The 52,871-nt window shown below is 34.9% G+C and overlaps 3 protein-coding genes across 5 annotated transcripts; 2 read left to right on the forward strand and 1 right to left on the reverse strand.

Annotated features, from left to right (window-relative positions):
• The first annotated feature begins 3,461 nt into the window (after positions 1-3,461).
• Positions 3,462-7,472, forward strand: LOC100875775 (uncharacterized). Its single transcript, XM_012288771.2, has 4 exons — positions 3,462-3,646; positions 4,558-4,798; positions 5,943-6,283; positions 7,260-7,472. The coding sequence occupies exons 1-4, from the start codon at positions 3,589-3,591 to the stop codon at positions 7,439-7,441; spliced, it is 822 nt and encodes a 273-aa protein (XP_012144161.2). The 5' UTR covers positions 3,462-3,588; the 3' UTR covers positions 7,442-7,472.
• Positions 7,473-10,404: 2,932 nt separating this feature from the next.
• LOC100879510 (uncharacterized) lies at positions 10,405-52,502 on the reverse strand. 3 transcript variants are annotated; one of them, XM_076539002.1, is made up of 10 exons: positions 52,198-52,502; positions 51,386-51,551; positions 42,914-43,132; positions 40,903-40,941; positions 38,957-39,203; positions 23,855-24,072; positions 20,403-20,566; positions 14,770-14,861; positions 12,624-12,816; positions 10,405-11,030 (listed from the first exon to the last, which is right to left on the reverse strand). In XM_076539002.1, exons 1-10 carry the CDS (start codon positions 52,202-52,204, stop codon positions 10,795-10,797), a joined length of 1,581 nt encoding a protein of 526 aa, XP_076395117.1. In that variant the 5' UTR covers positions 52,205-52,502; the 3' UTR covers positions 10,405-10,794. The 3 variants fall into 3 exon arrangements, with proteins under 3 accessions (XP_076395117.1, XP_076395113.1, XP_076395123.1); XM_076538998.1 differs by having other exon boundaries at positions 51,386-51,653; XM_076539008.1 differs by lacking the exon at positions 40,903-40,941 and having other exon boundaries at positions 51,386-51,653.
• LOC143265662 (non-selective voltage-gated ion channel VDAC1-like) lies at positions 27,338-36,168 on the forward strand. The gene is made up of 5 exons (XM_076539012.1): positions 27,338-27,533; positions 29,359-29,577; positions 29,953-30,178; positions 32,385-32,594; positions 35,753-36,168. The coding sequence occupies exons 2-5, from the start codon at positions 29,416-29,418 to the stop codon at positions 36,016-36,018; spliced, it is 864 nt and encodes a 287-aa protein (XP_076395127.1). The 5' UTR covers positions 27,338-27,533; positions 29,359-29,415; the 3' UTR covers positions 36,019-36,168.
• Positions 52,503-52,871: the final 369 nt, after the last annotated feature.

Here is a 52,871-nt window from a genome sequence, read left to right on the forward strand (position 1 = left end):
GAATGTAGGAATTTGGGAATTTTTAATTTTGCGATTTTGGGAACTTGAAAATTTGAGGATTGGGAATTGGAGAATTTTGGAATTTGGAGATTGGGGAATGTGGGAATTGGGGAATATGAGAATTGAGGAATGTGGAATTGGGTTATCATGGAATTGGGAAATGTGGAGTTGGGGCATGTGGGAATTGGGGAATGTGGGAATTGGGGGATGTGGGAATTGGAGAATATAGGAATTGGGAAATGTGGGAATTGGGGAATATAGGAATTGGGAAATGTGGGAATTGGGGAATGTGGGAATTGGGAAATGTGGGAATTGGGGAATGTGGGAATTGGGAAATGTGGGAATTTGGGAATGTGGGAATTGGGAAATGTGGGAATGGGGGAATGTGGGAATTGGGGAATGTGGGAATTGGGGAATGTGGGAATTGGGGAATGTGGGAATTGGGGAATGTGGGAATTGGGAAATGTGGGAATTGGAGAATGTGGGAATTGGGGGATGTGGGAATTTGGGAATGTAGAAAATTAGAAATGTGGAAATTTGAAAGCTTGAGAATTTAGAAACTTGAAAATTCCAAAATGCAAAATCTCTAAACTCCCAAATCTCAAAACCCCAACATCTCCACCTTCCAAAACTCCACATCTCAACCTTCCAACTATCAGTCCCCCAAATTAAACAATTTCACATATAACTCATACTATGAATTTAATCTTGCTTTTCGCTACATACAATTCCTACAAACAAAAAACAGAATGAACTAAGATTACTCTCTGATTCTTAGACTTAGCTTCCCATATAAGTTACGCTTGACATTGAACTCGTTGGAGGCAGACGTAACTATAGTACTCTTCACCTTCAAACACGGTAAACGTCCGTGCAAAAGGGAACAAGCTTGATGTCCAAAGCATCAGCATGGTTTAACGCGCAGAAGGTAATCAACTTTCGCGATTGGGTATTCCCCGACAGCGTCAGTCGATCTTACAATATCAAGAAATTTATCTTAACAACGATAAAGGATTTATGCAGAATCGTTTGTTTTTTGTATGGTTAGGATACAAGACCCTATGCAACTTTTATGCAAAATGGTGAAATGGTTGTTGACAGAAAATCGTGCGAGTTGTCATTGCGGTTCCTGGAAAACATTGTTATGTAAACTTTATCGATCCTCTTTCGATAGTGATTCATGTATAGGGTGAGACGTTTTTATCATTTTTGAAGATACACGATTCAAATTTATGTGATTTTTGAAAAAGTTCGTGAAGGATTGATTGTTTGATTCGGAGAAGCACTTAAGTCCTACAATTAAAAAAATTTAATTTCGTGTTTTGAAATTCCAGAAGTTTTATACTGATAGAATTTGAAGTCATCAATTCTCAGAATTCTAACTTTTGATGGCTACATGGTTTAAAATAACTTAATTCTTCAATTGTTAAATTCTTAAATTCTCAAGATTCCGAATTCTCAAAGTCCACATGATCCCAATTCCAAATATTCCAATTTCCACATGTCCCCGAATCCACATATCCCAATTTCCATATATCCTTAAATCGACATATCCCAATTTCCACATGTCCCCAAATCCACATATCCCAAAACCCACATGACCCCAATTCCACATATCCCAATTTCCACACGTCCCCAAATCCACATATCCCAATTTCCACATGCCCCAAATCCACATGTCCCCAAATCCACATATCCCAATTTCCACATGTCCCAAAATCCACATATCCCAATTTCCACATGTCCCCAAATCCACATATCCCAATTTCCACATGTCCCAAAATCCACATATCCCAATTTCCACATGTCCCAAAATCCACATATCCCAATTTCCACACGTCCCCAAATCCATATATCCCAATTTCCACATGTCCCCAAATCCACATATCCCCAAATCCACAGATCCCCAAATCCACATATCCCTAACTCCACATATCTCAAAATCCACACGTCCCCAAATTCCCAAAATCCCAAGGTCCAAACCTCCCCAATTCCACAATCCTCAAATTCCCAAAATCCCAAGGTCCAAACCTCCCCAACTCCACAATCCTCAAATTCTCAAAAAACATATATCCCTCATTTCTCAAGGATTTGGTATAATCAATGCTTCTCTGAACCTCAATTACTTGAGTCAATACTGACGCAACGATCTATAACATCCTCTATGAACTTAGCGTAAAAAATTACAGCGAATTTATTAGGCGGAAAATTTGTTGCACCGTCTTGTTAAACAAGTGGAAAAACAATAGTCTGTTAATTATGATCAGTGACGTGGTTGAGATAATATTCTGAGTAGGAGTTTGATGAAGAGCAGATGAATAATTCTAAGAGGTGTGTTTAAAGAAGAAACATTGTGAATCACGAGAGTAATCAATGAAAAACCGAGAAATGCATCTGCATCGATGAACAGATTTAATAACAATTATCTTATGATTTATAGTATATTCTCGTAATTAAGTATCGTTGTATGCTTGATCGTTGATCGTGACGCAAATGGTTTGCAGACAATGTTGTATCATGTAGCGGTTTTCGGAATTCTTTACGTTTGGGAGCAGGTTAGAATCAATTTTGAATGTGTGGATAGTTTTTGTGCAAGTATGAGTGTAAGAGGTTGGAATATTTTTATTACAGGTTATGGGGAATCAAATTATTACTGGAATATAATTTATAACTTGTTGTGAAGTTTTTGTTCCTGGTAGTTAAGTAGTTGTTTGCTTTTCTCACGTTTGTTATAAATGAATGCATTAGTTTGTTGTGACTTTTATTTTTTAGAAATGTGATTTTGGAAAAGTGTGGTATTTCTGGAAGATTTATTAAGACGCATATAAGTTAGATAGATGAAAGATTAATAAAGCAAGGTGTGAGATAAATTGAATTTTATCAAATTATCGAATGAGGAGAGATCGCGGAAGGAATCTAGAAAGATGGAGGACGAGAACGCCGATCAAGATGGCAGCACCATCAAGGACGATAAAACAGAGTACTAACTCAAAACATAACATAAGAAAAATATCATAGAAATGAACTTATATCTAATTTAATTTATACTTATAATCGTTCATGAATAATTATTTTATATTTATTATTATTTATTTATATTGATTTCATATTTTCAAACGTTTATATATATTTAATTTACACTTGTTTGTGTACACTTAATTTATATTTACAATTGCTTACCTACATTTAATATACATTTATAATTGTTGATACATACCTAAATTCTACTGAATTTAATTTTTATTCACATTTGTTAATTTATATAAAATTGTAAACATGCAATACTTACAAACATCTAAAACTTAAGATTAAAGCAATGCGATATGATTCAACAATTATTTATTAATACCAGTCAATCGGAAGAAATATATAATATATGATTGTTTATACATTTGTGGAGCAACAGATTGTTCATCGAAAATCCCATTTTAGTTCGAACGCTCGTGTCATCGCATGATTGTGACTCCATTCGTCGAAGAGTATTACGTGGGTGGACACACGATGAATGTCAATAAGGACTTTAAGGTCGTTCATACTTATTAAAAAAGGGCGGAGAACAGTCGTGCCGAAGTCAGAACGCATTCAGACATGGACAGGAGCATCTTCTACGTTTTGTCATCGTGTGTGCTGCTTGTTGTGTGGGCAGGTAACAACTATTACATATATTAATCTAAAATATATGTCACATTTAACACGTACGTGAACCTTCTTAAAAAACAAACAGAATTCATTTAGAATAATAAGTGTACTTGAGTAATCTTCAGTGTGGTGAATAGTAAATAGACTTGTGTTTGATTAAAATAACAATATAAAATTGTAAGCCGGAAATTCTGTAAGGTGAGAAGATTTAGAATTGAGATTTGGAGAATTATGGAATTTGGGAATTGGGAAATGTGGAAATAGGGTATTGTGGGAATTGAGGAACGTGGGAATTGGGGAATGTAAAAATTGGGAAATGAGGGAATAGGGTATTGTGGGAATTCAGCAACGTGGGAATTGGGGAATGTGAGAATTGGGGAATTTAGGAATTGGGGAATGTGGGAATTGGGGAATGTGGAATTGAGGAATATGGGAATTGGTGGATATTGGAATTGGGAAATGTGAAAATTGGGGAATTTGAGAAATGGGGGAATGTGGAATTGGGGAATGTGGAATTGGGGGAATGTGGAATTGGGGAATGTGGGTATAGGCAAATGTGGGAATTGGATAACGTGGAATTGGGAAATGTGAGAATTAGGGAATGTGGGAATTGTGGAACGTAGGAATTGGGGAATGTGGGAATTGAGGAATGTGGAATTGGGGAATGTGGTTTTGCACTTAATATATTTCAACATAATATCACCCTAATTTAATTTAACTTAAAAATTGAAGCCATGTCACCCCCCTTAAAAAATTCAACATCCTCACATTACTCTAACTTTCTTTTTACAAAACCACATCTCTTACGTGTCAAATCTTTTTCATAACGAAAGAATTAATACCCCAGTTCATAACAAAAGCACAGCCCGAAGAAATATCTCGTTCTAAGTATGTCAGAAAGCGTATTTCAATCCGCAGATGATAGTTTCCTCACAAAGGAAGTAGAACGAAGATGGAACACACCACCCAAGCTTATACCGGAGCAACTCATCAAGACATCAGATATGAGGGATGCACGATTATTGTCTATTCCAATCACAACAAATATCAACGTTAACGCTGGAAGCAATGCGCACTCTTTGGGCTTCCAAGTGGGGCCGGAAGGCGTCAGCTACTCGGAGAGCAACAGTTTTAATCATCCATTGTCCGAACCCAGCGGGTATGTACATTCTTCTTACTCATATAGCGTTTTTTCAGTTGATATATCATTATTGATTGCGTAGAACGCTGCGGTGTGTGGTCATATGTCTGTTTTTTATTTTGTGAAGCATTTGGGATTTGAATTTCCCGGGTTAATTTAGTGGAGGATGTTGGAGAGGTGGTTCTAGGATGTTGAGATTGGAAATTTGGAGATTTTGGAATTTGAGATTTGAGAAGATGGGGAAGATAGGGAACTGAGGATTTGGGGATTTAAGATTTGAGAAGATAGGGGAGATTAGGTCTTGAGGATTTGGGGATTTGAGAAGTTGGAAACGTGGGATTTGTGGAATGTGAGAATTAGGATATGTGGGAATTGGAGAATATGGAATTGGGGAATGTGCGAATCGGGGAATGTGGAATTGGGGGAATGTGGAATTGGGGAATGTAGGAATTGGGGAATGTGGGAATTGGGGAGTGTGGGAATTGGGGAATGTGGGAATTGGGGAGTGTGGGAATTGGGGAATGTGGGAATTGGGGAGTGTGGGAATTGGGGAATGTGGGAATTGGGGAATGTGGGAATTGGGGAATGTGGGAATTGGGGAATGTGGGAATTGGGGAATGTGCGAATCGGGGAATGTGCGAATCGGGGAATGTGGAATTGAGAAATGTGGATTTGGGGGAATGTGGAATTGGGGAATGTAGGAATTGTGGGATGTGGGAATTGGAGAATGTGGGAATTGGGGAATGTGGGAATTGGGGAATGTGGGAATTGGGGAATGTGGGAATTGGGGGATGTGGGAGCTGGGGAAGGTGGAATTGGGGAAGGTGGGAGTTGAGAAATGTGGAATTGGGGAATGTGGAATTGAGGAAGGTGGGAATTGGGAAATGTACGAATTGGGCAATGTGGGAATTAGTCAATGTGTGAATTAGAAATTTGAAGATTTGAGAATTTTGAAATTTAAGAATTTGCAAATTTAACAATACAGACTATCAACTCTTTCAAATCCATTTGTATAATAATACACACTTCAAAACCCACCCTACCCTCCCAACATTTTTCCATCCACACCACGCAAAAAACTTTAAAGTACATCGCAATTACAAAACAAACACGAATTCCTCGATCACTCAGAAAAGGGTAAAATTACACATAATTATTTCAGGGCCGTCTCTCAAAGTCAGTCGGTGTCATTAGCCGCAGGATCGACAGGAATCTCCGGTGCCGTGAGTCAAGCTGTCAGTCAACATCATCCTGTACGCGGTAATCAAGGGAATGTGAACAGTCACGCATTTGGTTTTGGCAATGCTGCTGCTTCTTCGTCAGGAAGTGTCGGAAATGGACATGCATCCACGTCTGCTTCGTCTTCGATCGGTTCCACGCATTCTTTCGCCTCTTCGAATGCCGGTAGCGGTAAATTCCCTGGAAACACGAGTATCCGGTTTCCGGGACCAGATCAAAGGCCTCCGGTTTGGACCAACATACAACCGAATCATAATAATAATGGTAAAATAAAATTTTATCTTCTTTTTAATATAATGATGTAGGTATCTGATGATGTAGAAAACTGAATCATACATATGATATAATTGATGTCATTGATATGATGTACGATGTAATTGATCATAGGTAGTTGCTGAGAAAAGGTTGTACTAGGGAGATGTATTCAATTATTGAATATTTTTATTTGTTGAAATTGATGGGTGGTGAAGTTGTGTCTTCTTGTATTGCTATTTTATTATTTCACCATGTCACCATCTCTTTATCATTGTTTCAACTCCTTCTCTATATATATTGCATGTCTTCAAGCATTTTGTATTTCTTCCTCTATCAGCCTATACCATGGATGCTGCAATCCGAATGACTTCTGTTATCTAACTTCCCCTGCTATTTAACTTCCCTTGCTCTTTAACTTCCCCTGCTATTATTTCATCGCATTTGTCATACATTTCATCATACATATGAATCTTTCTATCATAATTTCGTCTCTCTATATCGCATGTGTTCAAATACTCCGTTTGTCCGTTGCTCCGTCAGCTGGGAGTGTGGCGGCTCCTGTAATCCGGCTACTCGGAGGCTGGTTATGAAGGAGGGTCTGAGAACAGGAGTCACTGTTGATTGCGGGGCTCACGTTGACTAGGTGTCCGCGCTAAGCTCGCCATCAATATGGACATCCTGGAGGAATCCGGGATGCCCAGGTTGGCTAAGGAGAGTCGAACCGGACCAGGGGGGAAACCCAGCAGCCAAAAGTCTCCGTGGCGAGCAGTAGTGGGATCGCGCCCGGGAGTGGGACCGTGTCGACAGCCTGGTCGATATGACACGACTCATAACTTTTTTTCTTCTTTTTTTCGATACAAATATATTTACAAAAATAACCGAACAATTTTGCGAATTAAAATTTGTTAAACTGAACAATTTGCGAATTAAAATTTTGAATGTTTGCATAGGCTCTAGTGTTTTGATCATTATAAATTGTTTTCAGATCAACCATCGCGTATGCCGAAGTTGGAGATCAACGTTAAACCACAACGCGAACAAAATCGTGGACCTGTTATGTTACATCTGTCGACGCAGCAACCGAGATGGGATAACAAACAACCACGGATTCATATACATAAATGGCATCCTAGTTACAGAGTGTATTATGACGATGTACAAACGTAAATATAATGTTGGAAATTAAATCTTAATCAAATTCTTGATTTCATATCCACTTGTACTTTTAAAATGTATGAGTTTTCTATTAGCGTCGTCTAGATACTTTTGTAAAATAAAGCACGTTCATGTTCAAATTATTCTACAGACGCAATACCATCAAAAAATGCCACTAGATTGCATAGATGCATTATTTTCGAAAATTAGAATAACTGATCTTCATGGACCGCAAAGTACTTAGGTGTCTTTTCAAGGGTCATTGACTTTGGTACCTTCGTTTGCAAAACACGTGCAAGGAATAAAAAATTACACCAAATAAGTAGGTGAAGGAGAACCACAATACTCAAGGTCAAATTATGAACTCATCACACGTCTTTTGAATCGCTAATCAGCTTTCAGCTATTCTTTGGAAAACAGCATAAAATCAAGATATATAATACATATATAGCGTATTAATCCATAAAATCAGTATTAATTGAGTTTTTTCGAAAATGAGACATGTTGTGCCATCTCTCCGGCGAACAGGATGAATTACATACTTTTGAAACTGTAGTTTGATTAGTTCCCACATGCTGCCGCTAGATGGTGCGGTGATTGTCAGGACTGTCGGTCAAGAAGAGTTCTATTGTCACAGCAGTCGATCAAGAAGAGTTCTGTTGGCATGGTTGTCGGTCAAGAAGAGCTCTGTTATCAGAGCAGTCGGTCAAGAAGAGTTCTGTCATCACAGTCGCAGGTTAAGAAGATTTCTGTTATCACAACCGTCGGTTAAGTAGAGTTCTGTCATCAAAGCCGTCGGTCAAGAAGAGTTCCACTATCAAACCCGTCGATCAGTCAAAATTTTAAAACAAATTTTAAATATAATATTAACTGGCTTCTAAGAAGCTATCACCTTCCATATCGGTAAAAACATCTCCTTGGGTTTCGCAGTTCAAATAAATTCACGTTTATTGTTCTCTAAACGATATTTATTTACAACACATTTCAGAACAAAAAACACACCATGAAGTGCGAAAACAAAGTATAACTCAATCACCTGAACGCTTCCACAAATGTTTAAAACAGTAATTGTTATATTTTGGTCCGTGACAGTGGCCGACAATCTTTTTTTATTGTTACACAACTATGTTGAATGTCAAAACAACGACGAAATTCAGGAACTCATGTAATCGGAGATTTTTAAATTTAACACAAGGAAATTTGCTTTCTTTTCTCCGTTTCCTTATTCTCTTTCAACCTTGCGGATATGTACATTGTATCGTACGACTTAAACCGAAATCTACTTGAAATCTCTGTTGTCGTTCTGCATGTCACAGAAATTTGCCCGGAGAACCACTTTACTTTAGAAAGCTGTCAAGACTGGTGATAGTAAACCTTCCATGGTATACTTCTCTAAAAATCAATACGTTCAAAGTTGAATAAATAATTCCTTTGGACGTCTTCCTCTTTCAAATCCGCCTTGACAGGGAAATCCTTTCGAACACATGCTCCCATTACACTTTTCAGGATATGCAAATTCCATCCCAAAGGAGGTTCACGAAACGCGCGGTCGTTTCACCAGCAAAATACTTCTTTTACTGCTTCAGACATGCTTCGTAGTTCTTTCAGATGTTATGCTAATTTTTGAGCAACTACGATTTGCTTGTTTTGGATGGCCGACTTCGGAGGAGACGTTTGATATTTGGGGAGAGTGTGACAAAATAGCAATTTTTATTAATGTGAAGCTTGAGAAGGGGGAAATTATTGCTGACGTAACTAAGGGATGACTTTTAAATTTTTCAAGTTTCGGATTTTTTATTTTTTAGTAGTTCAATTTTTTATAGTCATTTCTAGGTGCACTCATTTCTGTACTCCTAAATTATCAAATTTTCAAATCTATAAATTCCTGAATTTCTAAATTTCAAAGTTGGCAAATATCGAAGTCCCTTTTCTAAGTTCTCAAATCTTCAAATTCTGAAATCCCAGATTCCTGAATTACTAAATTGACAATTTCCAAAATTCACATATCCTCAATTTCACAAATATCCAATTTTACAAATCTAAAAATTCACAAATCCCCAAATTTACAAGTCGCCAAATTCTCAAATCTCCAATTTCAAAAATCCCCAAATTCTCAAATCCCCAAACTCAAAAATCTCCAAACTCAGAAATCCCCAAACTCAAAAATCTCCAAACTCACAAGTCCTCAAATTCACAAATCCCCAAATTCACAAGTCCCCAAATTCTCAAATCTCCAATTTCAAAAATCCCCAAATTCTCAAATCCCCAAATTCACAAGTCCCCAAATTCTCAAATCTCCAATTTCAAAAATTCCAAATTCTCAGATCCCCAATTTAAAAAATCCCCAAACCCACAAATCCCCAAATTCTCAAATTCGCAAACTCACAAGTCCCCAAACTCAAAAATCCCCAAATTCAATCACCAATTCCCCAAATATCAAATTTCCCAAATTCTCTAAATTCCCCAAAACTATCAAGCTATCTCTTCCTGTACGGAGAACCTAATTACGTTAATGGCTACACGAATCTTTCGTCAACGTCTTCAAAACAAAACGATTGCAGCAAACAATGGCAGAGAATGAAATTCCAGTATTGTTCCACGACAGATTTCAATTAAGACATTCCGAAGCAGGTTATTGGAAATTTATCGCGTTCTACTCCACAAAGAACTTTCAGTCCAATGATCGTAAAGCAAAACGAAAAATTACATTTTAGTATTTGATTATAAAAAATTACGATTGTACGATTAAATTGGTGCAGAAGTAATTGCTTTTGCAAACAACTCTTATTTCATCCATTATATCACATTGTAACTCCCCTGTGCTATTCGATATGTTATAATTGTAATTATAGTGGTCTCTCGTTATATTGCCGAGTACTTACCCTTTGTGTCTACTTGAAAATTTTTTCTTTTCACGTTCACAAAAATTTTTATACATAAAAAATTAGGTAGTGTAAAAGAAAATAAAACACCAATAATATTTCTATCATAAGTTTTATTACAGATATATTAAAATGAATCGATAAAATTTATAATCTGCAATTACTATTGCACCAACTTAATACCTAAATACTCTTTCCTTTTCCGATTTTTTATTTCCAAGTTAAACATTTCTGTAAGGATATGTTTCTGATAAATACCGTGGGTCACCAGCGACCCCACATTAACGGACAAACAATCCTGCAACGCGACAAATATTTCAATGAAAAACAGACTCCTAAATGTTTCCTTTAAAACAAACATCGAAATCTAGCTTCGAATTCGCGCGTTTAAAAACTATACATCTTTACAGCACTTTATTAACGAATTAATTCGAAGTTTCGTGAAAAATGAAAGGATCAAACATTGTTTCAGCGTCTCGAACGTTAGAGAACGAAAAGATCCTCGCAACTCTTGGTTTTCCTTTTGAATCCCAGTAAGTGTTTCAGAATCCTCCTGCGGTGTTTGCTTCGCTTCCGTCTGGTCGCTTGATCTCGATCTCGTTGTGGATTCAGCTTAATTTGTGCGAGAATACCGACCAGTAGCTCGTCCACGTGGTGGGCCAATCCCGAAGAAGTTTCGATGAATTTACAACCGCAGTTGTTCGCCAGACGTCGACCAACTGTTCACAAGTTACAAAATTCGTTCAAATCTGTTAGTTTCTGGTGTATTCAACGGAAGCCATTTTCTAACTAGTTGCAAGTTCGAAATGGATGTTTGCAGCTTACTTTTAGATGGGGTTTAAGACTGGAGGGAAGATTTTGAGGGAAGGGAATTGAGATCTTTTTGTTTGGGGGGTTTTTAGGTTAGGAAATTGGGTTGGGGATTTTCAAGATTTTGGGCTCTTACGTTCTCAACTCAAATTTCCAAGCTTCCTAATTTCCTAATTTCCCAATTCCACGTTCCCCAATTTCACATTTCCTAATTCCCACATTCCCTAATTTCACATTCCCTAATTCCATATTCCCTAATTCCACATTCCCTAATTCCCACATTCCCCAATTCCACATTCCCCAATTCCCACATTACCCCAATTCCACATTCCCCAACTCCCACATACCCCAATTCCCACATTCTCCAATTCCCACATCCCCCAATTCCCAAATCTCCCGAATCCCAAATCTCCCGAATCCCAAATCTCCCGAATCCCAAATCCCCCAAATCCCAAATCTCCCAAATCCCAAATTTCCCGAATCCCTAATCCCCCAAATCCCCCAAATCCCCCAAATCCCAAATTTCCCAAATCCCAAATCCCCCAAATCCCAAATCCCCCAAATCCCAAATCCCCCAAATCCCAAATCCCCCAAATCCCAAATCCCCCAAATCCCAAATCCCCCAAATCCCAAATCCCCCAAATCCCAAATCCCCCAAATCCCAAATCCCCCAAATCCCAAATCCCCCAAATCCCAAATCCCCCAAATCCCAAATCCCCCAAATCCCAAATCCCCTATATCCCAAATCCCCCAAATCCCAAATCCCCCAAATCCCAAATCCCCCAAATCCCAAATCCCCCAAATCCCAAATCCCCCAAATCCCAAATCCCCCAAATCCCAAATCCCCCAAATCCCAAATCCCCCAAATCCCAAATCCCCCAAATCCCAAATCCCCCAAATCCCAAATCCCCCAAATCCCAAATCCCCCATATCCCAAATCCCCCAAATCCCAAATCCCCCAAATCCCAAATCCCCCAAATCCCAAATCCCCCAAATCCCAAATCCCCCAAATCCCAAATCCCCCAAATCCCAAATCCCCCAAATCCCAAATCCCCTAAATCCCAAATCCCCCAAATCCCAAATCCCCCAAATCCCAAATCCCCCAAATCCCAAATCCCCCAAATCCCAAATCCCCCAAATCCCAAATCCCCCAAATCCCAAATCCCCCAAATCCCAAATCCCCCAAATCCCAAATCCCCCAAATCCCAAATCCCCCAAATCCCAAATCCCTCAAATCCCAAATCTCCCAACTTTCCCAACCGTCCCAAATTCCCCAAATTCCCCAAATCCCCAAGTCCTTAACTCCCAAAACCCCATATCTTCAAAAATCCAAAAACCACTAAATAAAAATTTGCAAATGTTCTCGTTGGAATAATTTCCCAAGGGAAGCCGTCTCTAAACCCTAGCATAAATCGTAGAAGACACGCGAAGTGTTAATAAGTAAATAACAAGCAAACGTGCATAACTCGTCAAAAAGTTTGCTCGTTATTTCTGTTACTCACCAACAGACGGAACCTCACGTTTTCGTTCAAGATCAACTTTGTTTCCGACGAGAATCACTCCGTGACTGGCCATGTAATCACTCTTCCACAGATACAACAGAGTCTCCTCGGCCATCTTTAAACTTCGTCTGTCCACCACTGAATATACTACTACGTACACGTCGGGGTTGTATGTCGAGCAAAATGTTTCCACCTGGGTTAAACAAACAGAATGTGGATTATAAATTTTATCGATGGATTTGTGGATTGTTAGTGGATTATTATGTTGTTGGTGGGTGATATATTAAAAGTTTTTTTGGATGAAAGTTTTTGGGTATATGTGGAGGATTTTTTGGTTTCGAGAGATGAAGGTTTGAGAAATTTTTAAGATGCAAGTTTAAGTATTTGTAATTTGCAAGTTTGAATATTTTAAAATTTGCAGGTTTTAATGTTTGTAAATTTGCAAGTTTAAGTAGTTGTAAATTTGCAGGTTTGAATGATTGTAAATTTGCAAGTTTTAATACTTTTAAATTTGCAAGTTGAAACGTTTGTAAATATGCAGGTTTTAATACTTTTAAATTTGCAAGTTTAAATATTTATAAATTTGCAAATTTAAGTGCCTGTAAATTTACAGATTTAAATATTTATTTTGCAAGTTTAAATATCTGTAAATATAAACACTTTTAAATTCACAACTCAGACCATCTGTAAATTAATAAATTTAAATCCATAAATTTAAATATCCATATGAAGCTACAAATTTGAATATCCACAAACTAATAAATATGTACAAATGTAAATATCTGAATAAATATAAATTCGTCCTGAAAGCCATAACCTAACCTAAAAATTTCCAAACAAGCTTGATTACATCCATAACAAAATCTAATCTGCGTTAACAACTACTTAAAAAGAAACATTTCAGAGGGGCGAAATTTGTTACAATTACTTCCCCAGTTTTATCGTCGTGTTTATGTTTCTGTATTATCTGTTTTCTTAGCGTTAAGACCAAAGAAAAGAACAATTTAACGAAGTTACATCGAGACTCGCGTTACGAGTATATGTTGGGAAGCTGGTCACGCAACACAGCGATCCTCGATAAAGAAGTAACAGTTCATATAAGAGGGAAGCAATGTGCCGATACTACGTGCTTCGAACAGATCGAACACGATTCCAGCAGCCACGTTTCATTAATCCAAAGGTGAAGGTCACGATGATAAAGTTTCATTTTTTTATTCGACGTTGATTGCTCTAGTTTATTCGCTCATGCGTGAATACTTGTCTTAAAGAAGATGTCCGCGTTGCCACAAAATGGCAGGGACTCCATTTCTAATTCAGTGCTGTATTAATATTTCTCTACGCGAAGGTTGCTGTTAGATGTTACAATGTTTTAGGGAAAAAGTTTGAGCGAATTCTTTTGAAATATTTTTCCACTTGCTGCTATTTGTTTTTTGTATACGTCATATACATATGTTATATGTATAATACATCAATATATTATATTATATGTCATATATGTATCAGTATAATACATTATATTATGCATCACGTATGTATTAACATAATACATTATATTATACATCATTATTTAACTAAAAAATATTAATTATATTTTTCAAATTTATTTTTCTCTTTGTAGTACTTTTTGAATTACATTAAACTGAGTGGTAACCTCTAAATAAATTATTTAGAAATTACAAAATAATTATGAAGATTTACATCGAATCAAGTTTTCTACGGAATAGATAAATTTTTTTAATGTTATAAATAAGATAAAAACCTTAAAGAATCTCATGCAACTTTTCACGCCGCCTAAACTGAATTAATAATGTAATCTCACAAAATTCACGCAGGATAGAAGTAACGACGTTAACTAGAAATAAGTTCTCTGAATAACCTGGTTAATGTATTCTTTACGAGGGACAAAGTTTACGAGACGTCTACCTGACGCGCGAAACAGGAAGAAAAGAAACTTTCAAAATGGATACCCGTATAATTAACCTGAATTCTTTGTAGTCCACCGCGAACGTTATTAAGCGACGTAAACTGAAATAAATACAACGAAATTAATGTAACGGCATTAATTACGGAATGACCTGGCAATTTATCGCGGCGATATTGGATCGTGTTTCTTCTTTGTTACAGAATTTTATAACGTTACACTTACCGACATCTCTGCTGCAGGATGATCAATGATCTCCAGTTCCGTTTCTTGGCCGTTCAACATCACGGAAACGCTTTTTTGCCCGTATTCTTCGTCTGCAAATTTCAATCGCAAATTAATTTTACTTTATTCGGTCAATTTTTAATTTAGCTTTGTTTGAGCTTTTATATATTTACTTCGTTTGAGAAATTGTGAAGGTTTACTTTAAAAATTCGTTACTTTACTTTAGTAGATTAATTTTACTTTATTCGAGCAATTTTTAATTTTAATTTATTAGAGAAATTTTTAGTCTTACATTATTCAAGCAATATTTAATTTTATTTTATTTTGGAAATTTTCAATTTTACTTTATTTAAGTAATTTTCAATTTTTCCTTGTTTAGTCTTACTTTATTCGAGCAATTTTTAATTTCACTTTATTTTGGAAATTTTAAGTCTTACTTTATTTAAGCAATTTTCAATTTTCTCTTGTTTAAGAAATTTTCAATCATACTTCAACAGATTAATTTTATTTTATTCAAGCAATTTTTAATTTTACTTAATAATTGTACGCTTCATAAAATTGTTACAAATTAACACTTATAGTACATTAATTTGAACGTGGAAGTTTGAGTGCCAGAGTTCAAAATGACTGCTCAAGAGTTTCGACACAAAATGGCTGCTGCAAGCAGTGCAATATAACAGCATTGCAATACACAACAATATAATAATTTACAACTTCATTCTTTCATTTCTTTTTACATATATATAAAATATATAATATTTATAAGTTTATATAAAAAATATCATGTACTTAGGTATATAATAAATTTATACATAACCTAAAAAGTACAAATTTTGTCTCACATGTAAACCACTTAAAACATGCAAACTAAACAACAGACTAAAACCGAAGTCTAACAACAAAAAAGCAACTATGTTATTTTATGGATTCTATAGTGTGAAATGAAAACAAAGACGAATCAATATTAATATGGTGGATACGCGTAGAAAAATGACGACACACGGCTTGTTTCGCGAAAAGTTACTTTCTTCTAGTTTTTCATTATGAACACTGTAACGGAGATCGATGTCATTTTTGCACCGTAGAAGGATGCGTCCTAAATGAAAATAGCTCTTCTGACAATGATATTAATATCAATTTCTTCGTAACAATCTACCCGTAACGTGGAAGGAAAAATTCTTAAGAAAAATGAGAATGGATCTAACGAACTACGTGCTCTTTCTTTTCTATCGTGCTCAATCAAAAGAAGCTTCGTCTCATCCGCTTATTAAACGTGGAAGATTTTCGACTTCGTTGGAGAGAAATGACAATGAGAGGTTGGGGTGATTGAATGCATGGAGGGTGAACAAATGTTATTTTGTGATTGTCACGTTTAATTTGAGCTTTTAGAAGTGGGGCAAATTTGATGATGTAGAAATTTTGGAAGTTGAGAATTTATATATTTGGGAAATTAAATATTTGTAAATGAAGAAATGAAGAAATGTATAATTTGTTGAATGTAGAAATTATTCAATGTAAAAATTGTCAAATATGGAGATTGTCAAATGTGGAAATTGTCAAATGTGGAAATTGTCAAATGTGGAAATTGTCAAATGTAGAAATTGTCAAATGTAGAAATTGTCAAATATAGAAATTGACAAATGTGGAAATTGTCAAATGTAGAAATTCTCAAATGTGGAAATTGTCAAATGTGGAAATTTTCAAATGTGGAAATTGTCAAATGTAGAAATTGTCAAATGTGGAAATTGTCGAACGTAGAAATTATCAAACGTAAAAATTATCAAATGTAGAAATTATCAAACGTAGAAATTGTCAAATGCAAAAATTGTTAAATGTAGAAAGTGCTAAATGTAGAAATTATCAAATGTAGAAATTATGACATGTAGAAATCTAAAAATCTAAAAATCTAAAAATTTAGAAATGTAGAAATTTCTAAACCTAAAAATTAGAATATCAGAAAATCCTGAAATGTATTCACTTCTAAATTAAATAATTAACCACATACGTAAATTATAATTTCAAATTCACTGTTCCCTATTTTGCTATACATCCCAGAGGTACAATAAATTTAAACAACAAAAGTCATTGCTATAATTTCCATTCCCTCTTAACAATCCTCGAAGGTAGAAATATTAAGCAGCGCCTACGATTATGCTAATGAAATCAAGAAATACCCGTTCATTGTTATCTTCGTACAAACACCCTGGGAGTCGTATTTTCTTGTCTTCGTAGAAATGAAAAGCGTCTAATGCAAAAGGGGGAAAAGCTGTTGGAGAAACGGCAGACAATCAACATTATTCAACTATTCATTCGCTTCTGATGTAAACGAAGTCACTTTCTTTCCGTATAGGAAACTCGGAGACAGACTACAATTTGCATTTATGGGCTTTTGTATTGAGGATCACGCTTGTTGACCAGAAAATCGCTTTTTCGATTTATCACTTGTCGTTTCTTTTGTGCAGAAAGATTTCAGGAGGTTTCATAATTGTAAAGCGTGGTTATTGACAAAATTTAAAAATTCTGGGATCTTAAGATTTTGGAAGAGAAACATTTTGAAGTACGTAAATTTCCACATTGTGCGATTCCCACATTCCCCAATTCCCACATTCCCCAATTCCCACATTCCCCAATTCTCACATTCCCCAATTCTCACATTCCCCAATTCTCACATTCCCCAATTCCCACATTTCTCAATTCCTACATTCCCCAATTCCCACATTCTCCAATTCCCACATTCCCCGATTCCCACATTTCCCAATTCCCACTCTCCCCAATTCCCACATTCCCCAATTTCCACATTTCCCAACTCCCACATCCCCCAATTCCCACATTTCCCAACTCCCACATCCCCCAATTCCCAAATTCCCCAACTCCCACATCCCCCAATTCCCAAATTCCCCAATTCCCACATTTCCCAACTCCCACATCCCCCAATTCCCAAATTCCCCAATTCCCACATTCCCCAATTCCCACTCTCCCCAATTCCACATTCCCCAATTCCAACTCTCCCCAATTCCACATTCCCCAATTACCATTCTCCCCAATTCCCACTCTCCTCAATTCCACATTCCCCAATTCCCACAATCCCCAATTCCCACATTTCCCAATTCCCACATTTCCCAATTCCCACATTCCCTAATTCCCACATTCCCTAATTCCCAAATTCTCCAAATTCCCAAATTCCCAAATTCTCAACTTTCCAAATTTCTACACTCCCAAATTCCCCCAAAAAATTCCAAAATCATCAAATCCTAAATTCCCAAATCTTAAACTCCCTTTAACGAATCGCAATTACGTTCCTCCACGAACAATTTATCCAGGTTCCCGCATTTCCCTCGTTTAGTTTCGTAAACGTGCACAATCAAGTTGAGTGGTCGCGGTTATAAATACATATTTGTTCAAGCGTCTGTTTTTGTACATTATTTTCTTGAAGCTGCACAGGGCTACGGGCTATATTTTTAGTCGCAATTTGTGCTAGTTGTACGACTCGATCGTTGAAAATACCATTGTTGAAGAGCTCGTTTATTTTACATTTCTATAAGGCTATACCATTGAAAACGTATGCCAGATGCGTGGGAAACAAAGCACGAAAAAGGGACAAAAACAGACGCAGACTAACGTAATGTACATTGCATTGCAAGCTATATGCATGCAACTTTTGTGTACATAGCTGCGTTGAAAAATTTCATTATAATTAATTTCTATTTAAGTTTGTTTGGCTTTGTCGTTTCCGTGAAATAAAACTCTCTTCTGATATTATGTGGAAACATTTCTCATTACGGTTTGCAGGATTTTATTATTTTTTATTGTTTATACTCTCGATTTGTGTTATTACATCACATGTGTAACATGTGTACTTGCATACATATGTAACATATGTTATAACGTTTATGTTTAACATATGTTGAATTATACATGTGTAACATATTTTGTAACATACATAGCTGACATATGTTATCACACACATGTGTCACATATGTGTAACATATGTGTAACATATGTTGCAACATACATATGTGACATGTACGCATTTTAGCACATATGTGTAATGTGCGTTGTAACACATAGCTAACATATGTTATCACATACATGTGTAACATATGTGTAACATATGTTGCAACATACATATGTAACATGTACATATTGTAACACACATGTGAATGTGTTTTATAATATACACATGTGACATATGTTGTTACACATGTAGCATATCTGTGGCATACATATGTGGCATATGTTATCACACACACATGTGACATATTTATAAATTAAATATATTTAAATAAATTAATATCGATGTAAAAATATTTATAATTATAAAATAGAAGTTGGTCTTGAAAATTGATTTGATATACGGATGATCGATAGATCAATCATGAATCGTAAGAAGAGGTTACGTAAATTCCAAACTGAAAAGCTCACAGTTTCAATTGTGAACGCGATATTGAATCTAATCGTGGAAGGTCAAGCAGCATTTCAGTCAGGTTACTTGAAGACAAGAGTAAACTTGGGAAGGTATTAAACTCAGGCCTCGGAACGTTTCGCGAAATCTCGAAATGGTTGAAATCGATTTGGCTCGGAACGTATGCACGTCGGGGAACCATTTCGCTTGAAATTACGCCAACTTTAATAACTAACGGACTTGGTAACGTTTCGAGGATTTGCGATAAACAATTTCGAACTCCACACTTGGCAACTGTTCGAGAAACGTATGAAATTAATTACGGTTACTCTACGAATCGCGCTTAATTACCGGCGAACTATTAGCTTGTGTCGTATTAAACTGCTCATTCTGAAACGTGTAAATTCTCACGCGATATCGTGACACAAAAGCGGCGTGAAATGCCACTTATGCTACATGAAATTAAAGCTTGAAGTTTCAAGAAAACGACTGCGTAAATGGTTCATCGATATTTTAAGTACAAAATGGCTGACGATCTGTTACAGCGACTAATGGTTCCAAACTAAAATTTGTTTATTGCTTTCCTGACGAAAGGTCTGCTGAGATTTCATGACATAAACGCAGCACAAAATGGCACTTATAGTACATGAAATTAAAGCTTGAGGTTTCAAGAAAACGACTGCGTAAATGGTTCATCGATATTTTAAGTACAAAATGGCTGACGATCTGTTACAGCGACTAATGGTTCCAAACTGAAATTTGTTTATTGCTTTCCTGACGAAAGGTCTGCTGAGATTTCATGATATAAACGCAGCACAAAATGGCACTTATAGTACTTGAAATTAAAGCTTGAAGTTCCAAAAAAACGACTACGTAAATGGATCATCGATATTTTAAGTACAAAATGGCTGACGATCAGTTATACCCGCTAATGTTTCCAAAATGAATTTTCTAAAATTACACCAAATTATGTTCACAAAATTGATCATTTATTACAATAAATTTTAACGCTCACTATTAAAGCACTTTGCAGTACAGATTACCTCAACAGGGACCTTAAACCAACCCAGAAAATAAAATAACAACGTACAACCCCAATAAATCTTACGAAAGTGAACACGTCAAGCATAAAAACCGCTGTCAACAAATATGGTGTCACATAAAATGGATCAGGAAATAACTTCGCTCCGGTATTCGGTGAAATATAGCGACAAATATCTATGAAATTTACCGAGAGACGTGTCGTAGGCACAGATATAATCGCTGGTGGTGAATTGCGCGGTGAGGGCGGTTTTTCCGACCCCCGATGCACCCAGCATGCCGACTTTGTAAGTGGCCACTCGTTCGTTGCACGTGTCCTCCTCGGCTTCCATGCCAGAAAGCTGCGACGCCGAGCTGGAACAAACAGAAAGACGGGGAAAAAAAGGAAATCGAGGAAATGTGGCTGACTGGCTGACTCGTGGAATGGTATCGATCCAGCACGTGCAGAAAAAAGAATATGTTTGTTGCGCGAGTTGCCTGCTTTGGGTTTCCTTAACGGACGTTTTACCCCCTTAATCAAAGCCCCATTTTATGGGTCGTAAGTTTACCGGATATTTCAATACCTATTTCAATATTTCTTTTACTGCAGAAAGAGGGAATTTATGTATAAAGAAACTTGTGAATTTAGAAATTCGATTAGGGATTCTAGGGATATAGGATTTTGGTATTTTGAATTTTGAGTTTTTGGAGATTTGGGAATTTAGGGATGTAGGGACAGGTCTAGACATCTAGGGATCTAGGGATTTTAGGGATATAGAAATCTAAGGATTTTAGGATCTATGGATTTTGGAAACTTTGAGGATTTTGGGAATTTTTAGATTTAGGAATTTTGGGAGCTAGGTATTTTGGAGATGTAGGGATCTAGGGACTTTAAGGATATAAGGATCTAGGGATTTGGGGATTTAGGAATTTGGGGAATTTGGGATTTGGAGAATTTGGGATTTGGGAAATTTGGGATTTAGGGAATTTGGGATTTGGCGAATTTGAAATTTGGGGAATTTGGGATTTGAGGAATTTGGGATTTGGGGAATTTGGGATTTGGGGAATTTGGGATTTGGAGAATTTGGGATTTGGGGAATTTGGGATTTGGGGAATTTGGGATTTGGGGAATTTGGGATTTGGGGAATTTGGGATTTGGGGAATTTGGGATTTGGGGAATTTGGGATTTAGGGAATTTGGGATTTGGGAATTTGAAATTTGGGGAATTTGGGATTTGGGGAATTTGGGATTTGGGGAATTTGGGATTTGGGAAATTTGGAATTTGGGGAATTTGGGATTTAGGGAATTTGAGATTTGGGGAATTTGGGATTTGGGGAATTTGGGATTTGGGGAATTTGGGATTTGGGGAATTTGGGATTTGGAGAATTTAGAAATTTTGGGATCTTGGGATCTAGGGATTGTGGGATCTCAGAATCTGAGAATCTAGGGATATAGTGATCTAGAGATCTAGAGTTCTGTAAATCTAGTAACTTCATCAATTTGAAGAATCCGTAAATCTGAACAATTCACCAATTTTAAGAATCTATAAATCTATGAAATTCACCAATTTGAAGTATCTAAAAATTTAGCAATACAAAAACTTGCATGCCATATATCCAAAATGCAATATAATTAGATAGCCTCCTAACGGTGACCGCAAATTATCCGATTTCCACGTATTATCAAGCATTCCCCCTAATTTCCTCAATTTTTCCTCGCGAAGGAGCACTAGCCGAGATTACGAGGCGCTTCACCGCAAGCCTTCCGGTAGCCGAGCGACAAGGTTATGCCGAACGTAGCGGGAAATCTGGTAGAAAATTATACGAGTCGAAAGGAGGGAAACGCAAGAAAGGCTCCTTTAATCTCTTTAAGTGGAATCGTAAGGGAGAAGGATCTTTTGGTTTCCGTCAACCGTTACCCGAGCCGCGAACACGGAGTCGGATGTAATTGCTCGACGGTAATTACACGGCTGTTAATTGCTTCGCGAGAGCAAAGACAAGTGCCGGGTTTCGACGTTCGAGGTCATAGCACCTGGTAATTCTAACATTTCCATCCCTCCCCCGTACCACCGCTCGTGTAAATTCAATTATTCTATTTTTACGTCCCGACGCTCGTGAAATTGAAAGCTTCCGCCATTCCGTTACCAATTACCACCATTGATTTCATTTCGCGTTTCAAAGCTGCGGGCTTCTCAACGAATTTTCATTTGTATCCTGGTATTTTCGTTTGCCAGATACGATTTACGGTCTACGAACTTTTGTGTTGGTCGTTGAGAAATATTTAATGGGGTTTTTAATTGATTCAAGGTTTTCACTTTTTGCTGGGCTTTTGGAGTGTTTGGTGGTATGAGGTTCCTAAAACCTAACCTTACTGACCACTTCATTCTATCGTACTTTCAAAGAGTTTCTAGTAGTATGATCCTTGTAAAATCTGACCTGAACTAACCTTTTTATTGTGCTGTACTTTTAGACTGTTTAGTGGTGTGATGTTCCTAAAACCTAACCTAACTGACCACTTCACTGTACCGTACTTCCAAAGAGTACTTAGTGGTACGATGCTTGTAAAACCTGACCTGAACTAACCTCTTTACTGGGCTGTACTTTTAGAGTGTTTAGTAGCATGATGTTCTTAAAACCTAACCTAACTGACCACTTCACTGTATCGTACTTTCAAAGAGTTTCTAGTAGTATGATGCTTGTAAAAGCTGACCTGAACTAACCTCTTTACTGTGCTGTACTTTTAGAATGTTTAGTGGTATGATGTTCCTGAAACCTAACCTAACTGACCGCTTTACTGTGCCGTGTTTTCAAAGAGTATTTAGTAGTATGACGTTCCTAAAACCTAACCTAACTGACCACTTTACTTTACTGTACTTCTAAAGAATATTTAGTGATATTATGTTCGAACAACCTAACCTAACTAACCACTTTACCATACTGTACTTTCAACGAGGTATTCATGTGATGTTCACAAAACCTAACCTAACATAGTTCCTTTACAGTGCTGTACTTTCAAAGAGCATCAACAATTTCTAATACAATATTTGTAAAATTTGAAGTTGTTAAATATGCAGGAATATTAAAACTGTTTTTGATATCACACTTGTAAATTAAGGTGCATTTATAACAATATATGTTAGACATTAAATTTATCATTATTATTCTACACGATATAAGTAACTAAAAAATAAATGACTGACTCCTATTAATTATTATGTTCAAGCTGTGAATTAAAAGTGCACCTGTTTTTATCAAAGTCTTTATTTCTGCAATCATACTATGATCTTCATATTATAAGGGTACTTCATATTATATCCTATGAACTTTTAGTTCTTTAAGCAAAAGATATGCATCAAATTTAAAAGCAAGATTAAATTTTAGATTACACATTACTGTAAATTACATAGTACTTAAAATGCACCTGTACAGAATATTTCTCCCATATCTCACATCTTAAATATTATAATTTCAAATGCAATTATCACAAGGTAAAAAATAAATTAAGGTTTAATATTCTTAAAAGTTTGCTTTGATAAGGTAGTGATTTACGTTGCATTGAGTTTTTAAGCTCAATGCATTAAGCTTTAAAACTCAATGCAACGTAAATAATTTAAAGAGATTTTCAAAGTTCGGGTAACAACTTTGAACTTTGGTTTTTACTCACCTGAGCAACCTAGCTTCCCGAGTGCTACTGCAACTGGTGCCAGATGATGTGACACTGTTGATGCTTTTGCTACGACGACTTTTTAACGAATCACCGAGGTTGTAGACCCCGTTCGCTGTTATGGAAAACGATCTTAGCCTGTAATATTCGACGCCATCTTCGGTTTCACCCTCGTCGGCCCCGTTGGCGCCACCGCGTTTCGTTTCGGCAAGCATCGGCTGCAACCATAACGATACGCTTCTGTTTAACCCTTGTACAAGGTCACTTACAAGGTCACTTTGACCCATCTTAATTCATCTCATCACAGAACGTATAAAATTTAATTGTATGTTCAAGATATTTGGATATTTCTTCAAGGTGGAAGATTGAAAAAAATAAGATTGTTGAACAAATTGTTAAAAAGGCTAAAAAAATTGTTACAAGGTTAAAAGTTGATTTGTTAAACATTTTGTTATTGTATATTTAATTAAATACTCGAGGTAATACTATATATATTTTGTATTATAATTTTCATGTTCATTTATTTTTAAGTGAGTTTCTTTTTTTCGAATCTAAAATTAAAATACAAATTTTGAAAATACTGTAACAAGTAACAAGTGTTAATATTTATATTTAATTTCTTTTATTTCCTTCAACTATCAAAACTTGAAGAAACTATAACGTTTGATCTCCGGAACATTTTAATTCCTCAATTTTTAAATCCTACCAACGCAATCAAATTTGACTACGAAAAGCAGTTAAATTCCAGAACAGAGAATATTAAATCGTACAGAGATTCGTCGAAAATACGCGCAGGAATATTTCATGTAAATAAAGAATAACCTTTCCGCGTTCAATTTCAACTGTCACATTTGATTCACTTACGTATCTCATAACAGAAAGAGTTTATCTTGAAGCAAGAACGTATAAAGGATGAAAGTAAACGTTTGTAAAACGGAAACGTGATATTATGTATGAAATAACTCTCTCCCTTTGTTGTGAAATAAATTTCGAGCTTCTTTTGCAAAGTAGGTTATTGATTTTTTGTTATTTTTCATTCTCGAAATACCCTTCGCGTTGTGACCTTTCTTTATCGAGGAAGCACCGCGTTATTTGTCTGCGAAGGGTTTCGCGCTCTGTGTAGGGATTCCTAGTTCCTATCACGTTTTCAAAAGAATCTTCAGTTATCATTATTCGAACTTTTATTGGTTCTGTGTTATGTTCGGATCTGCTTTGTGGAAGGTTATGATTAGTGGATGTACGGTGTATGTAGGAATAGTAATGGGACTTTTTAAATTTGAGGAAAACTGGTGCCATTTGTTAAAACAATATGTTATCTGAAAGCAGTACATTTTCCCTACAAAACACAATAATCATTATTGGAATCGAGCAAAGAATTGTAAACTTATAGCGTTTAATGCGACAGAACCTTTCGTCATCGTATCACAAAATCATAGACAAGTGCAACAAATTGCGGGCGTTGAATATTGCAAGGATCTTATCGAAACAGCTAGACGAAACTGTACACTTGTAATTGAAACTTGGGAACTTGAGAGAACTTGAGAGCACTTGAGAGAACTTGACAGAACTTGAGAGAACTTGAGAGCACTTGAAAGTACTTGAGAGAACTTGAGAGAACTTAAGAGCACTTGAGAGAACTTGAGAGAACTTGAGAGAACTTGAGAGAACTTGAGAGAACTTGAGAACTTGAGAACTTGAGAACTTGAGAACTTGAGAACTTGAGAACTTGAAAACTTGAGAACTTGAAAACTTCGAAACTTGAGAACTTCAAAACGTGGTAACTTGAGAACGTGGTAACTTGAGAATGCGGTAACTTGAGAACGTGGTAATTTGAGAACGTGGGAACTTGAGAACGTGGGAAATTGAGAACTTGGAAACTTTGAAACTTGAGAACTTGAGAATGTGGGAACTTGAGAACGTGAGAACTTCAGAACTTGGAAACTTCGAAACTTGAGAACTTGAGGACGTGAGAACTTGAAAACGTGGGAACTTGAGAACGTGGTAACTTGAGAACGTGGGAACCTAAGAACTTGAGAACCTAAGAACTTGAGAACCTAAAAACTTGAAAACCTAACAACTTGAGGACCTAAGAACTTGAGAACTTGAGAGCTTGAGGACCTAAGAACTTGAAAACCTAATAACTTGAAGACCTCAGAACCTAAGAACTTGAAAACTTGAGGCCTTGAAGAATCCAAAACTGAAAAAATTCGTCAATACCAGAACATCAAAAACTTCATCAAGTTCTTAGACTTCACTAAATCAATCTCACCCAAAAATTAATGAGAAATTTTCACGTATGAAGTAGCAGGTTAATTTCGGCTGTAGACCAAATATTTCGTAGAAAAGAGGTTCCAGTATGTTCAGTTTCGTGAAATTATTTCCTCATCTCGTGCAGGTTAATTTCGCAGCACGTGCGCTTTATTTGTAGCGCACGATGAGAGAGAATCGCGTCGCGTTTCCGAACAAAAGCACCGGGAATAGAAGCGTATTGCATAAATCCCTGCTGAATTTTCACGCTCGAACTCGATACGAATATCAACGTATAGCTTTCGATTTTACCATCGATTAAACCTTTGTTATCCGACATTCTAACATTCGACGATACGTAACAAATAAACTGAATGCGAAAAAAATTACTCGGGCAGAAAATCGAATTCGGGTTATGGATTTTTAAGTTAGGTACTTGATGACTGGTTTTGTTATGATTTTATATTTTATTATTTTTAATTGGGAAATTCTCAAGTTTCCAAGTTTTCGAATTTCTAAATTCCCATATTTTACAATATTCACAGTCCCCAATTTCCACGTTCCCCAATTCCCACATTCCCCAATTCCCACGTTCCCCAATTACCACGTTCCCCAATTCCCACGTTCCCTAATTCCCACGTTCCCCAATTCCCACGTTCCCCAATTCCCACGTTCCCCAATTCCCACATTCTCCAATTCCCACATTGTCCGACTCCCACGTTCACCAATTCCCACGTTCCCCAATTCCCACATTCCCCAATTCCCACATTCTCCAATTCCCACATTCCCCAATTCCCTCATACCCCAATTCCCACATTCCCTAATTCTCACATTCCCCAATTCCCACATTCCCTAATTCTCACATTCCCCAATTCCCACATTCCCTAATTCTCACATTCCCCAATTCCCACATTCCCTAATTCCCACATTGTCCAACTCCCACATTGTCCAATTCCCATATTCCCCAATTCCACCTTCCCCAATTCCTAAATCACCAAATTCCAAAAATTCCAAAAATCCAAGCCCCTAATTTTCCAATAATCAAAATTCCCAAATTCCTAAATCTTCCCCCAAAAGTTGCCCACATTAGAACTAAATAATCACCACGTTAAATCATTCAGTCAGTTAAATCATAACAGTTCGTACATTCGTTTCGCGAATATTTGTACGCACATGTGAACAGCCCTTAAGTCGGTCAGTGCCGTCCACGGTGAAGTACTCGGCAATATATCGCGGCCTGTCAACGGCGATAAACGTCAAACGGCACTGTTATCGTCCATGATAACTTATTAACAAAGAATTCCGAAAGTATCGAAAGATTTCGGCCAGTAATCCGCCGTTTCGAGGAAGGTGAAAGGACGGCGATGTTGCACACGATCGAGAGGGTCGTCGCGTCAATCGTCGAGTCCAGTCGCATCGACGCTTCATTCTGGTGAACGACCCTTAACCTTTACTCACTTACGTCCAACCCCTTCTCGCGAACATTCAACCAGCCTTCATTTCAACAACGTTTCACTTTTCATCGATTACGTATTCCTTGTATCATTTGCACGATTCTGGGAATTCTAGCGAGTTTGTGGAATGTTTCAGTTATGAGTTGGTGTGACATACATATTTCTTTAGTAATATTTAGATTGAAATAATGGGGAATTGTCACCCTTTTTGGAGATTGAAAATATAAGTCTGTTAGGTTTATTAATTTAGATTTGCAGATTATGTTTTAGATTTATTATATTTATTTTAAAATATGTTTTAGATTTATTTAGATTATACGTTTGGGTTTATGGATGGAGTTTGTGGATTTATGGACTGGATTTTTAAATTTGGATTTATTGTTTGGGTTTTTAAATTTTGTTTCATGGATTGGATTTTTAAATTGAGGTTTGTGGACATTTAATTGTGACAAATTTATTTAATCCTTGACTCGAAAAATTTCCTCCAATGAAACTTTAGGTACTAATTAAAAAATTTACAACCATAAAACCTCCAAATAGAAATTTAACCTTTACAAATTCGAAAATCTGCTCTCTATTCGACCAGAAATTTAACTTTGTCGATTCAGAGAATTTGACCCTGGAATTGAACCCTGACCCATTCGAAAATATATCCTCAGTTCGTCTAACACTTCAACCCCTCCTAAAAGTTTACATTATTCTAATAATAATCACGAACGCCCAAGTGCCATTATGCAACGCTCTATAAATGATCCGAAAATACATTCCTTATAACAAGATATTATTAAAAAAAAAAAGCAACAAGTGTTTAAGTTCTTACAAAAAATAATGACACGAAAGAGAACAAACACAACTTGAAGTTCATTATTCTGAGAATGAAGTTTCTAGTGACATCCTATTGTGCAGTTCACAAAAGAAAAAAAAAAAAGAAACAATCTAGGGCAACCCTGTATCTTTCCTGTCTTGTCTCACTAAGGTAATGAGACGTAGGAGATGGAGTATGCTGAAATATGATGAAAATGCGTTGTTTATAACAAGGATATATGTGTAGTAAAATCAAGCTTCATTTGAACGTGCAGTGTTTTAAATATTAAAGACTTCAATATTAAATATTAAAGAAATTTTTATTGAATTAATTTTTGGCTTCAAGTTTTTAAAAAAATATTGATGGACTATTTTATAATTGTATTTCATCTTTGTTTAATGTGGTACATTTTTATTATACAAATTTTATATTGCAATGTGTTTCATATTTACTGTTATTTTCATTTACCTGTCTAGTGTTCTGAATTTGTAAATAAATTTTGTATTATAATTTTTTAAGCGTTAGTGTACTATTGTATTTCATCTTCAGTGTGTTACATTTGTACTAAATAAATTTTTTATCATAATTTTTTGAATGGTGATATACTTTGCAATTTTATTTCATCTTTATGTCTAGTGTGGTATATTTTTATTAAATAAATTTTGCATTGCAATTGTTTATATATTAATGTACTAATCTATAACTACACTATTCCATTTTTCTATATAGAGTGCTATAATGACAGTAAAAGTGTTGCAAATATCATATGAAAGTTTTCCTAAAAGTGGCCATATAGCGAGAGTCCACAAACATCCCCCTAATGCATCATACTATACAAACATTCACCTGTACCAAAATTTCCCTCAAATTTAACTGTCTAAACCCCCCAGAATAATTCCATAAAATATTTTCTAAATTAAAGTACAGAAGTTAATTATGCACATCAGAATTATCGGTCTTTACAAGTTACCCATGTAAAGATCTTTTTCTTTTTACAGCTAAATCGATTATCGTTGGTGCCGTATTCGTCGTTAACCTTCTCTAAATAACACGTCATGAGTGTGCCGAGCTTTTCAGATCTGGGAAAAAGTGCAAGGGACGTGTTCAGAAGCGGCTACCACTATGGCAAAAGTCTTATCAAGTTCACTGCCAAAGCGAGCTCCGCTAACAGCTTGCAAGTGGACAGCAATTTACAATTGAACTGTGACGAAGCGACGGTGAATGTCTCTACCAAACTTTAAATTCTAACAAATATTAATTTGACATAATAAAATCGTTTTAACGATAATATTAGGGGTACCGAAAAGTAATCAAAAGTTCTTCGATGATTTCAATATTTTTCTATGAAAAATCGAAGGACTTTTTTTAAGAAGGGAACAATTGCGGTTAAGCTGGCAAAAAGCGTTAGAAAGTGATGGAAATTATTTTGTTGATTTAAGATTTCTTTAATAAATAAATATTTTTCGCCAGCAAACAAAATTTTGATTACTTTTCGTTTCGAAAAGTATCGTTTCCAAAATATCGTTTTGGATGAATATCCTTTAAAGAGGTTAGTGGATTTTAAGAAAAGTACAGCGCCATTTTGTGTACAGCTGAACGGTACAGCGAACGTGGAGTACAAGACAAGCGATTACGGAAACCTTTTGCAAAAATGGACGACGGACGGCACCGTGACGTTAGGCTACCATCTGAATGGACTCCCGCTGTCGCATATGGGTTTATTAGCGGAGATTATCTATAATCCAGCAACCACTGCCGGAACGGTGAAATTCGGCGTGAAGTGCACTCCACAGAACGTTAACGCGCTGTGTACTGTCGGTTAGTCATTTTATTATTCATTTCCTGCTCGTTAATATTCGTTATTTCGAGCCACTATTGCTTTGGGGAAATTGGGACCTTACTATTATTACCGAATGTTTACGATCTTATTACTTGTTTTGCAACTCTTTTCTCGTACTCCAGAAATGTATCAAACTTATAATTAATTTTAGATTTGATGTTTTTAAAGTTATCACACAATTTTAAATTTGATATTTTTAGAGTTAACAAACAATTTTAAATTTGATATTTTTGAAGTTTCCAAACAATTTTAAATTAAATTTTTTTTTAAAGTTTACAGACAATTTGCAAGTTGAAATTGTTTCATTTTAACTGTTCTTTTTGACGGAAATTAATTTTAAATTTCAAGCCTAGAAGTTTTGAATAAAAATTCATTTTAAGATTTTAAAGATTTAAACCACTTTTTTCATAAATTCCTAAAGATTGATTTAAAATGAACGATTTCTTATAAATTTCAAGTTTGACATTTTGTTTAAAATTCATAATTAAAAAGTTTGAACTAATTTTATGTAATAAATGAGTATCTAACACGTCACTTAAAACTTGTAAACAACAAGCAAGAATAATACATTCTATACTTTTGTTTTGTAACAGTTATTGATTAAACTATTGTCTTCATAAAAAACATTTAACCAAAGGTGTAACTACAGAAAAGTTGTTTCACTGCGATATTCACTAGTTAAATATTTATAGTAGCAATTTTACAGAATCGTAACCCTCACCCTTACACACGTAACTGACATTTATAGCACAGCGGGTTGCGTTCTCTTTTATATAATTAATGAATCAAATGAACTAGTATTAATCGTAAAATCGCACAATAATTTAGTGCAGAGGTTTACATACACACTATCAAAGTTTAGTACCACTAATAAAGGATAATATTGTGCGCGAGCTGCGAACGTCGGATTTAAACTGTCGTTAGATCCGGAGTTATGGAGCGTTCCGTATTTACTAATAAACAGAGGGGTATATTTGGGTAACGGATTATATGACTTTGATATGTTTTGTTTATTGCTACAGTGTGGCTTCGGGTTTTATGGTCGGGGGTTATCAAGCTTTCTAATTTTTATATTTTTTGTTTTTTGGATTGTTGGGTTCTTAAGACGGGAATTTGTGGATTTGTAAATTTTGGAATTTTGAGATTTTGAAAGGGATTTGAGTAATTCTCAAGTTTCCAAATTCTCAAATTCCCAAATTCATAAATTTTTAAACTTTCAAATTACCAAACTCTCAAATTTCCAAATTCTCAAATTACCAAATTCATAAATTTTTAAACTCTCAAATTACCAAACTCTCAAATTTCCAAATTCTCAAATTACCAAATTCTCAAATTTCCAAATTCTCAAATTTCCAAACTCTCAAATTACCAAACTCTCTAATTACAAAATTCTCAAATTTCCAAACTCTCAAATTTCCAAACTCTCAAATTACCAAACTCTCAAATTACAAAATTCTCCAATTTCCAAATTCTCAAATTACTAAATTCTCAAATTTCCAAACTCTCAAATTACCAAATTCTCAAATTACCAAATTCTCCAATTTCCAAATTCTCAAATTTCCAAACTCTCAAATTACTAAATTCTCCAATTTCCAAACTCTCAAATTACCAAATTCTCAAATTTCCAAACTCTCAAATTTCCAAATACACAATTTTCCAAACTCTCAAATTACCAAACTCTCAAATGACCAAATTCTCAAATTTCCAAACTCTCAAATTACCAATCTCTCAAATTACCAAATTCTCCAATTCCCAAACTCTCAAATTACCAATCACTCAAATTACCAAATTCTCCAATTTCCAAATTCTCAAATTACCAAATTCTCAAATTTCCAAACTCTCAAATTACCAAACTCTCAAATTTCCAATTTCCCAAATTACCAAATTCTCTACGTCCCTAATTCCAAAATTCCCAAATTCTCTACGTCCCTAATTCCAAAATTCCCAAATTCTCTACACCCTTAATTCCAAAATTACCAAATTCCCTTCATACCTAACTCCAAAATTCCAAAATTCTCTACATCCCTAATTTCTAAATCCCCAAATTCCCACCTCCAATTCCAAGATTCCCAAATTCCCCCCATTTCAAATTCAAACTTCTAAAAAATGTCTAAACTCATAAATCTTCCAATCCTAAAATTTCCAAATTCAATTTCTAAATTGAATTATTCATTTCATTTGCAGTCAGCGACTTGAACTCGAACGTCAATATTCTGGGATCGCTGGTGACTGCCGTAAAGGGTCTGATGATCGGATACCAAGGTGGTTATAGCACGGAAACGAACCGAATGACGAAGAATGATCTAGGACTGGCTTTCAATTACGGGGATGTTGGAATTCATTTTCAATGCGTTTCCATACCTCATGAATGTGGTCTCTCTGTTTTATACAAAGGTTAGAAATTGTTTATGACTTTCCATATTTTTAATAATTTATAAAAATGTGTCGAAATTGGGATTAGGTTAGGTTAGGTCTTATTTTTCATATTATAAGTTATTTCTTTTTTAAATTATTTGATAATGCAATCTTTAAATAAAAACTTGAATATGTATATTTTTTTATTAGTTTCAATAGAATTATATTCATAAAAATGTGTCTAAAAGAAAGAACAATTAGGTTAGGTTAATTGATGCTTCTTTACTTATCCTCCATCTTTAATTTAAAAACAACTGTACATTAAGGTTATTAATTTTTGTAATTAAAAGAGCAAATTCAAAGTAAGTTTCCACGTTTTTACACAATTAAAAAATAAATAACTTTCAAACAAATTAAAACAATAGAACGTAGAGAATAAATTTTAAAATAATGTCTCTGACCAATTAACAATTTTCGCAATGTAACACAGCACCAGTTTACTTTTTCAAAAATAAAACGTTTCCAATTTCCAATTTACCCCCTATTAAATTTATCATCCCCAAAAATACAAAGCTAACAGTTCAAATAAAACTTGACATACGTGCCCACAAAATTCCGCCGTCAAAAGCAGTTTTGCATCCCCTGCAAAAATATTAATCTCAATTTACAGGCACCGTTTAAACTAAAGGTTTGTTGGATATAACGTTTCGAAAGTTTGAAGGTAACACCCGAATCGATTTCCACGCTTTAATTTTCAATATGGTCGTTTCTTTCGAAATTCACTTTTCAATATTCATTTCAATAATTTTCCAATAACGCATTTTCTGTCGAAATATTTCTGAAAGTATTCCTTCAATTTCGTTGATATTTGTTTGACCAATGAACCCTTGTTAATTGTACTCGAAGTTTGTTACATCGAATGGCTTAAATGTTTGGAATGTCGGACAGGTAGAAGGGTGAAACTCTCACAAAGGAAACTGCCGTCAAAGAGAATTGAAAAGGGGTTGTTTCAATTAACTATGCATCGTGAACTTCTTTTGTACGAGAAAAAGATGCTCAGCCAATAATGGACAACTTTTACTGTTTCCGATATTGTTACTTACCTCGGGGGCTTCTGTTTCTACTACAACTGAACTGCTTTTTTAACCTTTTAAACGGTGTAAACTTTATGTACGTTTCAAAGTTTAGAAGTTCCTGGGTCGAAAAATTTAAGGATGTGATTCAGAGTTTTAGAAGTTAAAGTTCAACGTCTTCGAGTTTCGACGTTGAGGAATTTCGAGGTTTTAACATTTTTAAGTTGGGAAGAGTCAAGATTAAGAAATTTCAGTTTTAAAGTTTCGAAGTTGTAAGATTATAAAATTCAGAAGCAATAGTTCCACATTCCCCAATTCCACATTGCCTAATTCCACATTCCCCAATTCCCACATTACCCTATTACCACATTTCGCGATTCCCACGTTCCCCAATTCCCACATTCCCCAATTCCCACATCCCCCAATTCCCACATTCCCCAATTCCACATTCCCCAATTCCACATTCCCCAATTCCCATATCCCCCAATTCCCACATTGTCCAATTCCACATCCCCCAATTCCACATCCCCCAATTCCCACATTCCCCAATTCCACATTCCCCAATTCCCACATTCCCCAATTCCACATTCCCCAATTCCCACATTCCCCAATTTCCACATTCCCCAATTCCACATCCCCCAATTCCACATTGTGCAATTCCCACATTCCCCAATTCCACATTCCCCAATTCCACATTCCCCAATTCCCACATTCCCCAATTCCACATTCCCCAAATCCCAAATTCCCCAAATCCCAAATCTCCCAAATCCCCAATCTCCCAAATCTCCCAAATCCCAAATCTCCCAAATCCCAAATCTCCCAAATCCCAAATCTCCCAAATCCCAAATCTCCCAAATCCCAAATCTCCCAAATCCCAAATCTCCCAAATCCCAAATCTCCCAAATCCCAAATCTCCCAAATCCCAAATCTCCCAAATCCCAAATCTCCCAAATCCCAAATCTCCCAAATCCCAAATCTCCCAAATCCCAAATCTCCCAAATCCCAAATCTCCCAAATCCCAAATCTCCCAAATCCCAAATCTCCCAAATCCCCACCTCCCCAAATCCCCAACTCCCCAACTCCCCAAATTCTAAACCTCAAAATTCCCCAAATCAACCCACCACCAATCACCCCAATCATCAAAATGCACGCATCTGCCTCTACTATTCGATACATCAACGAATTAGTATTCCAAATCGCAAATGCGTGCGACTATTGTTAAATTCGCAATGAAAACCGCGTTCATAGTTCTGGTTTGAAACATGGTACACGTGTCCTCTGATCAAAACAGCATCGATCCTGAATCGGGTCAACTTTTCTCGAATACGTCAACGAGAATACCATGAAAACGTGATTTCAATTCGAGTAGGCGGAACAACGCCGTGCATAATTTATTCGCGTCTGTTTCATTCGCATTACTGTCTCTCTGAATCGATATTACTAATCATGATTGAAAAGTTCCATCGAAATTAGCGATACGCTCGACATTCGCTTATCTCTGCATATGGTGCTCCGACGATCGTATAATCGGAATTCAAATCATTTAACCTGAAATTTTCTACTTTGCGTGTTTAACCATTTATATATTCAACTGGTCATTGTCTATTTTATATTGTTTTGTCGTATCTATAGTATTGCACAAATTTTTGGTTGTTTTACATGCTATAATATTTTAAAGATTATTAACATTTTTATGTGATGCTATATTTTAAAAATTATTAACGTTTTCGTCTGCTAGAATATCTTTCAATTTTTTATGATTTTCATCCACTAAATTGTTTTACAATTTTTTAAAATTTTCATTCGCTAAATTGTCTTATTATTTTTTATCATTTTTATGCGTTACAATATCTTGACAATTTTTAACATTTTCAGTCATTACGATATCTTATAAATTTTTGACATTTTCATACATTAAAATATCTCAGAAATTGTTAAGATTTTAGACATATTTGACACGGGTGTTTTAACACTGTTCATATAAGTGTAATTTACATAAATATTATATCTTGTTGAAAATAAAATTTGCATTAATTATCACATTAAATAATTCACCAAAATTTCCTAAGCACTCAGAATAATCAAAATACCAGCGAACTAACATCGTTTATTTAATTTTTCAAGTAAATCGGGACTGGGACGTAGGGATCAACGGTATAGTAGCCCACAGCGGTGGCATGAAGAAATGGACGCTGGGAACAGGAGCAAAATGTCAGATGGACGAGACCTCAACGTTTCGATGTAAATTCAACACCGATCTTCAACTGGGTTTGAGTATGCAGCATAAGCTCGATCCAAATGTCCTGTTAACCTTATCCTTCAACGTCGACTGTGCCAATGTGACGAGAGGTGGCCACAAAGTTGGTTTAGCTCTTGATATTACAGGTTAAACCTACAAGACGGTCTTCATCTTATTTTCTTTTCGTAAAAATGTCCTTTGATACCTGTACTTTTGGAGTGCGTATTGTGATCGTTCATATTAAATGTACAATATTGATAGTAAAATATTCGAGAATTTAATACATATTTCTTTTAACAAATTTTGTGGTGGTTTTTCTTTCTTGAGACGTTCGTGGTTGCAGTCTCGGTATATTGCCGGTTGAGACTTTTACGCAGTTTATGAGGACTTTTATGTGCTATATTTTTTTCTTGTAACTGAAAGATTTCTTTTTAATATTTACAATATTAATTTGGAAATTTGGAAGATTGATTATTCAAAATTTATAAATTGGAATTTCGCAACTTGCGAATTTAGTGAATTTAGAAAACTAGAAAATTGGTAAATGGGAAAATGGGAAAATTAGAAAATTGGAAAATTGGAAAATGGGAAAATTAGAAAATTGGAAATTTGGAAAATTAGAAATTTGGAAATTTGGAAAATTAGAAAATTAGAAAATTAGAAAACTAAAAAATTAGAAAATTAGAAAATTAGAAAATTAGAAAATTAGAAAACTAAAAAATTAAAGGATTAACAATTAAAATTAAACGAAATGCATCTAAACACCGTAGCCTCGTCCAGCGATATAACGAGAGCCCAACACTAAGAAAACTTCCATTAAAAATGCATTTTTCACAACATAAAAGCGTTCAAATATTAACGCAGAACATTTGTAATCCAACAATGATAAAATTTCGTTATCCGTTTGAAACGCGTCAACGTGACAGCTAATCACAGAACGAATGTTTTTATGATTAAATAGCACTTATGGCAGAAAATCGTTAGATTTCATTGCGTAGATACATTATCGATGTATTCCGCGATAGCAAAGTTTCCATTAAAGCATATTCCTTGACTCGATAGAGACTCTAAAAAGAAGAGGAAAATGGAAGCACGTTGAATACAGTAAACTCGTTGCATCACTGAATACCGCGTACACAACTTTTTCTTTCATCCTTTTGAAGTTCCATATCAAATCTCGCGAACTGTTATCCATCTTTCCTATGCATTAAACTAATTGTACTTTATCCGAATATTCGATGAAGTTTGCGGTACTTTTTCAAATTTAGTACGAAGTTTTAGGCAAAGTTCAAGCGTACAAAAATTATTATTATTATTATTCTGTAATTTCATATCTGATGACTGTTTATTATTTGTGATCTCAAAATGTAATAATATAAATGAGGATGAAGCTTATTTCTGTTGGAATAGTGTTTAAAAATAATTTCAATTTTCATTAAAATATTTAGAGACAGAAAAGTAGCAGACTGTATTATACTTTATATACTTTAACAGTTTTTAACAATTTTTATATACTTTAACAATTTTTAAGTAATATAATGTATCAAATTTTTAAGTAATATAATGCATCAATTTTTTAAGTAATATAATGTATCAAATTTTTAATAATATAATGTATCAAATTTTTAAGTAATATTATGTATCAAATTTTTAAGTAACACAATGCATCAAAGCAATGTATCAAATTTTTATCCCGAATCGCAAACTTTTTCGTCCAGCAAGCACAGTGATTTATACGTGTAGTTTGAAGTAAGCGAAAGAGGATAATTAACTGTAGTGTCCATTTTAGCGAAACCTTGGCGGCGGCCATTACAGCGCGGGACATGTTTCAAAATGGTATCACGTAGTTCGGTAATTTAGCAACAGTGCCAGAAATGAGTGGAACAGGACCGTTATTGATCTTGTTGCTAAACGCGTAGCTCTATTGTAAACGAAGAAGTAGCTTGCGCGAACTTTTCAACGACACAGATGAAAATTTACGGACTTAAAGGAGAACGACTTTAATCAAACCTAACGCAGTTACGCGCCACTGAGGAAGCACCTATCACCTGGTACGACATGTGGTAAACTAAAGACACATGAAATAAAGGTACATCATCGTTAGATATAAGTATATTTCTATTAGGTGAGAATTTCTGACTCTTGCTGGATTTGGAGAGGTGGAGAGTTGGGGCGGGAAGTTAGGAGGTATGGGAATTGAGGGATTTGGTTTGGAAATTTGGAGATTTGAGAATTGGGGGATTTGGAAATTGGAAGATGTGGGAATTGGGGGATTTGGTTTGGAAATTTGGAGATTTGAGAATTGGGGGATTTGGAAATTGGGAGATGTGGGAATTGGGGGATTTGGGAATTGGAAGATTTGAGAATTGGGGGATTTGGGAATTAGAGGATTTGGGAATTGGAGGATTTGGGAATTGGGGGATGTGGGAATTGGGGGATTTGGGAATTAGAGGATTTGGGAATTGGAAGATTTGAGAATTGAGGGATTTGGGAATTAGAGGATTTGGGAATTGGAGGCTTTGGGAATTGGAAGATGTGAGAATTGGGGGATGTGGGAATTGGGGGATGTGGGAATTGGGGGATGTGGGAATTGGGGGATTTGGGAATTTGGAGATTTGAGAATTGGAGGATTTGGGAATTTGAAGACTTGAGAATTGGGGGATTTGGAAATTTGAAAATTTGAAAATTTGGGAATTGAGGGATTGGGAAATTTGGAGATTTGAAAATTGAGGGATTTAGGAATTGAGAGATTTAGAAATTTAAAGATTTGAGAATTGAGAGATTTGAAAATTTGAAGATTTGAGAGCTGAGAAATTTAGATTGAAAATCCTAAGATCCAAAAATTCAGAAATCCACCTTAAAAATCCTAATCCCAACCCAAAATCCCAAAACCCAAAAGCACAACACTACCAACAAAAGGTCAAGATCGTCCATAAATATAAAATGAAAGTCAGTTTCAATCTCCACCGCATTAAGAGCCACTCGCCAAAGATTCCACAGGGAATCGGTTTTGGCTCGGAATGTAACAGGAACCATACCGATGGAAATTAACGTGGCAGCAGAATCGATGCACATAAATAATAACTCACCTTGTGTCGTGGAACCGCCGGCATGCTGCTGGTCCTTCCACGATATTGCCTTGGTCCTGGACCACGAGATCCTGATGACGAGCCAGCTGGTCCAGCTGGACTTGTGGGACTCGGGCCAGCTGGACTTGCTCCTGGACTCAAGTGCGACGAGGACGACACTGCTCCTGGACTAATGGCCGGTGTCCTGGTGGGACTCCTCGGTGAAGGTGACAAATGACCCCATGGACCGGCTTCTGCTTGTAGAAACCTATTGTTCCCGAATAGAATTCTCTTGTTAACGTCACATATGTACGGATGTGAAGCTTGATCTTATTCTAGCGTTTTCTGAAGGGGATACAAATTGATATTAAAATTGGTTTGTCAACGTTTGAGGATTGGAATGTCACTTTTTATGGTTGCTGAGGATTTTAGGTTTTATGGTTTAGATAGTATTGCTACGTTTTACAGGTTGATTGTACAGGTTGATTTTATATTTTATGGTTTAGATAGTGTTGCTGTGTTTTACAGGTTGGTCTCTTTTGTAATTTAAGCACTGTTGTGTTTTGTAATTTGATAGTATTGCCTTGCTTTTCAAATTTCAGAGTTTTGTTATATTCTTTAATGTAGAAGTGTTGCTATGTTTTACTGTTTGAAAGTAGTGTTGGGTTTGAAAGTAGTGATGGGTTTGAAAGTAGTGATGGGTATGAAAGTAGTGTTGGGTTTGAAAGTTTAATAGTATTGCTTTGTTTTAAAATTTGAAAGTTCTGTTATATTTTGTAATATGTAAGTATTACAGTTCAAAATATAATGTGGAATGTAATGTGTACATATAATATGGAAGTTTTGCAGTTTGAAAGTACTGTTGCATTTTATAATTTGAAAGTAGTGATGCGTCTTATAATTTGGAAGTACTCTTGCATCTTATATTATGAAAATACTGTTATGTCTTACAGTTTGAATGTACTGTTGCATTTCATAATTTCAATATACTATTGTGTTTTATAATTTGAATGTACTGTTGCATTTTATAATTTCAATGTACTGTAGTGTTTTACAATTTAAAGGTACTGTCATGTCTTACAGTTTGAATGTACTATTGTATTTTATAATATGAATGTACTGTAATGTTTTACAATTTGAAGGTACTGTCATGTCTTACAGTTTGAATGTACTGTTGCATTTTATGCTTTGAATGTACTGCTGTATTTTATAATTTCAATGTACTGTTGTATTTTATAATTTGAATGTACTGTTGCGTTTTTTAATTTCAATATACTGTTGCATTTTATAATTTCAATGTGCTGATGTATTTTATAATTTCAATGTACTGTCGTGTCTTACAATTTGAAAGTACTGTAACATTTTATAATTTGAAAGCACTGTTGCATTTTACAAAACGAAAGCTCAGTAGCGTTTTAAAATTTAAAGACACTGTAGCATCTTAGAACTAGAAGGTGTCGCAAGATTTTAGAATTTAAAATTACTGCTGCATTTTACAATTGCATTAATAATGTAAAAGAAACTAAAGCGTATCTCTACAAATCTGTGCAGCTACATTACATTTCAGAGTTTAATAATGAAGCAGTATCTGAATTCATTAATTCGAGTAAGTACGAACATTAAAATGGATGACCATAAATTCGAGTGAACGAAAAAAAAGAATAGGAAAGGAACTGGCAATGTATTTTAATAAAATTATAGGGGTACTAGAGTTTATTAACTAAAGGGGTAAAAAGAAATAAATATTAAAGTTGAACTTTTTACCAAAAAAGGAAGAATATAAAAATTAGCTCGATAAAGATAAATGGTGTCAATATTTTATAAAGTTGCCAGATAATTTAAATCCCTTTCAAACTGGAAAGTAATTAAAAAAGCAATTACGAACGATGGCAGTAGTATTGCCGTGTAAAAAGTTCAAACTAAAAAACAGCGTCGAGTGGGAGAATAATTGGATTCAAGAACTTAACTGTACGATACTGTGATGCAAAAAGGGTCCCACTAGTTTCCTTAAGAAAAGAAAAACAGACTTTGTATTCAAAGCTTGTCCCGGGAGGGTAAATCATTTTAATATTTTCTTTTTTTTCTCGTTGGACTCTTCTCGGAAGTTCGTTTCTGAAATTCAGTATTTAATGATAAAATATTGATCTTTCGATACCCACGCAATTTCGAATCACTCCTTTAAAAGGGGCACTTTAATTAAAAACTCTTGTTCATCGACAATTTCAGCGTTGTTTCGTTCAAATAACTGTCTGTTCCGAAATAAATAACCATTGGTTTATAAATCATTCGAGTGTTATTTTTATATCCGTATTTAAAATATTTTTAATAAATTCAGTTTGTAATGAGTTTAATTTGCACGTTCGTGTTATTATACGATTTATTCGAAATATCTTTTCGTTTGATTAAGATTAATGTACTTTTTTAAGGTACTTTTAAAAGAACAATCATTTGAAGCAACAATAAAAAATGTTGTTTTTAAGTGAGTTTAAACATTGATTAACATTAATATTCTTTTAAAAGAACAATCATTTGAAGAAACAATAAATATGTTGTTTTTTAATGAATTTAAACATTGATTAAGATTAATATTTTCTTAAATGAACAATCATTTAAAGAAACACTAAATATTTTGTTTTTAAATGAATTTAAACATTGATTAAGATTAATATTTTCTTAAAAGAACAATCATTTAAATAAACAATAAATATGTTTTTTTTAAACGAATTTACACATTGATTAAGATTAATATTCTTTTAAAAAAGAACAACTACTTAAATAGACAATAAATATTATAATAAATGAACATTATAATATATTCACAATAAACAATGAACATGAAATAAACAATAATAAAGTATGGCGTTTTAAAACTGATAAACTATTTAAAAATTAGTTGAACCAACATTAGTTGTGTTTCTCAGAAATTGGATTTAGAATATTAAATAATAAAGTGATTATATGAAAATTGAAAGGGTGAAGGGAAGAGATAAAATCGTGATGTGAAAATGAAAAGTTAGGATGAATTATTTACATTCATATTAAATGGAATAATACAAGAGTAGAACAGTAGGTTAGTTAAATAATAAAATATTAAAATAGTAGAATAATAAAATAGTAAAATAGAAAAACATTAAAATAATAAAACAGTAAAACAATAAATTAGTAAAACAACAAAGCAGCAGAATAATAAAACAGTAAAACAATAAATTAGTAAAACAACAAAACAACAGAATAATAAAACAGTAAAACAATAAATTAGTAAAACAACAAACCAGTTCAACAATAAAACAATGAAACAGTACATCACTCAAATACCAAAAACTTAAAAACACTAAAATGATAACAAAATAAAGCAGTGAAATCTTAAGTAAAATTCAGAATAACAATAAAGTAACACTAAATGCAGTCCTAAAACGGTAAAATTTACTCGAATAATAAAAATAAGGGCCAATGACCACAGCAGTCGAGGCCCAAACGACAAAATCAATCAATCAATCAATAAAGATAATGCACGAATTACTGCGACCAGTCCGCACAGTTACCGCGACCAGTACAGTCATCGCGACCAATCCGAACAGTTACCGCGGGAGGTGCACTTTTTCGAACTTCCTCCAATCAAATCTTAAAAACTTGAACACTCGAATACTTGAATACTTGAACCAAATCTTGAATACCCTATCTAACTACCCAAACTCGAATATGCATTAATCCCAGCAGTAATAAGAACCATATCACGAATTTATCTAACAAATAAGTTACCTGTGCAGATCTGGAGTCATCGCGACCAATCCGAACAGTTACCGCGGGAGGTGCACTTTTTCGAACTTCCTCCAATCAAATCTTAAAAACTTGAACACTCGAATACTTGAATACTTGAACCAAATCTTGAATACCCTATCTAACTACCCAAACTCGAATATGCATCAATCCCAGCAGTAATAAGAACCATATCACGAATTTATCTAACAAATAAGTTACCTGTGCAGATCTGGAGTGGGTCTCGCGACAGCTATACTAGAACTGCGTCGTCTGGAAGGAGTCGGTGATTTCGGACCGTCAGAAGTCGCGTGACCTTGTGACGATCCTGTTAATGAGCTGCGATGCAAACGAACTTCGACCTCGCTGCTTCTTCTCTGAAAAGCCCTCTTGCTCCATCGTCTGCTCTTCGAATCGGAGTTCGAGCCCTCCTGTTGTTGCCTAAAATGGACAACGATGAGTTAGCACGAAACGTATTGGTTCTTTATTTTCTTCGGTAACCGGAAATTTTGAACAGGCTCTCTCTCGAGAATACAAGTATCTATTTATTATTTGATCAAAAGAGAAAGCTTAGTTGTTAAAATTTATCGTCGAGACAGCACGTTTCGCGAGTCAGATACTCCGAGAGATAAAATCAAGAAACGACATTGTTCGTAAGAGATTGGATGGGAATGTTGGTTTTGGTGATATTAGTCGGACTCGGAGAAGAGAACTTCGCTCGTTATGTGCTCTAGTTTGTGTTACTTCTTCTGTTGATATTTCCGGGGCTCGAGGTTATTGGTATATTACAGTAATTAATCGCGAAATTACACGGGAAATTTTGCGGGGTGGGCAAATTCGATGGAATTAAGGAATTTGGAAGTTCGGGTATTTGGAAATGGGGGACTTAGAAATTTGAAATTTCTAGATTTAAATTTGGGAGTTCGAATATTTAGAAATGGGAGATTTGTAAATTTGGGAATTAGTAAATTTCCGAATTTGCAAAATTTTAAATTTGTATAATTCCAAACCCCTAAATTTCCAAATTTGAAATTTTGTAATTTTTAAATTTGATATTCTCAAATTTCCAAACTTGAAATCCGTAAATTTCTAAAGAACGACATTCTAAATTTCTTGAATTTCTCTTTGATTCCTACTCCCAATAATCTAAAATCATGAAGTTCCTAAATTTCCTAAAAATTAAAAATTTCTAAATTACCTACCACTGTACCCCAGTGGCAATATATCGAGAGTCCACTGTACCCATAAAATTAAACTCAGATAGAAAAGTAATAAATTAAACCGACGATTTTATCGTGAAAGAAAATGTCAGCGCAAGGACAGGTTCATAAATATTCTGTAACAATAAATTGAACAGCGCTGACCAATTACATAAATTCTAGTCAATTTATTGGAACAAATCAAACGACAGAAGCGGCCATTTCCGTTAGCAATTACGGTGCAATTATTTCTGGCAGAGCCATAATTATAATTCTGCAAGATCCCGATAGGAAGTCGATACCGTCTAGAATCCAGAGAGAAAATGGAATCCTTTTAATCGTTTCACGACTGCTCTTGCCATCTCTTAATCCATGGTTGTAAATCGCTTGTTCTATCGGACGCGCGTAGACAATTATGTACAATTAAAGACGTAGAATTTACAGGCAGTTTCCTTTATTGAATCTTGTCGTCAACTAATTTTATTTATTGCTTCTACTTTTACGATTGTTATATAGGACATAGTTCTGTATAAGATGTTCTAAAGTTGGACCTTTAAATTGTTTTTGTTAATATGAAAAACAAACTTTAAATATTTTTAAACAATCATGCACTTTAAAATACTTAAATACTTTACATATTTTAAATATTTAAAAAAATTCTATAATAATAAAAGTCTAAAATTGTACAATTTTTAACTTGCAAAAAAATTGTACAGTTTCAATGTTACAAAATTGTGAAATTCAAAAGTTACAAAAATTTAAATAACCATGTACTTTGAAATACTTAAATAATTTACATGGTTCAAATATTTAAAAAAATTCTATAATAATAAAAATCTAAAATTGTACAATTTTTAATTTGCAAAAAAGTTGTACACTTTTAATGTTACAAAATTATGAAGTTCCAAAGTCTCAAAAATTTTAATGACCAAGTACTTTGAAATACTTGAACACTTTATACAAGACTTTATACTTAAAGTACATTTTTATACAATATTTTGTCACGAATAAAGAAGATTCGAACAAGAAACATCTCCATATTTAAACGTCCCATATATTAACGCTTAACCCCTTAACCTACAATTTTCTAGGCAGCTGCGTCATCACAGCTCACTAATTCTTGCTACAACGTGAAGACAAATAAAGAAAATTGAAAAGTTCAGCACATTTTATATTTGACGATTCTTGATTTTGTAGACTGTAATTAGAATTGAATCCAAAATATATTTGCAATAAAAATATGAGTCTGGTGTGTCACATATGAACTGTAAGGTGCGTCACGAGTGACACGATATTGCAAGGGGTTAACTTAGAAAACTAGCATCGACACTTTCAACTATCATCCAGACTTACTACACAGCAAAATCTATATCCTAAAATATTAAAAAATGACAAAAATATTAAATATCGAAATATCTGCAATAAGTTATGATCCACACATCAGTTGATCCAAACGACTAAAACGTATCACGGTCGCCACATTATCGGCAACGTTTGGTATGAATGAAACGAGGGCGCGAAACGGGTAGCGATAAATGGAGTGGACAAAGAACATTAGAATTTTATCGCGAAATCACATTTCGCCGGTATCCGAATTCGTACAAGTGTGGGACACGTGCAATACTCTTCGGACGACCTTTCATGCGGAACGAAGCCACCTCGAGTGGAAGACTCTCAGATTCGGGTTTACAGTGTAAAGCGATTTCATGGTAGCTGAATGCGCGACAGATAAATCTTTAAGATACCAGCCGGAATAGAATGGAGTTATCGACCAACCCCTAATTTAATTGAGTAACTCGGCCAAGGATCCCGATTGATACTTCAATTCTCTGTTAATTAACGCCTGTTATTCTTTCTTTATTCAATGACTTTCGCTACGTGAGACCCTTCAAATTATACTGAGAAACTTGCCACGATTATTTATTTTTTAATTTTTTTCACTGTCGCTTTTCGGTGGTTAAGGGGTAATAAATTAAGGGGTTAACCCTTGATTTATTGGTCAGAATTAACAAATCGTAGTTACAATATTAATTACTTACAATATTAAACGCTAAATTCCCATCTCGCTAAATTCCCATCTCGCTAAATTCCCATCTCTCTAAATTCCCGTCTCCCTAAATTCCCATCTTCCAAAATTCCCGTCTCCCTAAATTCCCATCTTCCAAAATTCCCATCTCCCAAAATTCCCATCTTCCAAAATTCCCATCTCCCAAAATTCCCATCTCTCTAAATTCCCATCTCCCAAAATTCCCATCTCCCAAAATTCCCATCTCTCTAAATTCTCATCGCCCTAAATTCCCATCTCGCTAAATTCCCATCTCTCTAAATTCCCATCTCTCTAAATTCCCACATCCCTAAATTCCCACATTCCTAAATTCTCATCTCCCAAAATTCCCATCTCTCTAAATTCCCATCTCCCTAAATTCCCATCTCTCTAAATTCCCATCTCCCAAAATTCCCATCTCCCTAAATTCCCATCTCCCTAAATTCCCATCTCCCAAAATTCCCATCTCCCAAAATTCCCATCTCCCAAAATTCCCACATCCCTAAATTCCCATCTCTCTAAATGCCCACATCCCTAAATTCCCAGCTCCCTAAATTCCCATCTTCCTAAATACAATATTAATTATTTACAATATTAAACATAACTTACAATATTAAAACAGACAAAGAAAGCTGAAATTTTATATCAATTTTATATTATACAACTGTCTTTAAATTATTGGACTCCAAAATTCGAGTAAAATTGATCACAGCAGAACAAGTGCGTCAAACTCGTCGAAATAGTGCAAGGTCGAGATTGTTACGATTAATTGGAGTTCAACGAGTATTGATTATTTTAATTATTGTACGAATTAAATTGTAAACGACTGTTCTTAAAATACGAATTTTGTGGTGAGGTTACGTCACATGTGTGACCGATTTTGTAGGTTAGGTTTCAGGATCGAACTTTCTTGGAACAGTTTCTTTTTATCGGTTGTAAGAATTGAACGTTGAATATTAAATTTTATCGAAATTCATTTTCGAAGGATACATCGGAGGCGAAGCATGCGTCATGTTGTTTATACGGGACAGTGAGCATGAAAGAGGAAAGAAATAAAGTTGCAGTACTTCAGATAAACATAGTAAATAGTGTTTTGTTATAGGAATTTGTTGTTACAAATTGTTTTTATTTTGTTAAGTCTGTGAAAAGTCGATTATGAAATACAGGGTGTATTAAAAAATAGACATATGTACACTTTGAAGTGATGTACAAAAATAAATAAATAAAGAATAAAACATGAACTAGTATAACTTTTGGTATTAATTCATTATTACCAAAAATATTATCCCAAAAAAGTACACTAACAAATACTAGTATATTAACAAAATATATTAATAAAAAATATTAATGAAAAATAAAATATGAACTAATGCATCTTAATTCATTATTTCCAAAAGTATGAACATCTCAAAAAAAATATATTAACAAATAATAGAATATTAACAAAAAATACTAACAAAAAATAAAATATGAACTACTGCATTAATTCAGTCCTTCCAAAAATATCCCCAAAAAGTATACTAACTAATTTTACATATGAAAATAAAAAACCTCGATAAAAGAACAAAGATGCATTTCAAACCCGTTAATTTTATACGCAACAGCCCAATAAAATAAAGCAACGTTAAACAATATTACAATATCACGTATGCAAATCCGTTTTTATGACTTAACTTTATTGAATCTCCTGCATTCTCTTTACTTTCACATATGTCAATTTAACTGCACCGAATAAATTCGATAAACATATAAATCATAATTGCACTTGACATTACTTTATCCCATTTTTATTTACATAATTCAATATATACATTCTGTAAATGAAATGTTCATACGGACATGCTTATATGCCGAGGATTTGTAATTATTCACCGTGGGAATTAAATCGGGTATCAGCACGAAAGCATGAAATTATTCACAAGTTCCATCCGAACAGAAATTACATATTATATCTTCACATTTGCGCTCCGCCATTTATACATATAATATGTAGTCTTCATCGTTCACCTGCGATAACATACACTGTTCGCGAATACATTTCGCTTAATAAAATTACGAAACGGTTCATATTTTACAGCCAATGTATTCTGGTTTATGTGTACATACATATATGTGCTCTTTGGAGGAACGTTTTGTATTTTGGTGAATGATGGACTTTGTGGATGGGGAAATAAATAGGGGAACTATTTACAAGATTTTTTAACGGTATTATTTGTGTACTTCAGTTCTCAAGTTTCTAGATTCTTATATTCTATATCTTTTAATCCCTATATTTCCAAGTCCCTCAATTCCCATCTCGCTAAATTCTCATCTCTTTAAATTCCCATCTCTCTAAATTCTCATCTCTCTAAATTCCCATCTCTCTAAATTCCCATCTCTCTAAATTCTCATCTCTCTAAATTCTCATCTCTCTAAATTCCCATCTCTCTGAATTCCCATCTTCCAAAATTCCCATCTCCCAAAATTCCCATCTCCCAAAATTCCCATCTCTCTAAATTCCCATCTCTCTAAATTCCCATCTCCCTAAATTCCCATCTCTCTAAATTCCCATCTCTCTAAATTCCCATCTCTCTAAATTCCCATCTCTCTAAATTCCCATCTCTCTAAATTCCCATCTCTCTAAATTCCCATCTCCCTAAATTCCCATCTTCCAAAATTCCCATCTCTCTAAATTCCCACATCCCTAAATTCCCATCTCTCAAAATTCCCACATCCCTAAATTCCCATCGCCTTAAATCTCAAATCCCTAAATTCCCAACCCCCTAAATTTCCATCTCCCTGAATTTCCAAATCCCTAAATTCCCCAAAATCCCTAACTTCCCAAAATTCCCTAATTCCCATGCCTCTGCCCCGAATTCCCTAAATTCCCTAAACGCAAAAATTTGCAAATTCTCCCTAAAATCCCAAATCACCCCAATTTCTAAATTTTCCCCAAATTCCCGAAAGTCCGATCGAAGTAAGCAGTGCAGTACAGTAATAATAAAGATGTCGTCACTTTTCTGCCAGAATAGAGCCTGCCTATAAGCGGAGTGTGAATGTGCCTGATTCTAAAATAAGCAAAATTTTCATTGCCTTCAAATAGTTACGTAATTGCCAAGGATTTAATTAGGACAAAAATGTTGAGCTCTCAACGGAGGTTACAAATCGGTGAACTTTGAACAGCGTTCTCCAATAATAGAAGTAAAAGGTATAATTATAACAGTTGAATCTCGGAGCTTAAAAGCATTTTCTTTCCTTCTATCTAGTTCATTAAATATTGATTTTCCCGTCGTTGTACAATTCATAGATTCAATATTTCTCTGTTATTAGTCTCGCATGATATCTATGACGTTTACCGATTTTAAAATATATTTCCTTTAAATTAATTTCGTTTCAAATATTTGCGAACGTTAGATGCAACTAACAAATTTTAATAAATGAAAATTGTTGTGATAAATAATGCAAGTTTTATTATCCTCTGCAAAGCACGTGATTTATGTGCAAGCTTCTACTGTTTTATCTTTACGCATTTTTTTTTTTAAAATATCATACCTTTTTTGTTGCATACTGCATCTGGAAATATTTACCAGATAAGCTTTTATGAATTGTTAACATGCTTACATTCACCAAAAGCGAAATATCGATTATTTCTGTATCTATAGGTTCTGGATTATTGCAAGTTTACAGACTTAAACCGTTGACCCATTACGCGAACTAGATCGCGATAACTCGGTTAAATTTATACGATAAATATTGCGGACGATAATTGCACGTATTAAAAATGTCCTATGAAAAAAATGGCTCACATGAAACACGATTTGTAGCAACGTTCGATTCATACATTGTACGCCTGTGCATCATTATTGTTCCTCATTAGCATTTAATGACGAAGAGAAGGCGAATAATTGAATGGAGGGCAGAAATTATTGCGCGGATGACGTTTTACCTCGTTTCACTCGATGTTCCTCAAAGACGCTTCAGTAATTTAGAGCTCTGTTTAACATCTCTTTAGTTCGAGTCTAAGCAATATATCTTACCGCACTGTGTGCAACTTCTCTGTTCGTGGTCTATTTGCGTTATATCTGTCTGGTACACCGTGTCCCATGAAACCTCATCAACCGATGGCACGTTACGTGGAACGTTCTCAACGTTATTCGCGATTTATTGTATATTACCCTCCTTAGTTAGGCAAAATGTCCTAATTAAAACGTCCAATTACTTGCTTTATTAATACACCTCCCACACATTCCACAACTTTAATTTATTAAAATCAAAGAAAATTCACTTTGGAAATTTAATCGAGAATAAAATCAGTCTCCTTAGTTTTTTTGCAGTAAATTAGGGGATGATTATGTCCACAGTCCATGAAAGAGGTTACATAACCTCAAAATTCAATATGTAACTTCAAAATTAATTTTTTAGAAATATAAAGAGCTTGGATATTTAATGAAGAATTAGTGACGATGCAAATATTTTATGAACTAGTTTAATTTATTTTTTGTTGAAAAAATTAATAAAGAGATTATGCAGTCTTTTTCGTCAAACGTTAAAACCTGAGTTGGTGCATTACAAGCACCATTTTGTTACACTTTTATGTCATGAAACTCACAAACAAAAAAACATGAGTTCCAAGTCAATAGTTGCTATAATTCCAATTATTTTACATGAAGAATACAAAGTGTTTACACAGTAATTTTTGTTGAAGTTCAACCCTTAAATTGACATATTACAAGTATTCTTTTGCAGTACTTTTATGTCATGAAAAAGTATGAGACTTATCAAGACATGCATTTCTATCGCATTACCTGCTATAATTAATATTTGCTTGCTTTGTACGAATAATAATGAGACGATTATACAGTCGTGTTTGTCAAGCTTCAAACTTTAAATCGATGTCCCGCAAGCGTTATTTCCTAATACTTTTATGTCATGAAACTGTGTTAAGCTTGTACAGATTCTGAAGAGCTTAACATGAATTTCATACTAGTTCATAACTCGCTATAATTGAAAATTACCCATTATGCATTCAAAATATTGGCCAACAGTTTATGTAGCTATTTTCGTTAAACTTCGAGCTTTACGTTGGTGTATCGCAAGTACTACTTTGCAACAGTTTTATGTCATGAATTTTACCATAAATCTTTACAAAATTATTTCGCAATAGTGATACTAAATAAAATTATTTATATTTACATCAATACACGTATTTTCCCTTCGTGTACATATGTTGTTATGTATAATGTATAATTTCACATCATTTTTTATAAATTATTTTATAAATTAATTTTCATAATGTTTTGTATATTATGTAAAATAATGGCTGCATCATCGCTACATCTCCAAATAAATAATTCATTTTGTATGAAAATATGCATCATGCAGGCAACTGCAAACAGGCGACGTATAAATAAGATGTTATTTTAAACGATAATTTAAAGACAAGTTAAATCCGTAACAAGTAGGTATATTTACCTAGGTATCAGTTTATCCTCAAGCATGCTGGGCAGATCGTTCGAATCTTCGTTGAGTGCGGCGAAAAATTCTTGAAAGTTATCGGGAAAGCTGCTAGGCGGACAGCTGTTCATGGAAACCCGATCAAGAAGCTCGCTGGAATTTTTCTCGATGGCTTCATGATGCCCTGACACGATTGACGTTTCCATATAGTACATATAAACCCCGAGACTCGAAGGCGATTACTTTAACCCTCGAACGACGGAGCTGGGTCAATCATGACCCGAACCTATAAAATATGTATAACGCTTCTAGAATTATCTTCTCAGATTTTTTCGAAATTTCAACGAGGAAATTTTATCTACGCGAGTAGAATAGACATTCGGAAAATTAACCCTTATGGTTGCGTTACAGAAACGGAAATATTTCATTACACAGAATTATTGATTACTACTGACATTATTGCGTTTCAATTAGTAATAATATTATTACGTTAATTACTAATATCCGTAGGCGTGGAAAATTCGAATATTCTAACAGAGGTGGAAATCGGATTTGAAATTTATTAATATTGCGAGCATTATTAATTTGAGCGGTATGTATCGATAATTAATACCGATTAGTAATTACGGATGTAATATTCGCTAGAGTTTTAACTCATTAATATTAGTACTCTAATTATTAATAATTTTCAATTTTATTTATGCTCGAATCACCCTAATTTTTAAATCATTCAAAAATCATTCATAAAATTGAAAAGAGAACAAATGTTCGATCAAGGGTCAATTTATCACCGAAAGTGACTCGTCGTTCGAGGGTTAATCATGCTTTACCGGACATCCGTTTTCCTTCATCCGCAAGGTTTCTAAAAGCAACAACAAAAAGAAATGGCCCGAACGAAAAATTCAACGTCTAAATGTATATAAATTTCACAACGGAGTTTGTTTATAAAACACTGAGTAGCACGTTTCACGTGGACGGCAAAATAATTCGGAAGATTTCCGGCATGGTTTCCTGCGGCTCGCGTGGGAAGAAATTCCGCGCGTTATCTCGCGGAGGAAATAAAGGAAAACTGTTTCGAGAGATTGTCGGAACGTCGTACGGTTCTGTCTCGACAAGACCTTGATGAAAACTGAAGCTCGCATGGTTGTTGCACGTCGTTCTAGCTTCAAGTGTGCTTGGCTTGCGCAAGCGTGCCAACTCACCCCCGAGGTCCCCCCGATACGAACAATATACGCGACAACCTGGTGAAAGTGACCATTTCTTTTCATTTTATCCTTCTATTTCCACCCCTGGTCACGTGCTTGCAGAGAAAGCAACCCTTTGCTATCCTCGTAAAAACTCACGGGATATTTAAGCAGAAACGCGTTGTTCACTTTCGGACTGCGCGTTTTGAGGGATGCTTTTGAATGGGGATCAAGACTTGATACATGCGGGTTTGCTGCGTAATACAGTTTTAGAAATATATTATCGCATGGTGAAATTTTTAAATTATTACTAGTTGAAA

This window comes from Megachile rotundata, chromosome 2 (genome assembly GCF_050947335.1).
Source record: "Megachile rotundata isolate GNS110a chromosome 2, iyMegRotu1, whole genome shotgun sequence".
NCBI classification, from domain to species: domain Eukaryota; kingdom Metazoa; phylum Arthropoda; class Insecta; order Hymenoptera; family Megachilidae; genus Megachile; species Megachile rotundata.

Coding starts and splice junctions, on each gene's coding strand:
- LOC100875775 (XM_012288771.2), top strand. CDS start 3,589: ATGGACAGGAGCATCTTCTACGTTTTGTCATCGTGTGTGCTGCTTGTT. Junction 3,647..4,557: donor GCTGCTTGTTGTGTGGGCAG/GTAACAACTATT, acceptor TTCAATCCGCAG/ATGATAGTTTCCTCACAAAG. Junction 4,799..5,942: donor CCATTGTCCGAACCCAGCGG/GTATGTACATTC, acceptor TAATTATTTCAG/GGCCGTCTCTCAAAGTCAGT.
- LOC143265662 (XM_076539012.1), top strand. CDS start 29,416: ATGAGTGTGCCGAGCTTTTCAGATCTGGGAAAAAGTGCAAGGGACGTG. Junction 29,578..29,952: donor TGAACTGTGACGAAGCGACG/GTGAATGTCTCT, acceptor TTTTGTGTACAG/CTGAACGGTACAGCGAACGT. Junction 32,595..35,752: donor TCTCTCTGTTTTATACAAAG/GTTAGAAATTGT, acceptor TAATTTTTCAAG/TAAATCGGGACTGGGACGTA.
- LOC100879510 (XM_076538998.1), bottom strand. CDS start 51,582: ATGTACTATATGGAAACGTCAATCGTGTCAGGGCATCATGAAGCCATC. Junction 12,817..14,769: donor ATCCTGCAGCAGAGATGTCG/GTAAGTGTAACG, acceptor TGTTTAACCCAG/GTGGAAACATTTTGCTCGAC. Junction 11,031..12,623: donor ACGTGAGGTTCCGTCTGTTG/GTGAGTAACAGA, acceptor ACTTGTGAACAG/TTGGTCGACGTCTGGCGAAC.